The sequence below is a fragment of the Rhinolophus hipposideros genome (assembly GCF_964194185.1).
Source record: "Rhinolophus hipposideros genome assembly, chromosome: 2".
NCBI classification, from domain to species: domain Eukaryota; kingdom Metazoa; phylum Chordata; class Mammalia; order Chiroptera; family Rhinolophidae; genus Rhinolophus; species Rhinolophus hipposideros.
In genome coordinates, this window is record NC_138048.1 from 85,310,122 (window position 1) to 85,382,210 (window position 72,089).

A 72,089-nucleotide genomic window follows, 5' to 3' on the forward strand; every position below is an offset into this window, starting at 1 on the left:
ACACATATTTCTTTCACATTAGGGGGTGCAGTATAGTTAAATTCAACGTTTACAGTAAATAGAGATGGTGTGTAACAATGAGAGAGACGGTGTGTAACATGGGGCTGTTTCGTGGCCCCATGCTCTGGGTGGTTTTGTACTGACATGCTGGAGGTTGTCCCTGAGAGGGGTCTAGAAAAGAAAATTACTGTGATATTTTAAAGGTAATGATATCTTAGAGGCATCAGAACAAGGGACAGGGCTCACGTAAGGTAGAGACTGACCTTTGCTAAGGAAGCTATGAGCCTACGATTTGACTGCCCACCACAACCTGCCCAGTTAGAACTTATGATCAGGTCATCCTGTGAGGTTACTTTTGGTCACTGTGCTTGTCAGGCCCTGGGCTTGTCAGGTTTATTACATAGCCCCTCTTTCATTCACAGAGGTTTGAGGACACCAGGGTGAGTTTCAATGAGTTTGATATGAGAAGGTATCTACAGCTATACAATGTTGTCATGGCGAGTCCACAGGCCATTAAATACAAATTAAGTTTCAAGAGTAACCAAGAAATGAAGACTGCTTAGAAGCCAGAACAACAAACATCTAAATCTCAGGAAATAGAACCGAAAGGAATTCCAGATACATAAATTAAAAACTTAAAATTGAAATATAGAAATACTAGAAAACTACAGATAATTTAATTTCTAATGTTTGGAACATGATACAAAATCCAGAAAGTATAAAGGAAAAGAAAGATACGTTTTACTTTATATATTAAAATGTACTTCATGGCAAATCACCATAATCCTATTCAACAGAAAAAGTGGGAGAAATATTCAAAACACAAATAACTGACAAAAAGCTAATTTCCTTTTCACACAAAAAGCTCTTACTAAACTTCTGGAGTCATGCTTATTACTGTCTCTCACTTCGTATCCAATCCATCAGCAAATCCTGTGTTTCATATTTAAATTATATCCAGCATCTCTCTCTCTCTCTCTCTCTCTCTCTCTCTCTCTCTCTCTCTCTCTCTCTCTCTCTCTCTCTCTCTCTCATGCAGACACACACAATGCTTTTAAAGTGTTGAATTTGCTAACTCATTTTTTCATAATAATTTATCCAGTTATTAATGTTTATTAAAAAGATAAAATATAATTGATCTATAGTTCATTTAAATTTGCTAACAGACCAAACCAAAATACTGTCTGTAGTCTTGAGTGGCTCAAAAAATCATAAATAAATAAACTTTCTTCCAGAAATTATTTTAGAGCAGGAGGGGAAAGTACATAAAGTGTGTCTCTTTTACATATTGCTTCAAAGAATATAGATTATATTCCACTCTTACTTTCAAACAACTATTAGTATGTTTTGAGAGGAAGTATCTGAGGAGACAGAAAGAAGACATTTTCCTGAGGTATATCTGCCTAGAGAACAGAGGACTCAAACCTTACTTTCCAAAACACAAGGGCAAAAATTAAGGTTAAAAGAGATTTAAAAAAAAACACACACACAACAGTTTCAATATTCTTTGACTTAACCTGGGTTGCTTTCTTTTCTTCCATCAGGTCTTGGCTAATATATACTCGTAAGCTCCTCAGCGAGGCCTTTCCCAACCACCCAAGCTAAAGTTGATCTCCCATTTGTCTCTACATCATCACCCCACTCGTTTACTACATAGCTCTAATTCTCTATGTATTTGGTCAATTTATTTATTCAAGTCATTTATTGATTGCCTGCCACATGCCAGACATTATTCTGGGCCTGGGGGAGGGGAAGAGCAAGGTAAACCTGCCTGCTGAGGTCTTCTGATCTGCTGTGGGAGGTACGCAAGCGAGGAACAGACAGGAACTTAAGGAAAATCGTTACACACTGTGGTAAGTGCAATCCTTAATTCATATTTCTGTTTTTCTGCTCCATGACCCTGTAAATGTCTATACGTATTTTGTCTTCTACTATATCCCAGCACCAAGCACTGTTCTGGCACATTCGTTGACTGACTGGCTGAATGATTTTATTAACTGTTTTAGTGAAACGAATTTCTGTAGTAACATTTAAGTAGGAGGCCCAGGATATAAGCTATTATAAGTATAATATAATCTATGTGGGAGTGATGAGGAGTTTTCCCCTGACACATGTGAGTTCATATAATGATCAGTTGTGTTATAATAAAGCTTCTGTAATAAATGAGAAAACATTCCTACTGCCCAGAGATACTTCTTTTTTTTTCCTTTTATTTATTTATTTATTTATTTATTAGTTTCAGGTGTACAAGACAAGGTAATACTTAGACGTTCATCATTTATATCCCTCACACTGTGAACCCCCCTCCCCCCATCCACTATCCCTCCGACCTCACACTGAACCATCACATTATATATATAAAATTATAGTTGGCATTCATTAATGTTTAGCTTCTGGTGTACAATGCCATGATCAGGTATCCACAGTATCCCTGAGGTGGTCTCCCAAATAGGACGCATGTCCATGGGATACCCAACAAAATCTTTACAACATTATTGAATACCTTCCCCAAATTAATTTTCAAAAAAACCCTGAGGCCATCTTGTGGTTACCAGCTGCTTCCAAATCCCTTCACCTTTCCCCTTATCCCCAACCCCCCCCCCCACACCCATCTAACAACTCTCGGTTTTTTCTTTGTGTCCCCAAAACTGTTTCTGATTAGTTCATTCACATAGTCTTTTCTTTAGATTCCATATATAAGTGAGATCATATGGTACTTGTCTTTCTCTTTCTGACTTATTTCACTTAACATAATGTTCTCTAGATCCATCCATGTTGCTGCAAATGATAAGATTTCTTTCTTCTTTATGGCTGCGTAATACTCCATTGTATAAATGTACCACAGCTTCTTAATCCAGTCATCTACCGATGGGCATTTCAGTTGTTTCCATATCTTGGCTATTGTGTAAAGTGCTGCAATAAACATAGGAGTGCATACAGATTTTTGAATTGGAGTTTTGGATTTCTCCGCGTAGATGCCTAGGAGTGGAATTACTGGATCATAGGGTAGTTCCATTTTCAGATTCCTGAGATACCTCCATACTGTTTTCCATAGTGGCTGCACTAATCTGCAATCCCACCAACAGTGAACTAGCGTTCCCTTTTCTCCACATCCACGCCAGCATTTGTTGTTTGTTGATTTATTGATGATAGCCATTTTGACTGGAGTGAGGTGGTATCTCATTGTGGTTTTTATTTGCATTTCTCTGATGGTTAGTGAGGTTGAGCATTTCTTCATATGTCTTCTTGCCTCCAGAGATACTTCTAAGGTTCTTCTAATACCTTAACACATGCCTTTCCAGATCTTACCCTGTGAAATAACTATTTATAAAGAAATATGTATTTCTTTGACAAAACAATGCCATATTGTACACACTGCTGGGAAATCTGCTTTTTTCAATCAACAATGTTCACTTGTACATTTCAGTAAATATGAGGTTTTGCTTTAATTCCTTCTGCAAAAGTTGACAGTTGAGTGAGTACAATCCAGTAGGTATAGAATTCTGAGTCATAACCAAACCAAACAAAAACTTATGAGCCATGACCTCCTATTTGTGCATCCGAGATTTTAAAACAGTGAACATTTTCAGAGGAAATGGGAGACGGGAGGGGAGAATGCACACCCACTCAGCAAATCAGGATCAAACTAATACTATTGCTATTTCATGAAAATAACTGATCCCCCAAGTAACTCAAGTGGCTATTATCCCAGATGGAATATAAGCTCTAACATTTCTTTATTTGGATTGTTTAATTTGCTTAGTTCTATCCGTATGGTTCCAGAAACAAATTTTCAAAAAAATATCACCATCAACACTTCTTTCCTGGAAGTATTTTCTTTCATAATTTATCCATCTGTCACCTTTTTCCAAAAACAAAAAACTTCTAGTGGGTAACAGAGATGAAAATATATATATATATGACAAAATGCATAAATAAGAAAATGCGGGTTGGAAACAAAGAGAGCCAAAAATTAAGTTAAGAAACAAAATATATCTACTGTAGAAATGTCATGTCAACAATATCATTTATAAAAAAATAATAGAAAAGTATTTTTTATTTTGTTAATAGTACTAGACTAGGTATAAGATCTAAGTACTCTTTTTACGAAAATGTTGTTAGTGTGTTCATTAACATGGAACTAGTGGGGGAATAAAACTCACGTATTACTAGATTGGGTAGCTATGAAATATACTTTTGGGGTGGATGACATATTCGAACCTCTTGCAAATCAAATTTCTTTCATTCTCTTGCACCCCACTCTCAGTAGATTGGGTTTTCCAGAGTTTTGTCCCCAGCTTGAGAGTTCTTAGTTCTGTGCAGACATGTCCTTGCATCTATGCCTACCAAACTTCTTCACTTGCACAGTTGGAGAATTGCCTGCCAGAAGGAAAGCAGTGACCATGCAGGATGGAGCCACACTTACAAAGGCTTGTCCCTTCCAGTCTACCCCACCCTGGGGTCTACTTCATCCCATCTACTTTTGTTCTAACTTCTGATAAACCTCAATTCTCTCACCTCTGTTAATTCCCAGGTGGAATAGAAGGAAAAAGTTGAGACTATTAAAATCCCACTAGCTTCATGGCAGATGTCCTAGATCATTTCCTATACTGTATCTTGATCCGCCCTAAAAGTATGGGAGCAAACGAATACGTAAAATGCTAAACAAAAGTTATGTTCATAGTTGGCATAGACAAGAATGTGTTTAAAGCAGCAATGAGAATATGTCACACTTTTCACCTGTGAGGAAGAAGGAGTGGAACAAGGACAATGGAGGATGGGGTGGGGGAGTCTTTTCCACTGTGTACTTTAATTTTGTTTTTTAAATTTTTGAACCATGTAATTATAATATTAACTCAAATTTTTAATTTAAGATCTAATGAAACAGAGAGAAAGGGAGGAAAGGAGAAAATAAAGAAGGGAGGGGGAGGGGAGAGGAATGAAAGAGAAAGGGGGAGGTAGGGAAGGGCAGCTATAATATGCAGAAATTAAACATTTCTAATATGGAAAATGCAGAAAAAGGAGAGTACTTTATGCATATTGTTAAAGTTAATTTCAGTGTCAAATTCTCATATCTGTGACTAATTACAGTATATACTTTAAATTACATCAGCTAATTCATTATAAATGCATTTATAATCAGACATAGAAACTAAAAACAATTAACTATTTCTGTTAAGAATGGAAAGGTATGGCCTACAATGTAAATATATCTATTTGTGAGAGGCTTTCTATAGAACTGTATGTCAATAATTGCTATATATGTGTGTGTGTATATATATATTTATCCAAAATTAATCCACTTACATTTTAGCATTAAATGTCATTTTTGATTACAGAGACCATGGTTTAAGGTAACATTCTTAAATCTAACTCTTTTCTTTAGAATGCACTTCTTTTGTTTGTTCAAACAACCCTAACTCTAAACCCCCTCTGAGTGAATATAAACATCTGGAAACTCAGAGGCTGCCCGAAACTCCAGAGACCTGCAGAAGCTTCTTCCCCATTTTTTCCAGTCTTGTGATAACTCCCAAATCTAATTCTTTTCTTCTCTCTCCTTGCAAAACAGAGAGGAGACGTGGTTTTTGGAAAAGACTCCAAATAATTAAAATACTTTAATAGATAGCTTGGTCTCAGAGCTAATATAACTAATATAATACAACTGTCTTTACAAACCAAAGAAATATAGAATATAAATGTGTTTCTATTTCAAATATGTTTTTAGTGGTAAATCTTTAAAAAGGGCTGTCCAGAGGGGAAAAGCCCATTTCTGTGTTTGCCAATGTCTGTGGTGTTAGCATGATTTCAAACTACCACCACGACTGATCTCAGATTACCAAGGCTCTATGTTGTACTCACAGGTGAATCTCTATCCTTTTTACCGTCTCTGTCCTTTCATTGCTTTGTTCTTACAACCATAGCCATCAATGTTCTCATTGAATATTGCAACACCTCACCTGAAATTCAGTTCCTGAACCCCTCATTGGTCCCCAGGAATGCAGCCAGAAATGTCTTTCTAAAATGCAAAAGTCCTGCATCAATGTGCTTCAATGTCCTCAGACAAAACCCCAAATTCTACTGTGGCCTCAGATGGTGCTTTTTGATTTGGCCCATATCTGTATTTGACGTAGTCACATTGGTTGGCTTAAAGTTCCTTAAAAGTCTTCCCTCATGTCTCTGTGTTTTCGTGTACCCTTTAGTTTCTTCGTCACTAGTAACTTTGTTATCACTATTTAGTATTCCCAAAACATCTTTCCTTTCCCCTCATCATGGGGAGTTCGATCATGTTCTTTTGGAGAATCCCTCTTGCAAGCTTCTATAAAACACTGTACTTTTAACATAGTTGTGTGATTGCACTCAAATCCTGTATTGTAATAATTTGTTCGTGTGTTTAACTCCACAGTAGACTGTGAGAATCATGGGGAAAGAGGCCATGTTTATTTTTCAGTTGTAATGGAACATAATTGAAATACTGATGTCATGTCTATAAACTACAATTATTGCCAATTTTGAGAATCTATCTTCATAGTGTGTTCCCTCACAAAATGAAGGTAGCAGGATTAAGCATAAAATAAATATTTCAGAATACTTCAAATTTTGCTGTTCTGCATCGACTTACACCTTTCTTGGTAATTCCTTTAGGAAATAAAATAGTGAAAGCACACATTAGGTTTGGAGATAACCATAAGAGCAACAAATATCATCTGGGGCTTATGCCTAAATTCAAAACAACCTTAATAAAGAGGAATCATCAGAAATAAAGTTTAGCAGGGACAAGTTTAGTGTGGCATAGTACTTTGAGTTAAAAAAAGGAATTGCACAAATAAAAGAAGAAAATAAAGGAATCATATTAAGATATGTATGTATCAAAACAGCATTTTGCAAAGCAAACATAAATCCGCATTGCATAAATAAGAATAGGACTTTTATAATCAGTCGTGTTTGATTAATTCAACAAACATTTCTTGACAGCCTACTCAATGCAAAGCACCAATCAGATACTGACCATTTACAAGTTAATATTGAGGAAGAATATGTCCATTTAATCTACTTTTAATAGAGCATACAACAATCCTTTAAGAAATACTTACAGATGTCGAAAACGAGGAAATGGTAATAAACCAAATAATAACTGGTCAGATATTCACTTCAGTTTTGTTTCCAAATTTAACTTTTAAAGGGACCTAAAGAATTTGAAAAAAGTTCAAAAGAAGTCATAGGGAATCTGCAGCATGGATTTAAAGGTTAAAACAAGTACCTTTTAAAAAGAAACAAAGAAAAATTGGTATTATTTCACTGGAAAAGGATGAAAGCTGATTCTAATTGGTCCACAATCCTTTATTTGAGACCCTTAAGACCAAATGTGTTTCAGATCTCAGAAAATTTTGTAGTTTTTAAAATTAATACCTGTATACTTAATAGAATACATAAACCCACTCTACCCTCCAACCCCCTCCACCAGGTCTTGGGGCAGAACTCCAGTCAAGCACATTAATAGTTCTACAGTCAAGTCTCACTTACAAATAGTCTCATCAAGCATGTAAAGAAAGACTATAAGTAGCATTGTATGGGTTCAGACCAAGTCAGATTTTGCCACCAATAAAATTTCAGCTTTCAAAGATTTTGGGATTTGAGACTTGTCTTTGTTTTGTTGATTATGGTGTGAGAGATTTGGGTTCAGGAACATTTTTAATGTTGAAATCTTTAGAAGGCTTCTTTGCATTTATTTGTAAATGGAGAGACTTTCTATATTTTGACACACTTCTCAACTCAAAGTTAAATCAACATGCCAAAGAGGAAATATCACCTCCCAACATCTTATCTTCTCACAATTGCTTTGCATTTTTCTACATGACACCATTCCTTCTTCACTCTTGCCTAGAACAAGTTTTCCACTGATTTCTGCCCAATGATGATTCAACCCTTCTTGAAAATTCTCCCAATGACTCGCCTCCTTTATAAAACTGTCCCAAATTAGCTCCCCTGGATCTATAAAAGGTAAACCCTTCAGAATCTCCTTTGCTCTTTCTCTTCCTATTGCATCAAACTCCTAACCCTGACTTCAGTGTGCTGTGTTGTGTCTCCGCATACATATAATAGCTACTTCCTCATCAGTGGTCTTGGGTTTTACCTGTGACAATAAAGTCAAGCAAATTAGATGTGTTTCAGGATAGAAGACAATTGATATATTTTTGATCAAAGAGAACATACTTTTGTACACCCTTTTCATAAGCCAAGATTAAAATGTCTAAAGGACTTTTAAAAACATAATTTAAAATTTGAGCAGAATTTCAAGTCGCGAAAGTCACAGTTCAGCTGAAAAATCAAACTTCCTTTTTCTTCAGATTCAAAATAAGTTTTCTGAGAGTCTAAACAAGCAAATGAATTAACAAGCCAGTCATGGTTTTCAGGCAACCTTTAAAATATAGCTTGTGATAGACTGTTATCTTCTACATTATACATTATATCTATATACAGTGTACATGTATAGTATCTACAAAAACAGCTATGACCAGTGTTTTTGCCATATTTCTTTATATAAAAATCCAGGTGTTAATTTTATTTAATCGAGTGAAAACATATTTTTAAAATGCTTTTATTAATTGCATAGATTTGGTTACTTTGTGTTAACCATATATATTTTTTCAAATAAGAAATTTATTTATCCTAACAAAAATTCCAGTTCTCTTTCTTAAGACCTGTCATCATATGTTTCATTCTTTATGATATATTGCAAACATTTTAGAACCTAACATCTAGCATTCATGGTATGAAAATTTACCATCCTTTTTCATTTATTTTCTCCTTCCCTCTCTGGCTACAACTTTTATTTGCCTGCTCCAAAAGGAAAAAAAAAATCAACATTCACCATAAGAAGCAGTGTTTTGTTTCTCTCTTATTAAATCAATCAACCAAACAACCAAACCAATCAATCAATCAGTCAATCAATCAATCATGTGCCCTAACATTTCCCTCAGAAATCAGATTTTTAGTACTGTTGTTTTCAAACATATTTTTTGGTTTTTGTTACAAACAATTTTGCATTATTTATAATTTTATAATAAATATTTTTTTTTTATAAATAGAGGGATAAGATTCTCAAATATGCCAAATTAGAGGCCTTATACAGCGTCCAAACCCATAGAATATACAACACTAAGAGTGAACAATTATATAAACTACAATTTTGTGTAATTTTGATGTGTCAGTGTAGATTCATTAGTTATAACAAATGTATGTTTCTGGTAGGGAATGCTGATAATAGGGGAAACTGCATGGGTGGGGGCAAAGGGCATATGGGAAATCTCTGTACCTTCTCTTCAGTGTTTCTGTGAACTTAAAACTGCTGTAAAATATAGTCTTAATTTAAAAAAAAATTAATGAATAACTGATCGCCTTCGTTCAAACATGGACTAAGATGTGGTTTTGGTAAGATTCTGTTTACGTCTCATTTGTGTCTGTACCTGTGGTGGCCTTCAATAGGCTTTTAACTGAGAATTTAGTGTGTCTCTTTAGTAATTATCCACTATGTCCTTACTGATTTTTGCCCATTCTATCTTCATAGCAGTGAAAAGATAACTCTTTTTAAATGGAAGATGTTCTCTGATGAAAATTATGTCTCTACAGGTTTTTTTTGATACATACTATGTGACATCTAATCAATTATTAGATATCTCAAAATTTAGAAAAAATGACTAATAACTAAGAGAAGAAAATAAAACCTTAGAAAAGAGAAACCGTTTCATAGATGAACTAGATTTAAGAATTAGGGGAGAGAGGATTATAAAATAACTGGCCAGTATGCTTAAGAAAATACAGTAAAATACCAACAAATTTGGCAAAATCATGAAGAATCTGAATAGAAAAATTAAATGTAAAAAAGAAAGTGAGACTCTAGAACTGAAATATACACTATCTGGGGGAAATTTTAATGGATACATTTACATTAGAGATAGAAGAAGACAGGTATGATGAATTGTAAAATGGGTTAATAGAAAATATCCAAACTGAAGTACTGAGTAAATCAGAAAATAGTTGAAAAATATGTGAAACAACAATAACTGTAAAAACACATATAAAAGTTCTAATACAGATGTAATTGAAGTCTCAGAAGGAGAACAGTGAGGAAATTGGAGTTCTAGCAGGAAAGAAGTGAGACTGGATCATAAATCATGTTTTAAAGAGTTAATGGCTCTAAAGCAATGAAAAGTCATCAACCAAAGACTTAAGAAGCTAAGAAAACTGAAATAAGGATAAGTACAAAGAAATAATAACTAGCACATCCTAGCAATTCTGCTAAAACCTAAATATAAAAGAATTTTAAAAGCAGTCCAAGAAAAATGACACATTAATTTCAAAGGAGGAGCAATTAGATCTTCAGTTGACTTCTCAAGAGAAAGAAATCCAGAAGAAATGGATAAATTCCTGAAAATATAAAACTTTCCAAAATTAACAAGAAAAGAAATAGAAAATTTGAATAATGAATATTTATGAAATAAATTGAATTTGTGTAATTTTTCCCTACAAAGAAAATCCTAGGCAGGCAATTTAATTGGTGAATTCTTCCTAACATAAAAAGAACAATAACAATAGTATTACTCAAAATCTTCCAAATAATAAGAACAGAGAAAATAGTTCACAGTTGTTTTTATGAGACCAATATAACCTCGATTCTGGAATCAGATAAAACTATTATAAGCAATAGTATACCATAAAGAAAGCAAGGGCTTAAGGGTTTCGAGGAATAAAAGTGAAGTCAGTAGAGCAAAGGCATAACAAATAAGGAGAGAAGGGAATAAGACTGGAAGGAAATAGGGGCCAATCACACAGGATCCCAAAGGCCATGCAAGGGGATTCTGTAATCTATTAAAGGCAATAGTCAGTGGTTTGTTTATTAACATTAATATACTCAACATAATCATAAGATTACAAATCATAATTAAATTTATCAAGGAGAAGCTTCACCTAATATCACCTCTATGTGGTATTAAAGATTATTCTTTATTGAATCCCTTTAAATTTTTAAGAAATTATGATCATGTCACTTTTGCAACAAATAAAAATATAAAAATTTAATGTTTTCATTGTATATAATATTATGACCAATTTTAACAATTTATTTATATTTCAAAATAAAAAAATGGTTATTTGTAAGTAAATTTAAGTTGTGTTATAAAAAAGCACTTTGCAATAGTCTCAAACATTTTATTTTATCAATTGATCCCCAACCCAGCCCATAGGTAGGTACTGTGAGTTTCAAAAGGTATCCTCTAAAAATTCCTTCCTTCCCTTTCTATCTGGCACCCCCCCTTTTTTTGTCCTTCCCTACCTCTTTTCTTCCTTCTTTCATGTAATACAAAGTTGTGGCCAACATATAGCCAAAAATGTCAAAGAAAATTTCCCTCACAATCGAATATAGTCCAACTAAGATTTTTAATAACTCAAACAAGAAAAACATTTATCACACTAGCCTATTAAGATGAAGTGTTTCCAAAATTTTAGCGTCAAAATTCATTCGAAGAATAACTGTGAAACTTCAAGGCTATGTTGACAAAAGTCTGGACAATGGTTGATTCCACCTGACCACAAAAGTGTATTTCCTTTTAATCACTAAAATCAAAGTCATGAAGACCCTCAATGAGATATTCTCAATACAGGCTGTGCTAAACAAGCAAATAAGCCCCCAAATTTCAACTTTTTAACTTAATAAGAGTCTATTTTCTTCTTTGACTAAGCATGGTATGGGTGAAGAGGACCTTCTGATTTACTTGCTGACAGCAGTCAGAGATCTAGGCTTCTTTTAGTTGGGTGTGCCATCTTGGAGTCCTTGCTCCTCAGTACATGGATAAGTGAGAGTGAGTCTGATCATGAGGACCTTTCAGAAGTCAGGTAGTATATATCTTTCCACTCATATTCCATTGCCCAGAACTAATCTTATGACTCCATCGAAATGCAAGTGATCTGGGAAAGGTTGTCTTCCTGTGTCGCTAAGGGGAATTACAAAATGGTTTGATGATCACATAGTACTGTATTGCCACATACTCAAAATGCATATTTGAATGGCTAATGGAATATGTAAGTCAACATTGAAGACCTCATAAATACCTTACTGTACTCATTAAAAAAGAAAAATAATCATGCCATTATAATATGAACAGAGTATGGGATGTCAACATAAAGAAACTATGCTTCATTATTACTGATAAAATGATTATTCGCCACTTATATCCACAGATAAACAGAAGTAAACGATAATGCATCATTTATTTTGCCTTGAAGCTAATCATGCATAAAAACTGCAACTATTAAAAGACCTTTCTCCTCTCAGAATATCTGAGAATGCTTTGAATATCTGAGAATGCTTTGCAAAATAGGACAAATATTGAACAGAAGTGCACAAAGGTCCACCCACTATCTTGCTCAAAAACATGCACCCATTGAGTTTTTTCAACAGTAAATTATGTAGGCCTATACTTCAGAACAACCTGTTCTTCCAGCTACATTAATATCTAGAGAGATAGAGATAGAGATGATATAGATAGATAGATAGATAGATAGATAGATAGATAGATAGATAGATGATAGATAGATAGATAGATAGATAGATAGATAGATAGATAGATAGATAGATAGATAGATGAATGATAGATAATCAGGGAATTATAGAAAACTTGAATCTGCTTGTTTGCTAAGAAATGAAAGGTTATTACCTCTATGGCTAAAATAAACAAAAAGAACAACAAAGCTAAGAGCCAATGTCTGTCAAAACAATTTAATAACAGGGAGTTTGCATGTAAAAAAATATTTCTCTTATGAAAAACCATTTTCTTCTGCCCTCTGCAATGGATGTCTGGATTAGAAATTCAAAGCACTAAATTGTCTGAGTTGAGACACTCCTGGGATTTGAAAATGTCAGAAGGTCAAAATACCAGGACAGGTAAAGAAAGGCTTGTTAGCATAAACTAGCAATTGGGTTGTGGTGCTGCAGATACTTTGTATTAAATGAAAGGATGAAAATGGAAAATAAGCCAAGAGAATGCTGAGTTAAAGGCTGGTAGCAGCAGAAGGGCTTAGAGCAAACCAATCATTAAATCCTGTGAGGTTGGCTTCTTTAAAAGAGCTAACTACCCTTGCTGACATACCTCATGGCCCCAAACAATTTGTTTTGGCTTGACTCTCCTGCGGAGAGGGCAGCTCATGGCTGACCTTGTGTGTGCCCACAAAGTGCAGTTTTCGAAGTGACCCTGATATACTACTATACATGAAAGGTTGCTGCAGACACAGGAAGAACATCTATAATCAGACCTTGCAGAGTATCTTTTCTTTTCTGTGCTTGACCCTACAGACATTTCTGCTGAAAACTCAGAACTGGTTTTCTTACCCACCCCCTTTCTTCTCTTGTATTCTTTCTCTCTGGTATGCTCAGTTTCTGAACAACCTGCAGTCAGCCCAGTAGCTGCTCTATCTTTTACAGCTTCCCCAGCTCTGGGTGGAATAAGGCTGAGTGACAGGCCCCCTGGAAAAAGCATCTCTGGTAGAGCTGGTGGGGAGCACCTGTCTTAAAGCACTGGAAACCAGTGCCCTTAGGATTCAAAGTGCATTTTGTTTTTTCAATATATTTTTTTTTATTTTTCAACTGCAGTTAACATGCAATATTATATTAGCTTCAGGTGTATAACGTAGCAATTACACATTGCATTTTGAATGTATCTCTTGATTTTATTATGAGTAATATCCTCATAAAAATTAAAACAAACATAGAATGGAAGGTCTCCTGCATCCTCCCTCAATGCAAACAGCTTGATGTGCAGCCCTTTCCATTATGCACACAGAATCATGTATACACACATACATTCGTCTTTGCACTCATATATTTTTGCAAATTGAGCTGTTGTTTGCATAAAATAGAATACACACACTTTAAGTGTACAATTGAATGAGTTTGAACAAATGTATCCCTAGCCTGAGTAACCATCACCCAATGAAGACACAGGGCCTATCCATCGTCTAGAAGGCTCCCTCATGCTCCTTTCTAGTCAGTTCAAATAGCACCTCCACACCACCCCAGAGGCAACTATTACTCAGAGTTCAAACCTCATAGATTAGTTTTGCCTTTTTTTAAACTTTATATACCTTTTGTTTATGATTTCCTTTATTCAATATAATGCTTTTTGATTTCCACCTTATGATCCCAGGTATCAGTAGTTCATTCCTTTTTTTGACCAAGTAGTGTTCCATTTTGTATGAATCCACAATTTTTTAAATATCTTCCTATTAATGGACATTTACACATATATAATTTTCTATACACAAAGGGTATAGCTCCTTCTGTGAATTTCTTTTCATTTTCGTACTCAGAATTATATCCTGGACATGCTTCCCTAAGTGTCCCTGTAACTTACCTGATTCTTTCCTGAGGCTGCATAGTCTTCATGCATATGGATGGGCTACATATTACAAAGTTCATCCCCTATTTATAACTATACACTTTCAATATTAAAATAGTTTTGTAAATTAAAGTTATGCTTGCAAAAATTACCATGGTGAAGAAGTGTCTAAGATAAAATACAGAATGTCAAAATGAAAAGCACCATCCTCTCTCACTTTGCAAAGCCATTACAAAGATATGACCACAGTTCACAGCTTTTGAAGATAAGCTGGTTGTTAGGAGCCTACTTTGAATAAGACTATATATTCCAATGATAGTTTTATTAACTTTAGAACTATAACTTGATTCTCTGATATGGAAGATGAGGAATTCAGTATTTCTGTTCTCCTCTCACTACCTTTCTCCACCTCCAGATTTATATTTTGGTTATTACGTTTTCTGTTGTTTTTTAACATTTACATCTTACATGTGTTTACATTTTTGCATTGTAAACATCTTTACATTCTGTTCTACAACAATAATTAGTCCTACTCATCTTGGCTAGAATTTGGTTCTGTAAGTGTAAACACTTATGATAAGTATTTCAAATGTATGGTGATATAAATCCTGTTCACTCAAGAAGTAAGTAGTGTGAATAAGACTAAATAAATAAATAAATAAATCGGATCTTGTGACAACAAACTTCTACTGCTTAAAGTCGAATATTCCAAGTGTTGGAGAGTGGAATAATCTATTTTACCTACTTTTCATCAGTTTTTTTCACAAATTTCCACATCATAATCAACTAGAATTTGTTTCCTATGTGAACTTTCGTTGTTCTATTCCAGTTTCGGTTTTATTCCAGTTTCATCTGCATGGAATGCCTCCATGCAGATTTTTTTTTTTTTTTTTTTTTTTTTGCCAGGCATATAATGTTTAACTTTTGAGTTTCTGTATTTTCAAAATACCAGTCTGCCCACACATTTGATCATTGGGACTGGAATGGTAAATACCAGAGTTCTCCTTCACAGAGAATCTCCATTTTACCTCTGAATGCTCTCAGGTTTCTTCCTCTTTATTCATGGTGTTTTAAAATTTCCAGGACCTACCTATGCTTGAGCCTCATTCACTTGTCCTGTCTGCCATTTGGTGGACTATTTCTACCTCCACACTACTTTCTTTTTCTTTATTGAAAATATTACTTCTCCTTTTCTTTGCCTCCAGCCCCTGGAGCTCCTTTAAGTGGATGGCGGAGCCTCTGGCTGTATTTCTGAATGTTGTGTTTACATCATATTTTCAGTCTTTCTTTTTGGTGTCTACCTTCTGAGCAATTTTCCTATTTATCTTCCAGATCTAGTTTTCAGCTCTGTTCATTCTTTTATTCAACTTACTTTCTTTTCTAATTTCAACAATTATATTTTAAATTTCAATGTCTTTCTTGTTACATGATTACACTTTTTTACAAAGAGATGTTATACCATTAAAAAGTTTTATAGGACTTACTAAGTGTAAGGTATATTTTAAGTGTTTTATATGTAATAACTCACTTTTCCTCACCACAACCCTAACCAAAAGGTTCCATTATTAACCCCATTTCACAGATTAGGAAACAGAAGCACAAAGTTAAATGTCATTTCCAAGAACACAACTGGCTCCAGTGACCGTGCTTTTAATTACAGTTGACCCTTGGACAATGCAGAGCTTATGAGCACTGACATCACAGGCAGTGGAAAATCCATGTGTAACTTTTGATTCCTCAAAAATTGAACTCCTAGTAGCCTACTGTTGACTGGAGGCCTTACTGATAAAATACACGATTGATACATATTTTGTATGTTATATGTATTGCTATATATATATGTGTGTATATATATATATATATATATATATATATATATAATTGTATTATTATGATAAAGTAAGCTAGAGAAACTAAAATGTTATCAAGAAAATCTTAGGAAGACAAAATATATTTACAAAGTATATTAAAATATATATATATACATATATATATACATATATATATATATATACATACATATATATATATATATATATATATATATATATATATATATATATATATATATGTAAGTGAACCCACACAGTTAAACCCATGTTGTTCAAGGGTCAGCTAAACTATGCTGAAGTTCCTCTCTTGGCTTATTGTTCCAATATCTTTGCAAATATTTCTGAAAATACAAATTAAATTCTTTTAGCAGTTCTTTTGTTGTTGTTGTCACTGTTATCTTTATTACCTCTTTCCCTTCAAGACTAGAATATGTTTCTATTACCTCTTCTCTAATCTGTTAACTAGGTCGAATGCATTAATGTGAATACACCATGTAATGTGAATACAAGGACTATTGCTTGTTAAATGAAATGCAGAAACCGCTACCATGACCTGTGGGTTCCTCTATGACTGGCCCCTATCTTTGTCCAATCTTATCTCCTTTCCCCCTTTGCTTGTGATGCTGCTGCCTTCCTGGCTTTCCTTTTTCTTTTTGACTCCTCTAAACTGTTGCCCTCTACATGGAAGTTATATTTGTCGTTCTCTCTGCTTGGAATCCTTTTCCCCTGGTTCTTCGCTTGGCTGGCTTTTTATCATCCTTCCAGTTTCTGCTCACATGTCAGCTTCTCAGAAAAGATCCCTGACCTTTGAATCAAAGTGAACTTCATCTCAACACCCTGTTTCAATGATAGTTCTTACCACACTCCCTAATGGACATGCTAATTTCTTAGTTTACTTGTTTATTTTTATCTCCTGATCTAGAAAGTTATGGCAGGAACTTCATGTGCTTTAATCACCAGTCACTATCCCATGCATCTAGCACTATGCCTGGAATAGATGTAACTTAATTTGAACTTATGTTAAATTGATATGAGCATCACTGCTCAAATAACTAGTATTCCTACTTAACTAATTAAAACATAATAACCCACTCTCATACCAATTTGAATAGATAAGGAGAATGAGTGCAATAGAGGGGCAGAAGCATTTTACAATTTATTGAGACCCCATTTTGCATTTTGAGAAAATCCACAATTAAAAAATTTATTCTCTTATCTATAACACCAAACATTGTATTTTAAAATGAGAATACCTTACTGCAGCTGCACATTTACTGAGCATAAGGTTTATGTTTCTTCTCCTTTTCTTTATGTACAGTTGTGTTCTAATTAAAGGACAATATCTTATGCTAGCTGACTTTGGGATATGTCCCATTGATCAAAGATGAGAAACAAATAGGTGACATTTACAAGGACTCCAAGTTACATATGTTTGTTCATACGAAAAAGAGACCAATTTAAAATCACAAAGAGTGGTAACTAATGGTCTTCAGCTGGGCAACCTTCAGAAAAGTACAATTTTGATTAGAATATAATTTACTTTTCTGTAAGTAATGGAGAAAAGATGGACTCATCAGAGAATACAGGAAAGAAAATGGGGAGGCAGGGTAATGGAGAGAGCAGCTTTTAAGTGCAGAAATTGGAAATACAAACCTTGAGAAAATCCTTCAGTTAATACACATACATATTGAAAAAATACAGTCTTTGAAGCCATTGCTGTTTTAAGGGCAATTTTGTTAAGGCTAATAGGGAAGCCAAATAATTTAATATCTAAAGTAAAATAGCTCCATAATAATATGGCAATACCTTTGGCTACTACTCCTAGACATCAAGCAATTACATAAAAAAGACTCCAAGCCTTCTTTTTTACATAGCCACTAATTAGTTTAGGAAATAATTTTTGTTTTTCCAAATTTCTGAAATTTAATTTCTCATCCTAATGAATGGCTTCAAATATAAAGCTAATGTCATTTTAAAAATATTTCCCAGACCCTATCTTTTTAAAGGTTATTGGAAATCCCACTTCAACTATACTAGTCAGGCTAGAGTTCCCTCTCCTCCCCCCGAAGAAGGTAGGAGATTTATTCCTGGGAGAGGGGAGGGGGAAAGATGTGGATTTGGCAAACCAGACCAGCAAAGAACAACTGTGAGGAGACAGACTGAGAACAGGAGGATTAATTGAATAGTTACACACTGAACAGTATGTCCCTCCCCACCGCCTCTAGTTCCTTTCCTTGCCTGGCTCAAATAACATAGGCAACTAAGCTTATTAACAGCACTTACACACACACACACACACACACACACACACACACACACACACACACCCCAGCAGCAGATCACTGGAAGAGTCACATCTAGAGAAACTTCATGGGTTTAGACAAGAGCTACAAATTTCTATATTATCCAAAGAGAAAAAAGCCTAAAAGAGAAACTCAAGAGGAGAGCAACACTTAAAGAACTGATAGAAAAAGATATAAAATTCAAGAAAAAAAAAAAAAGAAGACAGGGATGGAAAAAAAGAGAGAGAGACAGAGGGAGAAAGGAAAGAGGGGAAGGAGGAAGGGAGGGAGACAGAAGAAGGGAAGGGGAGAAAAGGGAAGAGAGGGGGAGGGAGGAATGGAGGGAAAACAGGAAGGAAAAGAGGGAGGGAGGGAGGGAGAGAGGGAGGATGAATGAACAAGCCAGAGAGGCAGTAGAAGCTCCAGGGAAGTAAAGCATAATGATTTATAAACCAAGACAAGACAAGATGACACTGTCTAGTGTCAATTGTTGAGTAGAGATTAAAACAAATGAGAATGGAAACATGCCCATGGAATGTCAGCACCTTTGTGTATGTGTGTGTGTGTGTGTGTGTGTGTGTGTGTGTGTGTGTGTTTGCTTTGTCTTACAACCTTTACAAGAGCATTTTCATTAGCGTAGTGTGAAGGGAAGCCAGGTTGTGGGTAGGAAAATGAGTGGGAAATGAGAATAATCAGGGAAGTTATGTAGGCAGTTCTTTCAATATGTTTAGCTTCGAAGGAGGTAAGAAATTTGGGGAGATGTTGGAGTTGCTGTAAAGGGTGGAGAGTTGGAGTGAGTGAGGTTTGGTTGGCTGGTTGGTTGTATTAGCCATATTGTTTTTAGGGAAGACTTTGTGGCCATCCAAGTCCTCATTGAAAGAAGCAAGGAGAAACGAACTTGACCAAAAGTGAGTGAGGGAGGGAAGGAGGGAGGGGAGAGAGAGAGAGAGAGAGAGAGAGAGAGAGAGAGAGAGAGAGAGAGAGAGAGAGAGAGAAATTAATGAAGTTAGATTATGGAAGGAGACAGAACTAGAGCTCAGATGGAAAGAACAGTCCATGCAAGAGGACAAGCCCTCTTCTAATTATGCACAAGTCCAAGAGAAATGGGAGAGAGTTACAATCACAAGTAAGTTTGTAGGCTTTGTAGCAGGAGGGCAAAGGTGATCCTTTCTCAAATTTCTGTTTTTCCTGTGAAGTAAGTAGTGAGGTTTTATGTGGAGAACTGGAACAATAAGGAAAAAGAGTCAGAGATTTCAGAACAGCCAGGATGGAGAACAGAAGCAGGAATTGGCAAAATTGCCAATGTTTGAGTTGAGATTAAAGGCTGACTTAATTATGTCCTGAATAAGTTTCAATGTGTGATATTTCCATAGTCCAAAGTATTAAAAGGTAGGCAGTTTGATCAATGTTTCACCAGATAGGTACAATGGTGGGAGAATGAGGTATGGGTTTTGAGATGTTTGTGTGGTAGAAATAACCAACTATTGATTCAAACTTTATAGAGAAGGAAATGAATGCAGGATAGAACTGATAAAAAAGTCATGAAAAAGTCTGTGGATCAGTGGTGAAATGAAATAGGAGAATTGGTATATTTCAAGTAAAGTGAATAGAAAATAAGGATCTTCATACACCTTCATTCACCTAGAGATCATCCTTGATTCCTCTCTTATCCCCATATCTACTCCATAAGCAAATCTTGTCAGCTCCACAACTCAAGTATTCCATGAACCTGTGCACTTTCCTCTGATCCTCTGCTGACACCCTTGTCTAATACATGATCAGACCACCGTGGTATCTGCTACCAGATGTCCTGCTCCTGCTCTTGTCTCCATGGTCCTTTCATAATGCCGTCTCTACGGAATAGATGTAGACTGACCTGCTCTGAGTTCACCACTCCCTCAAATGCTCTAAATCACACTTTGAATAAAATCTAAATTCCTTAACAAGGCCTCCAAGACTCTAGACCATCTGTCCCTGCAGACCTTTCTGGTTTTTGTCTCCTACCACCTGTAAAACTGATGAGGAAGTCAATGAACTGAGAGACCAGGATGCTGGATGTGTCATTCGCATAGCACGGAAGTTGCGTAGAACATGAGAGAGGTATGATGATGTAATGAAAAGCTCCCAAAGACTTGGACTTTTAATTATATGACAATTCATTTTCATAAAATAATTAAATTAGGAAAGGAATAGTACAATAAACCTTTAAAGATATGAAGTACAACTTACATTCGTAGCCCCTGCAAATAGCACATTTCCTTGTACATCAGGCACCCAGTGAATTTTGTTTGGCTGAATAAATTCACGAATGTATAAACACAGAGGTTTTATAAAACAGTTGTAATAGAGTGTGCTGTTCTTCCCTGCTATGAATCTATCCCCTCTGATTTTGCTTTGGGAAATAACTCCGTTTTCACTTCAAGAAGTCTCACTAGAACTGTCAGCCAAGAAGTCCCACCCACTCCTGACGTGTGGCTCAGTTTAAGCCAATCACATTCTGGTAATTTCAATCTTGAACAGAATGATGTAGAGATAGGAAAACTGCTGGAGCTAGTTCATGTCAGTGGTAACACACCAAGAAGATTTTCCCTTAATTCTTGCTCCCTAAATCCTTGGGCCACTCTGCTTTCTTTGTGTTTTGACAGATGGTTCTTTAACTTTTCCTTCACTTGTGAGTTGCATCGTAGATGTCTAATGATTTGGGCGGTTGTAAGTTCAACAGAGTCCTTTTCTCATGCTTGCAACCAAAGAACACTAAAAATAACCTGGAACTCTAATACAATCAGGAGAAAGCATATTTATTTTAATCACTATTGAGTACTGCTACGTGCAAAACACAATAGCAGGTGCTAAAAATATTCAAAATTCTTTCAGAAATAGTTTTTGTGTTCAAGTAACTTAAAGGTTTTTGTTTTTTTTAAGAGAGATAAAGAAGATTATTAAATTACTTTAATACAAGATAAAATGAGATTAGTGGAATGAGAGATACAGGTGAAATGCCAAAGAAGTTGAGGAAAGGGATCTCTCCAGTTGGGACAATTATGGTAGAGCCAACATTTGGCCTACACTTAAGATTTGGATATGCTGACTTAGGAATTACATTCAGATCAGCATAAACAGCATAAATAGCATAGAGAGATGGAAAGCGTGAAGTGTGATGGCCCATGAGTAAATCCGTCAGCTACAGCAGCGCGTTCGTGGAGGATAATTAATGGACAATTAGGTCCATGCAAATAGTGGATTAGAGCTGGAAAGCCTGGCTAAGAGAAATCTGATTTGGATTTTGTAGGCAATAGAGAGCCAAAAACACTATTTGTACAGACTTGTTTGGAACATCAAGGCTTGCAAAGTCATCTATGACATGCTGGAGCAAGGTAAAAAAACAAATTCAAAAGACAAATTTACAAGGCATTGTGATAGTCTAATCAAGGTATAAGTAGTAACAGAATGAAGAAAATTTCAACTACTTTCCAATTGATGAGGGAAAGAAAGGTAAGAACCAACAAAGACAGTGAGGCCTTGAATTGAATAAGCTGCTGAAATTGGTATAAAAAATTCCACAGCTCTATATTCAAACCCTCGTTTTTTTTTTCCTTTCCCTCTCCTGAGTCTCAGTCATCTATCTCCAGCTGCCCACACAGTATCTTCACTTGGATAGACAGTATTATCTTAAACTATCATGTCTCCCTTTATCCTCTACCCCTGTCACCTCCCTTATTTTCTTCTCAAACTTAGAAACATCTCTGCGTCTTCCTGTCCTTCAGCTCCCACCCATCTCTACATCACATCAGTTAGAAAAGACCCTTCTTCACTCATGCCTGGTTTATTGCAGCCTTTCTGATAAATCTCCTTTTCCCCATTTCACCCTAGTACATAGCAGGACATCAATACACTCGACCTAAAGTTCATAAATTAATCTGGCAAACACAACACAGCTTTCACTGCCATATAGACCTGCTGAAACACTTAGAAAATATGTTATTTCCATGCTCAAGAAATTATAATGGATCCTATTTGCTCCAAAATTTGGTGGGTGTGAACTAGTCTATTCTTTTTGACTTCTCAAGGTCCCCTATGGTGTCTGCATATGTATGTGTGCATGTGTATATGTGGGGAGTGTGACAGTGGGTGTGTGCACACACTAACAATAGAGCCAAAGGAGATAAGGGACAGAAGACCAGGGCTTCTCTGTAGGAAGGCCATATTCCCCAATCAGACATCACCTTTTACTTTCCAATTCTGAGGAGCTGGGATGGGGAAAGAAGGAGAGTGAAGGGGCAGCTGCTATACTTGTATCTAGTATGGCAACCTCTGGAAAGTGAAAATCCTCTGTATATCTGTTCATGTACTCAGCTCCTTGGTATTTAGAGTTTTCTATCAATTGAACTCATTCATGGAATGTCCAGCTTTAATCTATATTATTCCAAAAGGATAAACCCTGTGTTCCAATAGATGCTTAAAGAATAATGATTCAGTTAAGTAACTGCAGGTCGCTAGACACCTGAAAATCATCAAAACACTAGAAAAGACTAGATTCATTCTGGTAGAAAAGAGATAACCAATGATAGTTTAATATGATTTTAGTATATACTTAAAGCTTTCTTAGAGATTGACTACCTAAGAACAAGAAGAAATAATCTCAGTGTCTCCAGCCTCAGTTGAATACTCATTTAAAACTGTATTTTTAAAATAGTGTGTCATCCCCTTTTATGGCACATTGTTCCCTTTGAGGGAACAAGGGCTTAATTTGGTGGTGTTGCTCAGGTGTGGTCCTGTCTGAATTCAGGTTGACAGACAAGATGGGAAGAGAGTGGTAGGTTTCTTAGTTCGAAGCCCAGGTCCCTGCTATCTTGGGGCAATTCAGTGCACTCAGGACAGGGTGAAGAGGAAATGGCAATGTTCCCAAATTTAATGAGTTCAGAATGAACACAGATTTATGGGGGTTTCACACTGGCACTGTTTGCAGTGGGCGTAGGAGAAGAGGAAGACAAATATGTTTTGTTGTAAGATAAAGAGTTTACCGGAATACATTAATTTAGTAATTAAGAGTTGAAGTATTGTCTTTTAAATTTAGCATAGATTTGGAGATATATTTTTTACAAAGTCTTCCAATAGATTCTTAATAGGCTCAGGATTGAGCCTGTGGTTCATTACTTAAATGTCTCCATGTCGGCAGTTTCTGACTTCATCGTTATTAAAAATTTGGCATTGTTGCAAACATCTGGGCTGTTTTAACACAAAAATGAAAGCCACAATGGAAATTGTGACCAAAGCTACTTTTTCATGTTAAAAAAAATGTAATAGATATTTGACTAGAGCATCTAATTGTTATTTTTCATTCTGCTTTTTGAGCCTTGTTCTTTTATCTGATCACCAAAACATAATTCATCAGAATTACGAGGATGGATTTCACTACAGATGAATTTCATTCTGGGAAAAAAGAAACATCTCCCTATGGCTGTGATAAACTTGATCTATACTGCTTTTGCATATAAATTTATGTTTTATGATAATAAAGCTGCTATATATCTCTTTTTTAGTCAAAATTCCTTAAGGCTAATATTCATTTATTTATTTACTCAGCAAGTATTTGTTGAGTATCTCCTATATGCCAGGGGCACTGATATTCAGTGATTGGCATAAATATTTCCCAGGCTTCAAAATTATCTGTAGCATGTATTATTGAAATTTTTGACTCAGTAATGAGAAAAGTCAATTTATTCTTATGAATACATATATTCATAAGAATTCATATATGTTATATATGAATTCATATATATTATATATTGCATATATATGTGAATACACACGCATACACCAGGTCCTCTAGCACGGTATGGTAAGAGGAGCAAGCCATATTCCAAGCTTTATTGAGCTCAGCTGGGCCACCTACCAATGATTCACTAGGCTACAAAGGCAAACTAGCCTCCAGGATGTCAATACCACCAGCAGCAGAGATCAGAGCTCTCAGGATACCTACACTTGGAGTCAGCTACTGGTTTTGTCTACACACACACACACACACACACACACACACACACACACACACACGTATATGAATAAATGACCTTTGTATTTGAACATAACTGAGAAAAGAATATCAGGAATACATGTTAACATATAATTATGATTGAATAAATTACTGGGTAATTAGTTGCTTAATGTCTTTCTTACCTGCTGAAACACAAATTCCCCTAAAGAAGGGACCATATCTTTTCTATTCATCACTGTAGGCCCAGTAGAATGCCTTGAGTTTAGTAATCACTCAAAACTGTTTTATTTTTGTTGATGAATAAATAGTGTAATATCTTCTGTTGGGGAACAGTGAAGGAAGAATAATTCTGAAAGCAAAGATCAGAGACCTGGAGCTCAGATGAGAAATCTAGACCGTGGTTATTGAATAAGATTGTATTTTGAAACTTGGGATCAAATAAGATTGCACAGGAAGAAAGAATAGAGTGAGACAGAACAGACAAAATCATAGAAATGATACTTTCAGTCTAATACAAAAAAATAAAAGAGTAAAGAAATCTGGGGCAACCAAGAGGAGGTACTTACCTAGGGGTGTGTAGGATAGGTTATAGTTATCTAGGAAAGGGAAAGTGAACAGAAGTTAGGAGGATAACCAGGGTGTGTGTGTGTGTGTGTGTGTGTGTGTGTGTGTGTGTGTGTCTGCGTGTGTCTGCGTGTGCGTATAGCAATTTACAAGAAGCAAAGTACCAGGCAGAGGATAAGACAGACAGCAAGACTGAGAGTGCTGAGCCAGATGTGCATTTTAGAAGAATCTTAAGTGGATTATCAGGAAGGACTGTGGAAGCTGGATTTAAAGGAGACATGACTGACAGCAGGGAAGAAGCTAGATAGTAAAAGTTCTATTGAAATAAATGGTGGGTAGAAGGAGACACAGTATCCAGAACGTTGAGTTATTCTTACAGTAACCCCTTTAGTAACTTTGGCAAATATTTGCTGAAAGAATAAAGGAAGGAGGAAATCGATCAATCAACCAATGCTTCAGTGAATTAAGGACACATCTTCCATCGAAGAGGTTACACGATTAGAATAAAGATGGAATTGCTGATTGTTTTAGGGATGAAAATGAACAATTTAGATATCTTAAACAAAAGAAAAAATATTTTAAAAGTGCCATACATGCAATGTAAATCACCTACAACAGTTCCCCTTCCCCCCACATTTTTTTAATGCCATGGAGCAAAGTAGTTAGGGACTACTCTTGTGTCTACAAAAAATATTCAAAAGCTTGAAACTACTATATAGATCAAATTTAGTTTTCTTGTATTTGTGAAAGTTTTACTGGTATTTGTGACATTTTTTATCTAATGGATGAGACTACTGAATTTCATTTATAGTCAGATCCCTAAAATGACATTTAATCCAAACTTCTAGTTATAATACTCATCTCCTAATAGGTATAATAGACCATAATCCTATGTTACTGTAAACGCCTGTCATCACAGTCTATAAGGCAACCGCAAGTTCAAGCCATGTTCCTTGAGTTTGACTGGTTTAGAATCCTTGTTGTGTTGAACAGATATTTTGCTTTCATTAAGGAATTCACATTTATTACCAACCTACAACCAGAAAATCCATCCTGTTCTAAGACCCAGAAAAAGTAAAAATACAACACAAAGTCATGTAGTTAGAGAGTGAAGGAACCAGGAGAAAAACTATTTAGCCTTGTTCTTTTTCCAGTACCAAGCACTGCCATTGCGCTCATCACATTACCGCTTTGAATAAAATTATAATAACTAAAATATAAATACTTAATTATCACCCTTCAAAGCTGCTCAGGAATCTGGCCTGAGTTCAGACATGAAAATATCTGTACTTTATTAATATTGCATCATACAAATGAGCATTTATTATGCACAGCACTTCATAGCTTTGCTCTTTTAGAAGTTTTTAAAACTTCCTTTAAAAGCAGATGCCATTTTCTGCCCTTTCTCTTTGGTAAAAGATTGTTTCATCCAAGATAATGAGAAGTATCCCCTTGAGGTGCCAAGCCTCATTTTCCCCTCGGATAGAGGCACACATCAGAAGCATATTTCAAGACTTTGAATTACTTGATCAAATAGCTTGTGCATAGTACACAATTGTTGGTTGGCTGGTTTATTAGATTTGTTGATTAATTGAAAGATAAATTGAATACATTTATAACTCTAGGTAAGATTAATGAAATGAAATATGGTTGGTGACCAAATATAAATAAACTGGAAATGAGCAGTTATGGAATCTCAAGTTTTGAAACTTTCACTTTTAGAAACCCAAACCTTCTTAAAAGTTTAATTTGAATTTATAATGTGGAATAATGCTTGAGATGGCACCTAAAAGAAGAACCACTTAATTTATTCTATGAATATTTGTTGAATGAATGAATTATGTGAATATTTCCTTGTTACAACTCTTTTAATTCAAATTCTGATTAATTCTGATTAGTTTTAATTCAGGCTCCAAGATGAACAGAATACCTACAAATCATTATAAACTGTCTATTCACAAAATTTAATTTTCAGGTGAAAAAAAAAAAAACTAGCTTGGAAGGGTAAATTTTATTTCATAAGTTTAGAAGTCATTTTCTGTAAACATTTCTTTCAATTATCCACATAGAATCAAAAGCAGGGCAATAGCAATGGCATAGGAACAAATAGCTTCCTGACACAGTGCTCAGGAAATATGGGTTCTGTCCTTTCCTAACTTGTATAAATCTTTTACTCTGCACTTTAATTCCTCACCTGTTACTCTATATGCAGAATTCAAGATGTTTTCATTCATATTATATTAGTTGTTATTAAAGCACCCCAGGGAGAGATAGAATAAGAAACTTGTACTTTTTTGGTTAAAAATAGGGAAAAATGGGTCCTAAAGACCTGAGAATAATTTGTCCAAAGTTAGGGTCCTCAGAATAAAATCAAGGTCTTCCGAACTATAGATAAAAGCAAATGAGATGTGAAGGTATGTTGGAAAGCAGCCAAGACCCAAGCACCAGAAGTCTAGTTGTGATGGTTTCTAGTCCCATTTTTGCTATTAGATTATGAACTTCTTGGAAATCTTTTTAAAATCACGTGGTCCAGAGGTCTTACATACTTCCTGGCACACACTAGACACACAATAAATGTGTGAGGAGTAAATGAATAAATAAATGGATAAATAAATGGATGAATATATTCCCTGTGTAGCCATGGGGAATTCACTGAAGCCTTCTAAGATTCAATTTCTCCAGAGAAGATAAGATGATATCACAGCTCAGTAAGTCTGTGACAGGACCATTAATGGGGTCAGTTTTTCTTCCAAAGTTCAGTGGCTCATCTTGAGTATTATGATGGTATTAAAATTAGTTTCTAAATTCAGCCCTTCTTCCCTTCTGCGGCCTTTGCTGAAAGTGCCAGTAACCAAAAGTTCAATCCCTTTGTGATTTCTGACTAGAGCAAGAACCGTAAAAGGCAATTCAATGTACCTTCCCACATTCGCAGAAAGATTACGTCTTCTCCTCTTTCCAAAGAGTTTAGACAGAAGTACAATGTTCGATCCATGTCCACTGGAAAGGATGATGAAGTTCAGGTTGTACAAGGACACTACAAAGGGCAGTAAATTGGCAAAGTAGTTACAGGAAGAAACATGCCATTTACATTGAACGAGTGCAGCAAGAGAAGACTAACGTTCACGGGGGCATTTACCCCAGCCAGGAGGTTGTCCCTAGACTGAAAAAGGGCAAAGATCTCAAGATGATCCTTGAATGTCACCAAATCTCACCAAGTAGGAAAGGAAAAGGTTCAATATAAGGAAGAAACAATTGAGAAGATGCAGGAATAAAGTAATCCAATATAGAGCTTTCGTTATAAATGGTTAAAATAAAACAATTTTAAAAACCCTCTAAATTCAAATATAAAATGATACTGTTAACAAGTTTGACAATGCCTTCCAAATTTAGCAGCCATATTTCTGTCATTAACACAAATGCTTAATCACTTATCTGTATGTTCATAACTATACTTTAAATAATATTGAATATATTCCTGTGTGAGTTTAGGGAATATTTTTCTTTACTTATGGTAGTAACGTTTTAAAATAGTTTTATTGAAGATCATGAAGATAAGATTTAAGTAAATGTAGTATAAAAGCTATACTTAGTTTCAATATTAGGAAACTCCGTTTTCAATTTCTGGTCAACCAGAATCAAGACAATCAGATTGAGTGACAGATTCATATCATACTTTTTAATATCCCCCTTTCTGGAGCAAGATATTCAATATCCTTTATAGATGACTCTTTCAAAATATGTTTTGACAATAAGATATTAAACCTAACCTCAGAGCAATGTTCTCTAATGCCTTCTTCAACTTGAAAATTTTATGAACCTCTGCTTATCTAACTAAGCTATGAAGATTTCAATTGATTAATAGTAATAACAATTCTATTCATCTTAAGTCTACATAGGAAAAAAAGTTTAAATCAAAGCCTTTATAAAAGGCATAGAAATATATTGCTAATATTGAAGTCATATAATGGTAACTTCAAATGTTCAGAACCTACAAATACATTCAAAAAGCCCCTTAGCAGGTGAAATACTCCTAAGTAATAGTATAAGAGTAAGTTATTTCAGGATCTTATTCAGAGCCTATTTATATCTACTTGATATACAATTAAATGAGTTTGGTTATCTGATTTCCCAATCCTAAAATAAATTAGAAGAAAAAAAATTAGAAGGAAAACGAGGACTGTGAGAGGTGGATTGTGCACACTGAGCAATAAAATCAGATGTTTTGACAATGAAGAGAAAACTAAATGCAATCCATGCAATTTTCCTCAGAATCATAATGCATAGATGCATGTGACAATATTATATAAATTATATGCACATTTCATTAGGTTGGTGAAAAAGTAATTGCAGTTTAAAAGGTTAAGATAATTGCAAAAACCACAATTACTTTTGCATTAACCTAATATAAATGTTTCCATCAAATATAGTTGAAATAAAACCAGTTTTTACTTGAAAAGCTTAACTTTTAGTTACTTCAGAAATTCCCTTTGTAGAACCTAATTCCACAAAGAGACATTTACCTAGGAAGAGTATATTTTTATATATAACCTAAGCCTTTGAAAATTCACCCCTTGAGAATTTTAAAAGCCAAGGACTATCATACACTTCAGTAGAATGCCGAGTTGGGTATTATTCCAGCATGTGTTGAATTACTAAGTGAAGGTTGTAGACTTTGTACAACCACACGACCCTGCATTGCTAGGAAAAGGTAAACTTTTACCATCAGAAGTAATTTCTAAGCTTTTTTCCCCACTGAGAACTCAAAAAATTATTGTTAAATATACAAATATGCAACACATATGAAGTTTCCTGTGGATATAACATTGGCTCCCTGAAGGCTAGCTATGAATGATTTTTGGTTAGCACAGATCCCTACTGTTTCAAATGATTCAGAAGCATATCTTAATAACAGTAGGAGCTATAGACATAACACAGAGTACTGACAAAAATTCAAAAGTATTTCTTGTCTGCTTCTCTACTGCAGCCCCTGCCAAGCATCCTGAGTGACTCCACGAGCCTATGGATTAGTCATCCCTAACCTCTCAGTTCCTACACCTCCTCATTCCTTGGAGCTTTTTCTCTATTTTAGCTACCCACCTTTATAGTCATAGTCTTGAACTGATTACATTAATTACCACTTTTTCAAATGTTCCTTTTCCCCCCTAACTTACTTGCTTAAGTATACCCATCGCCACATTATTTTTAATGTCAAGCATTATCTGACCCATTAACCTCTGCAATTTCTCAGCATCCATTAGCCACCCTCCTCTTGTCACTTTTCAATCCATTCATCTGCCTTCTATACCCTTGTACCCTGAAGCTCAGCTCTGCAGGAGAAAATTCCCTAAATGGACAGACAAATAGCACTATTAATTTATAATCTCCAGCCTTAATTGGGCCTTCAAATAGCTTTAACAGTAAGTTTCCCTAATAAGCGTACTTTCCCAGTTTATCAGTTACCTACTACTACCTAAAAAGAAATATGAAACCTGTGAATCCATTGGAGGTTGTCTCATATAGGCCAGACCCAGCTGGGACAGCTCAGCTGTAGCAACTCCGCTCCACATCTCTCATCTTCCTCCTAGAACCAGCGAGCCGTCCTAAACATGTTCTTAAGGAAGTAGTAGCAAAACAAGAAATGAAGCATCAATATGCAAGTCCTTTGAGGATCTAAGCTCAGAACCGGCATATAATCACAGCTACCTCATTCTATTAGCCAAAGGAAGTCATACAGTCATACCCAAAGTCAGAAGGTAGATATATTTTCTGCCTCTTCTGTGGGAATAACTGCAAAGTTACATGACAAAGTGTGTGAATACAGGAAGCAGTGAGGAATCGGAGACATTAATTCAATTTATTACAACTACTCTCTGTAATCACTATTTCATAATGTCTTCAAGCCTCTGAAAAACACCATCCCATGCCAGTTCCATTTTCTAGCAAACATGTTATCTGACTTCATTGAGTAAATAAAAGCTATTTAATAGCAAAATCTCTCTTGATTTCACTAAGTAAATATGCAGAACTTTTTGCTTCTCCATTCATCTATTCTCTTACTCTCCTGATATAATTGAGAAATCATCCTTTCTATTTTCATGTGCTTTGGATCTCACTCATCTCACCTGCTCATGGACTTTGATCGATCAATGATCTTCCCTGTCTTATCCAACATTTTTCTTTTTCCTTTTAGCAATCAGCCACTGATACCATCTCTGTATTCCTCTTCATAGCTAATTACCTTGAAAGAAATGTCTAAATATATTGACTTGACATCTTCATCTCCATTATTTATATGAGGATGACTTGGTTTCAAACAATAATGAAAGGTATGATCTCACTACTAGAAAGTCCAAGGGTAGAGGGAGGTGATGTTCTTTGCATGACATAGGCCACATCTTAGTATCTCTGAAATTTGTTGAGCTCTTCCTTCCTCTGTGTATTGTCTTTGACCTTGGCAGTCTTCCTTCTTGGTCACAAGATAGTTTCCAGCATTAACTAGGAAAACTGTTTCTTTATCCACTTCCACCAGGAAAAATACAGTAACTCCCTTACAACCAATTAATAAAAGTCCTTCTTTTCCGTTTGATTGGACAAATAAGATTATGTGCCCAATCTTGGACCATTAACAGTCACCAGAGGACTGTTATACACTGATTGCCTTAAGTCTAGAGTCCCAAACCATTAGAGATAAGTGAGGAACACAGGATCACCACAATTTGTTTTGAATAATTTTACCTGGAGCTGAGGATGGAGTTAGCATCTCTCAAGTTATATGGGCTATTGGGGGTTGAAAGAACATGTCAGACTGGAATAAAATCAAGGATGAAAAAGTGAGGTTGCTGGTTGGGCAACTGATGGTATTCATAGTACATTCACTCCTGGTTTCTGCCCACACTGCTCTCTCCATTCTTTTTCTAAGGTCCATTGACTAAATCCAAACACCGGAATTATAGAAAGATAAGTCTTTCTAAAATTCTCAGCAGCATTCAACATAGTTAACAATATTATCATTAACAAGAGTCTATTCTTTCAGCTTATGGCAAAGTCTACTATTACTTCCACTTTCTGGGCACTTCTTTTCAATGTTCTTAGTTAGGTCTCCTTGACCTCAAAATCTTGTAATTCTCCAATGTTTGGACCTAAGGGTCTCAATCTTCTTATTCTACAGCCTTTTTCTAGATTTTGATTTTATATATATAATTATTTTAACACCTGGTTCTCTTACTTGAAATTCCATAAAGGCAGAATCAGGTCTATTTGAGAAACTGCTGCATTGCTGATGTTTGGCAGAGTCCTTATGCATAGTAGACACTGAAAAAGTATTTGTTGAATAACTAAATAAAAATAACAAGTTTAGCAAATATTTTTATTTAATAATGTAAAGATGATGACATTACTATAATGTGTTTTAATCTCAGACTTCCACTTCTGCCTCTGATGGAAAAGTTTGAAGCAAACTAACACTTCCACTCTATTGCTAGATATAAAACAAACAAACAACAACAAAACAACAACAAAAATCTGTTTGGAAAAGGAAAGCTTTGAAGAGAGCGAGCATGTTGGAGGCCAAGATGAAAGAGAGAAGAGAATCTCAAGAGAGGTGAACTGACCTTCTTTGAGCCAATTTTTCCCTTAAATCATTTGCCAATTTTAGGTATAGGACAAGAGGCTAAAAAACCAAGCAGAGGAACTGCAGAGAAGAGTCAGAGACTTCAGCAAAAATGTGGACAATCTCACAGATCTAAAGAGGTATCTTAGGGGTTTCCTCCTGATACAAATCAATTCTTGATTCTCTGACACCAATTTTTGTCCAACACTTCAATTCAGATCTGACAGTAACTATTTGGAGTTATCTCAACCTCACAGATTAAGGGTTTACTCCCACAACACTGGCCACAGGACAGATTCCAGCCACAAATGAAGTTCCCAGGCTACTCATATTTCTGCCCAATAGAATACAAATGTATGGCCTCTCACAATTCTACCTCAGGATCAATATTCCACTACAATGACTCATAAAACTCAGGAAAACACTTAACTCACATTTACTGGTTTATTATAAAGGATATAACTTAGGAACAGCCAAATGGAAGAATGGCATAGAGCAAGGTATGGAGGGATGGGACCACAGCATCCAGTCCCTTTTCATGTGCCACCCTCCCAGCACCTCGAAGTATTCTCCAACAGAAACTCTCTGAACCCCATTGTTTAGGGGTCATCCCTGGTATATATTCTCAAATGACTTTCCACTTTCCCATAGATTTGGAGATGCAACATTTTTGGAGGAAACTAGGAGTTTTTACCCATTGAATTTATGTAATAATACTATGTAGTAATACAATCAGCATACACATGATATCTAGGATCTTTAAGAAAACACACGATCAACACCAAAGAGAATAGAGTAATATGTGCCCACAGAACATAGTACTTATTATTAAAAGATATTTACTAACATTCCAAAAATGCACATCCTCCAGCAAGTTAAACACAAATGGATTTTTAAACTTAGGAGGGTCACAAGGAGTAATTCATCTCCAAAACAGAGGGATAAATTGCTTTTCACATAGTTTAAACTCAAAGTGTATTTTATGTATTCAATTTCCTCAAACATCAGAAATCCCCATATAGAATTCTATTTACCAAAATATGTTATTTCCTGACTCTGGGAAACTGACATTCTGGTACAAAGAAAATTTTACTGACCAAAATTTTTCTTAAGGAAGGTATATGCAAAACAGCTGGGTGGTCATCTACTCTTATCAATAACAAAGATAACTGCCTGATAACCACAGCCCTTGATGTTACCTGAAGCAAGAAAACTGTGCATCTGTCAGAACATGAGGGATCTTTGTGATGAATTCCCCTCTTTGCAACATGAGTGCATGTTCTTTACCTCATATTCTAAAAGTCACCCCCAAAGACATTCCAGAATATTACAAAAGGTAAGTTCAGGAAAAGTTTTGTCTCTTTTAGCAACTTCCCTGGAGAGAATAAATCTGTTTACCAGAATAGCCAGCCACTTTAGTATATTTCACAGGTATGTGGGATAGAAAACCAAAATTTAAAATCAATTCTATGAACAGATCTTTTATTACAGCTTTTATATTGTAGGACACAAAAAAATTATGAAGACTTCCTACATTCGTAAGACATGACAGAGAATTCTATACTTCAAACTACATGAAAAGAAAATATCAGATATAGTTAATGAGTAAAAGGAGAGATGTCTGGGTTTCCTGACACAGATGGTAAAATTTACTTATTATTTATGTATTTATTTAGCAAATATTTACATCATACTATTTGCTAGATACAGTACTGGGCACTGAGGGAATCAAAAGTAAGACATTGTCAGTGCTCTCTGGACACTCATACAATAACACAAATAGAACACTGTGAACCTTTGCTGCAGAATAATGACTGATCTTTCTCTTGGCTTCTCTCCAGTTTCTGCAAGAAGTGCATTGCTTGGAAGAATAGTCACGGTTTATGTTCTGTGTCTTAGCAATAGCTTGGGGCAAAAAGTGCTCTTACAAAGTGTTGTTATTAAATGAAAAATGATCAGGATAACTTGTGCTACATATTTTTAAGTCACAGGAAAGTGAAAAATGGCAAGAGTGAAAACTTTTGCAATGACTCCCTGATGCCAAAATAGCGATTTGATTTTGTACCAAAAGAGAAAAACATCAATCAATTCACTTCAGACTGGGAGGTTGGAAGAAGGTGGGAAATATATCAAATAACTTGTTACTCATTATGACACTTACATAACCCCATCTCTTTACTACATCCAAGTATAGCTATAGTTTCTTAGCCTCAATACACGGAATCTCTGAAATGTTTTTCTTACATTACTTAGACTTCCCATACCTTAGGACATAGTTCCAGAACCGTGTCCTCCTGTCTCCTGACCAATCCAAGTCCATAATGGTGCCACCCTTCTTGAGCTCCTACAGAATTCACAGTCTGACGACCCACTCTCAAAACACCAGTATAAGTTGCCCTATGTGGGTCTCTACTTAGTCATGGCAACTGCTGTGAGAACAGGTCCCATGCCTTTATAATCTCTCTGCACCAAGCAAGGCCCTGAGGAAAAAAAATGGATTCTCATTAATGCTAATTGAATGTAATCCTTCAACAGAGTTTCTAAATTATACATAGTACGGAAAAAAACTTTAAATCTTTTCAGAAAAAAATAGTTTATCCAGGTTATGCAATAACCCTAAGAGCAAGGATCTCTGATTTTTTTCCCCCTCTTAAGCACTGAGCATGGTGCCAGACAGTAAAAATTTAATGAATGTTTATTTGTTGGCACATGGAGACACAATAAGTAACAGAATAAAATGATGTTAAAGATGTGTGAATGAGTATGTATCTAAAATCGTTCTATAGTTTCAAGGCAAATGGTAGTCTGTTTGCTTGGCTAAGTAAATCTATACTTGAAAACTCCTTGTACACCTTATAGAGTGGTCAACATCCACTATACAAGATTAATTCGAAATTCTGTTTATTTAGCATATTATGACCTTAAACATCATCACAATATTTACCTATAATGGACCATAACATACAGAATCAATGAGCCACAGTTTCTATGAGAAGGATTACAGTAGAAAAAGTAAAATCTGCTCAAGAGACTGGAGTTTTCAGGTCTTATGGTAAATCAGTGTTTCAGCACCAAATAATAGTACTATTTATTCTTAAAATGCCAAAAGAAAGGATAGTTGTGAGGTTAAGCAGGAAAAGGATTTTGTTGAATGTCTTTCATATTGATTCAGTTTCACCAACAAAGTAAGCAAGAGTGTATTTCTAGCTAACAATTAGTCACTCTTTACTGACTTACATTGGATCTTTCTCATATGGTGACATTGACATTCTAAGGGGCACAGAAGATGAACCAATGCTTCCAACTAGCATTTTAAGTTTGCATTTAAATCTGTTACAATTTCATAATCATGTTCTTACAAGATCCATAAAGTGTTTTCATTAATATTTTATGTTTTGGCTTCTCTGATAGCAATTACAGATTCTCTAACAGTTAGAGTCTATAAAGTTTGTTCTTCCATCAGAATAATTAAAGAAAATGTGATAATTTATTTGATTTGATATGCTATTAGTATGTTTTAGAACATCAGACAATATTTCAAAACGTTTACACCTGGCATCATTTCTTTTTCAGGGAAAATATTATTCTTTATGAGGATGTCGGTGTGACATGAAACGATTAAGGAGTACAGCTCACTGACATTCTAATAACTACACGTTGACCCTTCAAGAAAGATTTTGCTTATCCTTAAATAATGATGATTCTTGCTGAACTAATGTTTCCCTGATTGAAATCCTGCCCAGCTCCACCACTGAGATTTTTCAGCCTACAGATTTTCTGTCCTTTAATACATCCAATATTAGTCAGAGATATTACCTCTGATTCAGGTCATGTCATTCCTCTGGTCAAAATACCAGTCACTTCCCATCTCAGAATAAAGGCCAAAGTCTTTATTAATTTCCTCCCAAGACCATGGAGTCTTGTTGCCCATGATCCTTTCTGATCTCATCTCCTACCTCTCTCTCCCTTGCCTACTCCCCTCCTTGAACATACCTATCCTACTCTCATCTCAGGCCCTTTGCACTTACCACTTCCTCTTTCTGGAATGCTCAGATAGCTGCAAATTTTCTCCCTCATTTTCTTCAGCCTTCTGCTCAAATCAGAACTTCTCATCCTGTTTACAATACACCTCCTGCCAGTAGTTTATTCCCCCTTCTCTGCTTTATTTTTCTCCATAGCACTTCTGAGTGATGCCATGATATATTTACCTGACTATTGTTTATTATCTTCCTTCCCCACTAAAACATAAGCTCCCCCAAAGCAAGCACTTTTTGCCCATTTTGTTCACTGCTGTGCCCTCAGTACCTGAAAGAGTACTTGGACATAATTGGAATTCAATAAATACTTGTTGGATGAATGAATCCATTTTTGTAAACAGGAACACTTATTAATACTTATGAAACTAACCTGCAGATGTAACATGACATTTCTCAATGAAATCAGTTCCGTACAAATTATATTTTCATTAAGTATAATCCAGTTATCCATCATTAAAGAATTAAACCATTCTAACACAATAAAAGAGCACAAATGTAAACCAACTTGTCATATGTTTAAATATTTAAGAGTCATTGAACAAGCTAAAAATGTTCATATATAATATGTTTTTCTACCTTGATAAACAAGCCTCATAATGGCAAAATCTTCAGGCTAGATTTTTATAAAATTATTTTAAAATAATTATTTGAAAATTCAATTCTATGTCTTTTTTTTTGGTTGTGTGTATTTGCATGTGTGTGTGTGTGTGTGTGTGTGTGTGTGTGTGAAAGAGAGAGAGAGAACGAGAGAGAGAGAGAGAGAGAGAGAGAGAGAGAGAGAGAGAGGGAGGGAGAGAGAGTTTTGTTTGTTTTTGCTAAGAATTGAAAGGTGAAAATTTGAGGTGTGGACTTTCTGAAGATGGTTTGATAACCTCATTCATGAAAGCAGAGCCAATTTCGTCCTAAGGGAACAAAATCCTGAGTACCTTTTCATGTTGGCCCAACAGCCTTAGCTGTTATTCACTATGCAAGAAAACTGAACCAGAAACTGATACCGAAAGTACTTTCAGTGTAATCCAGCAGCTTTCGACACTCTTCTACCAAAACAAATACTGTAAAATGATTGACAGCAACCGATATATAAGTGACAAAGAATGGGAAAGACATTTAATTTATATGAGAGAGAATTATTAATTCCTTTGGGAAATAAAATGTACAGAATATGACCTAACTTCAAAGGACCAGAATATCCAGGTGCAGAAACAAGACATAAATATATAAAGATATGAATAATTCACCTAACAATATAATTCCAGGACAATTTCTATAAAAGGCATAGCAGTAGGCTGCAAATTGTATTTACAAATCTTGAAATAAATGTAAAAAGTAGAACTTGAAACATCAGCTTTACAAGGAAGATAATAATAGAAATAATTTCATATCATTTTTGTGTGTGTGCCAGGCATTGTTCTAAGTGCTTTTCTTAGGAGAACTCATTTAATTCTAAAAGTGATCAAATGAGAAAGGCTTTATTATTTTTATCCTCAACTTAAAGTGGAGGACAATGAGCCAATTAAAGTTCAAGTTCTTGCCCAAAGTGGTGGAGCTGGGATTTGAATTCAGGCAGTGTGTGTGGCTCTGGAGTTCATGCTGTAATGACTACTGCTCTATATTGCATTTGATCTGAAAAATATAAACATAATTCAAATAATAATAACATCTTACTTGTAAGAAGTGATTGACGATGCACAAAATGTCATTCTACATTCATTAACTTATTGAAGACTTACAACTACTCCATGAGTTACACACGAGCATGTTAATCCTATGTTCCACTTAATACTTTTTAAAGGTTTTGCTTTTGAGACGAAGAAAAGCAATAAAATATATTTCAAAGTGAAAGAAAAATAAAGGATGTATGGGATTAGTAAATTAATGGGGTCTCTGGTCCTAATTTAAAAGTATGGACAGAGCACATATGCAGCTGCCAACCACAATTGTAAATTTTCAGAGCTAATCTATTATAAACTCACACTAGAAAACACTTTTTAACAAGTGTCTCACACAAGTGCACGCATTTCTCTAATTTTGCAAGGACACTGTCCTATGAATAGAAACATTCTCCTGTTAAACAGACCATGTGTATTCTTATTCCGAAAGAGGACTCCTTGAAGCAGTGTATATAATTTATACTTTTGACCAAAATGGGGTCACCTGAATAAAGGGAATGTCTGTACCACAAATAAATTTGACTTTTAATCTTATATTAGCCAACTAAAGCTTTAATCATGAGGCTTTTCAAATTTCAACAGTTATATGTGTCATTGATCAATAACAATAACTAACATTGATTCCATGTTTCCTCTTTGTTGGGCTTTGTGCTAAACACTTTAAATAATGCATAATCTTATTCAATCCTCAGGACAATGTTAGATAGGAAACATTAGCTGTCCCTGTTTATTAGATAAAGAAATTGAGTAGTCTTAAAGTTAAGTAATTTCCCGAAGGTCACACTCTTAGTACATATTATGGGCACCAACATCCAAAGTGTTCTGCCTAATAGACCATGCTATCCTATTAACTATTTTTAAAAAAGTATTGGAAAATCAAGTGTACATGGAACATTCTCAAGGATAGACCATATATTGGGACACAAAATCAGCCTCAGCAAATTTAAGAAGATTGAAATCATACCAAGCATATTCTCTGATCACAAAGCTTTGAAATTGGATATCAACTGCAAAAAGAAAGCAGGAAAAAACACAAATACATGGAGATTAAACAACATACTTTTAAAGAACGACTGGGTCAAAGAAGAAATTAGAGGAGAGCTCAAAAGATACATAGAAACAAATGACAATGAAAATACATCCTACCAAAATTTTTGGTATGCTGCGAAAGCAGTTTTAAGAGGGAAATTTATATCATTACAGGCCTATCTCAAGAAACAAGAAAAATCCCAAATAAATAACCTCATGTTACACCTTAAAAAACTAGAAAAAGAAGAACAAGCGAAACCCAAGGTCAGCAGAAGAAAGGAAGTAACAAAAATCAGAGCAGAACTAAATGAAATAGAGAACAAAAAGACAATAGAAAAAATTAATGTGACAAAAAGCTGGTTCTTTGAAAAGATTAACAAAATCGACAAACCCTTGGCTAGACTCACTAAGATAAAAAGAGAGAAGACACTAATTAACAAAATCAGAAATGAAAAAGGGGAAGTTATCACTGACACCACAGAAATACAAAGGATTATCCAAGAATACTATGAAGGACTATATGCCACCAAATTTAATAACTTAGAAGAAATGGACAAGTTCTTAGAAACATATAGCCTTCCAAGGCTGAATCATGAAGAACTGGAAAATCTTAACAGGCCGATCACCAGTAAGGAAATTGAATCAGTCATCAAAAACCTTCCCAAAATCAAAAGTCCTGGACCAGATGGCTTCACCAGTGAATTCTACCAAACCTTCAAAGAGGATCTAATACCAATCCTGCTCAAACTCTTCCAAAAAATTGAAGAAGAGTCAGTACTCCCTAACTCATTTTATGAGGCCAACATTACCCTGATACCAAAACCTGGTAAGGACAACACAAAAAAAGAAAACTACAGACCTATATCTCTGATGAATACAGATGCTAAAATCCTAAACAAAATTCTAGCAAATCGAATACAACAATGCATTAAAAAGATTATTCATCACGACCAAGTGGGGTTCATCCCCGGGGCACAAGGATGGTTCAACATTCGCAAATCCATCAATGTGATACATCACATAAACAAAATAAAGGACAAAAATCATATGATTCTATCAATTGATGCAGAAAAAGCATTTGATAAGATACAACATCAATTTATGATTAAAACACTTACTAAAATTGGTATAGAAGGAAAATACCTCAACATAATAAAGGCCATATACGACAAGCCCTCAGCTAACCTCATAATTAATGGTGAAAAGCTGAAGCCCTTTGCTCTACGTTCAGGAACACGACAAGGTTGTCCCCTATCACCTCTGCTTTTCAACATAGTGTTGGAAGTCCTCGCCAGAGCTATCAGGCAAGAGAAAGAAATAAAAGGCATCCAAATTGGGAATGAAGAAGTTAAATTGTCACTCTTTGCAGATGACATGATGCTATACATAGAAAACCCTAAAGACTCCACCAAAAAGCTATTAGAAACAATCAATGAATATAGTAAAGTTGCTGGCTACAAAATCAACGTACAAAAGTCCATTGCTTTCCTATATACCAACAATGAAATCTCAGAAAAAGAGATAGAAAAAACAATTCCTTTTGCAATTGCAGCAAAAAGAATAAAATACCTAGGAATAAACTTAACCAAGGATGTGAAGGATTTATATGCTGAAAACTATAAGACATTTTTGAAAGAAATTGAAGAAGACACAAAGAAATGGAAAGACATTCCGTGCTCATGGATTGGAAGAATCAACATAGTTAAAATGGCCATATTACCCAAAGCCATATACAGATTTAATGCAATCCCCATTAAAATCCCAATGGCATTTTTTAAAGAAATAGAACAAAAAATCATCAGATTTGTTTGGAACCACAAAAGACCCCGAATAGCCAAAGCAATATTAAAAAAAAAGAACAATACTGGAGGTATCACACTCCCTGATTTTTCCTTGTACTACAGGGCTACAATAATCAAAACAGCTTGGTATTGGCGGAAAAACAGACACATAGACCAATGGAATAGAATTGAGAACCCAGAAATAAAACCACATAAATATGGACAGATAATTTTTGACAAAGAAGCTAAAAACATACAATGGACGAAAGACAGCCTCTTCAATAAATGGTGCTGGCAGAATTGGATAGCTACGTGCAAAAGAATGAAACTGGACTGCTATCTGTCACCATGTACCAAAATTAATTCAAAATGGATCAAAGACTTAAGCATAAAACCTGACACAATAAACTGCATTGAAGAAAACATAGGTACTAAACTTATGGACCTTGGGTTCAAAGAGCATTTTATGAATTTGACTCCAAAGGCAATGGAAGTAAAAACTAAAATAAACAAATGGGATTATATGAAACTGAAAAGCTTCTGCACAGCAAAAGAAACTATTGACAAAATAATGAGGCAACCAACTGAATGGGAGAAGATTTTCGCAAACAGTTCCTCTGATAAGGGGCTAATATCCAAAATATACAAGGAACTCATGAAACTCAACAACAAAAAAACAAACAACCCAATTGAAAAATGGACAGAGGACCTGAAGAGACATTTCTCCAAAGAGGATATACAAATGGCAAATAGACATATGAAAAAATGCTCAACATCGCTAATCATCAGAGAAATGCAAATGAAAACCACAATGAGATATCACCTCACCCCAGTCAGAATGGCTTTCATCAACAAAACAAATAGTAACAAGTGTTGGAGAGGCTGTGGAGAAAAAGGAACTCTCATACACTGTTGGTGGGAATGCAGACTGGTGCAGCCACTATGGAAGACAGTGTGGAGGTTCCTCAAGAAATTACGAATAGAATTACCATATGACCCAGCAATCGCTCTCCTGGGTATCTACCCCAAAAATATAAAAGCATTTCTCTATAGAGACACGTGTACGCCAATGTTCATTGCAGCTTTGTTTACGGTGGCTAAGACATGGAAACAACCAAAATGTCCTTCGATAGATGAATGGATAAAGAAGTTGTGGTACATATACACAATGGAATACTATTCGGCGTTAAGGAAAGATGATATAGGAACATTTGTGACAACATGGATGGATCTCGAGAAAATAATGCTAAGTGAAACAAGTCAGACAGAAAAAGCAGAGAACCCTATGATTTCACTGATATGTGGTATATAAACCAAAAAGAACAAGACAAACAAATGAGAAACAAAAACTCATAGACACAGACAATAATTTAGTGGTTACCAGAGGGTAAGGGGGTGGGGGGTGGGTGATGCGGGTAAAGGGGATCAAATATATGGTGATGGAAGGAGAACTGACTCTGGGTGGTGAACACACAATGGGATTTATAGACGATGTAATACAGAATTGTACACCTGAAATCTATGTAAATTTACTAACAATTGTCACCCCAATAAAATTAATTAAAAAAAAAAGTATTGGAGATTATTTGCTGTATAAGAAAGTGGAAAAATAACTATAGAAACTATAAACTCAAAGAATTTTGAAAAATGAACAGTGAGCTCTTGTAGTAAAGAAAGTGTGAATATGTGGTGAGTCACTTCTTTTTGTTTTTAAATTAAATTTATGAGATATCACCTCACACAAGTTAGAATGGCTATCAACCACAAGACAAATAATAACAGAGGCTTATTTGTTAATCCTCTGAGAGGCTGTGGAGAAAAAGAAGCCTCTGAGAGGCTGTGGAGAAAAAGAAAACCTCATACACTGTTGGTGGGAATGCAGATTGGTGCAGCCGTTATGGAAGGCAGTGTGGAGGTTCCTCAAAAAATTAAGAATAGAATTACCATATGACCCAGCAATCCCTCTCCTGAGTATCTATCCAAAAAATCTAAAAACATTTATTGATGAGTCACTTCTTATGGAGCTATATTTAGTTAAACCATGTGGCATGACTATTCTTTAGGTCACAAATAAATACTGTTAACTACATATAGGAAAACATTAATAGGAGTGGAGTAAGGAGACCTGAGCTATAGGTCAAGATTGCAATCTTAAATTCAGCTAGGGATTAGAAACTTGCATTAAAATGGCTAGATCAAAAATATAGAGTGAAGAAGGTATTTCTTTCTTCCTATGGATTTTGCTGCCTTTGGCCTCAATATTTATTCCCGTTCTTTATGAAATAGCAAACTAAATTTGTGTTAGGAGACCTATTCTTTGGATACAGTCTGGTGGGACAGTCCATCAAGATGTTCTCTTCCCAGGGTAAGGGTGGTACATGCTTCAAGCCAGACCAATCATACACTTGAAAGCACTAGAGTTGATTTGTGCCCTGCTCATCCAAAAATAACTATGTTTTTCTGCTGTAGTTACTCTAGTTCCTGTCCTTTTGAAGCTTATTTCTTTACCTCTCTTTCCACTGCTTAAACTCTTTCATAATCAGAACAATATTTTTTCTGATTAATTACAATCAGTTTAATTCTGTTTAATTTCATTAAATTCTATTAAATCAGTTGAATTTTATTTAATTCTGACAAACTAGAATCATCTTCTGTTGCTTGCAACCAAAGAATCTTAACAGATAATTCATTTTAGCAAGACAACTTGTGGATTAAGGGTAACTGATGAAACTTATAATAGTTACGGTGAGAATGAAAATCAGGGCAAGAAAAAAGATGGGTAGAGAAGAATTTACATTAACATGTAAATTTATGATACAAGTGGGGTTGAGGTCATTTGGAACAGGATAGTGAAAGACTTTATAGATGAATGTTAGTTATTATCGATGTTCTAGTTTTTATGTTGGGTGATGGGTTCTTGGGTGTTTATTTCATAATAAATAGATAAATAAAGGACCTTTCATAGACTAACGATGCAAATATGTCATGGAGCAAGAATTGTGATTACCCTAATTTTGTGCATTTCAGGTAAAATATATTTTTTGAAGATGTAAAAATTTTAAAGAAAATTTTAATTTAGAAAAATAGAAATAGAATTAGCGTTCAATTAACCCCTGAAATTGAAAGGACTTTCTTAAAACAAATAATCATAGCACTTAAAGGAGAAAAACTTAAAAGGAATTTATTCCAAAGGCTATTTGATAACATTTTAAATAAACATAATTTATCAGTGAAAACTTAAAAAAGTAAATATTGAATTAAATTAAGTTCATTGAGTTTTGTTTCTGATCTTTTTGTTCTTCTAGGGCATAATCCTTTAATTCAATAATGAAATGCATTTTAGAATCATTTCAATAGGGTCATCATCAAAAATCTCATTTTCTTCACTCTATTTAATTAGTTTTAAACATAGTGTTGTTCTTACAGAAAGCTGACTTGCTATTTTAGGAAAAAAGGTAATACGCAAATAATGATTCTAATGGAAGGAAATAGTGAGGACCGGATGATCATTATCTGAATAGACTCCAAGTCATGAAATATGTGAAAGGATAAAGGCAGCCAAAGGACAAATTTCTTTAGAGGCTAACACTGTTGAGCATTCGTCATAATTCCAATCAAGGTTCTAACTAAAATTCTAAGAAAAAATACTCTAAAAAGTATATTGTATCAACTTTAAAACTTGCACTGTCTAGAAAACATAGAGGTTTAATATTCATGGAATGCCTAGATCATAAGTAGTGTGAATAGTCAGTAGAAAAGAAAGGAAATAATATATAAGGATAAATCCCAATATGTTTTGTATGTATCTGTACATATCTCTGATTACTTATAGTCCAATTAATTGTAAACTATACATCAAAGACATATAAAAACACCAAACTTTAGAGTTAAAAAGGACTTTTGTGCTTGTTTAGTCCCTCTCATTTCCTTATTTTAAAAAATGACAATAATGTATGTGAACACTCTCTGTCGATTCTATAGTTTTGCTATTATTTTAAAAGATGAGAATTCCGAGGTCCAGAATAGTTAAGTAACTTGATGTCACACAGCTGGCTAGTGGTCAGTCTTAAAATGAAACTGAGTTAATAAGTCTCCTAGTAGTCTGATGCTCTTCTGACAAATACTTATTGAACACCAACTGTATACTAGATGGTACAGATGTACGAGGGGGTACAGATACAGTGAAGAAAGACAAGGAAGCAAACAATAATTACACAAATCAGTAATTGTCACGCGGGGTGGCATGCGGGGTCTCAGCTCCCTCTCCCCACATAAGAACACAGGATATGGTGAGGCCAAAAAGGAACACCCATGGAGCCATAGATAGGGGAGTCATACCGCTATAGTCTGGCTGGCAGCTGGGTTGGAGACACAGAAGGCAGGAGCCACACGATCTGCAACCCGCCGTCCACTTGTCTCTGCTAACCAACCAACCCCACTTGCTAACTGCAATCCGCCGCTCTGCAATCTGTAATCCACACTCCACCACGACATCGCACTACACCACTACAGGACACCACCACCCTACGTTGCTACTTAGCATGGCAGTTATATCAGTGGCTAATGACTAACTAGTCACAGCTGATGACCATCTACTACCTGAGCCAGCACCTTTTTTATGTGAGGCCAAGAGCCTGAAAACTGCTCTCTGGGGCTCTGTCCCCACACTCCGTCCCTACAGTGTCTTGCCTCACAATATACATGACAAGCGTCTTCCATGAGGGTCCCTATGCCAGGAGCCTGGAGGTGAATGCAATATCCTGGAGCCAGCCAGGCTCTCTGGGCACAGCCAGGGTTTCTCAGGGCACCACCAGTTCTTCTGGGCACAGCCAGACTTCCTGGGCTTCTTAGGGTACCACCAGTCTCCCCGGGCACAGTCAGGCCCTCTCTGGGCACAGCCAGACTTCCTGGACACAGGCAGGGCTTCTCATAAAAAAGAGTGCAGTGTGCGCTGGTGTCAACTAGAGCGCAAACCCTCTGCACATTAAAAGGGGACCAATGTATGGACAGTTCCACGTGGGGTCTCTGGTCCCTGCTCCCTGCTAGTCCCCTCTGACCGGGTACCGTGGCCCCACCCCTAATCAAGCTGAAAGGAGTCAGCCTCAAGGGGCTGCATGAAGTCCTGGAGGGACACGGGTCGCGCTTTCCCAGACTTCTCCTTTATGCTTCGCCAGAATTGCTGTTCCGGTCGCAACTGTTTCCAAAGTTCCAACAAAAGTCATTGGGTTGTCCATCTATTTTTTCCCCGATCGACCCCTGCTGCCATGAGATCCGCCACATCTGTGCGTGTTACTCTCTGAGGCCTGTGACCTTACCCCTTTACTTTTGATTTGGGCTTCCAGGTCTCAACTGCTCGGGCCTCCTGTCTTAATTTCCTTTGCCTCCGGCTTTCAACATCCCTCAGGGTGGCCACGGTGATGGTAAATTCATGGATCCGTCGCCCCACATAGGGCATCAGAATGGCAACCAAGGATCTAAAAGCACTCGCAGATGCAGTATCCAAAACCAGATCTCTCCTGCTGGCTGTAAAAAGCTCGTCATCCCGCCCCCGTATGTTAGGGTTGAACATAGCATGTTTCATACTCATTTCACGGATGATTTGAGTAAGTTCCATATGTGACTGCCATTGACTCACAGTGTCTGGCAGCTCACCAGCCTGTCCCCATACTGTGCATACCACAGCAGTGAGCCACTCCATTAGAGAATGGTTGCTCTGTTCATGGGCCAACCTATGGCCGTTCTGTAAACTTTATTGCAGGGATGGATGCACTGTCACGAAGGCTAGCTTTTCCATCTCGCCTGGGGAGCAGAGAATGTTGTCTGCTCCCTCATCCCATAAATGTGGTAGCCAAGCCAAGACTGGCTCTCCAGGGCGCTGTCTGTACCACGCCCCCCCCCCCCCCCCCGCCCCAGCTCCTGCAACTCAGTGGGAGTATAAGGGGTGTAGGTTGTGAGCTCAGTCACAGCTGGGTTGCCTGCAGCAACGCCCCCGGGGCCCAAAGGTTGCTCCCGTTTTACCCTTTGCTTCAAGATTGGCCGAATTTGGGGGTTGGGAGCTACACTGTCTCCACTGGCTTCCTCCGCCTCTGCCTCAGAGTCTCCACTGTGGGGCCCCTCTTCCAACAGATGGACCTGGGCTTCCAGTGCCTCCAACTGGGACACCTGGTCCGGCACCTGGGCTATTTTATTAAATGCATCTTCCATGTTGAGCCTCAAGGCCGTGAGGAACATCCAGCCCACGTGGCTGGCTGTAGCCTTCTCCTTTGGCAACCGCTCAGCCAGAGCCTGCAGGGCCCTCTCCACGCTGGCTGGAGAGCCGTCCATGTCCTCCCACCCCTCCTTGGGGGTCCAACTCCTGAGAACAATGGCCACCGGGTACCACACACTGTGTGGGGGCCACACATTCTCCTGCCCAGAGTCAGACTCCATTCCTACCTGGTCAGAATCCTGCTCACCATGCCAGGTGTCTGAGAGGGTGGAGGCCTCCGTGTAAGATGTCCACAACCCTCAGAGCCTAAGGCCGCAGCAGATCACCAAAATGAGGGCAACGCCGTCCATGGCCAAGAGGGTGGTGTGCCAGCTGGAGGCTTGAGTCTCCCAGGCAGACCGCGCCTCCCGTTCCCGGCGTCATTCCTCATGGGCCTCCCAAAGCTGAGCATTCACATGCACAAACTGCTCCATCCTTTGGAAAGTTTTGGCCGGCACCATACGCTGCTTGCTATGCCATGTGTCATACAGAGTGGCATGCGGGGTCCCTGCTCCCGCTCCCCACATAAGAACGCAGGACATGGTGAGGCCAAAAAGGAACACCCACGGAGCCATAGGTAGGGGAGTCATACCACTATATTCTCACTGGAGGCTGGGTTGGAGACACAGGAAGCAGGAGTCACACTATCCGCAACCTGCCATTCACTTCTCTCAACCAACCAACCTCACTTGCTAGCTGCAACCTGCCATGCTAGCTGCAATCCGCCATGCTAACTACAACCTTCTCTTGCTAGCTCAGCCACCATCTTCTTGCTAGCCCCCATTTTTTGCTAGTGTAGCCACAGCAGTTATATTAGTGGCCAATGGCTCACTGGTTACAGCTGATGGCCAACTAGCCACAGCTGATGGTCATCCGATCACAGTTGATGGCCATTTACTACCTGAGCCAGCACCTTTCCATGTGAGGCCGAGAGCCTGGGAACTGCACTCCTGGCTCTGTCCTCACAGTAATTTAAATACTGACAAATGTTTTTTAAATGTTAAAATTGGGGGAAATGGTAGAGAGTAGCCTTGTGGAAATGGGGATATTAAATAAGGTATTCAGGGAAGGGATTTCTGAGAATTTCATGCTGGGATATGAATCACAAAGAAGTCAGCTGTAACAAACTATGTTGTAAATGAGGGAAATGCCAAAGGCAAAGCCGTGGATCTCTTTTCATGGTGAGAAAAAGTGTAAAATAATATCCCAGAAGGATTGTATTTTAACCCCCCATTCGATCTTAAAAGTCAAGTTATTTCTGTTATACCATTTTATTTACATATGGCTTAGTTTCTCATAAAATCTCCCCAAAAGGGAGAGATCATATATATATTTACCATAAGTGCACAGAATTGTACAGTTTTGTTAAATGATGTCAAGCATAGTATTTTATTTGATGTTTACATACAGTCGGCAAGGTAGCTGGGAGAAATTCATGGTAGAATGAAATGAATATCAGTTGTGAAATCAGGGTTTAAAACTTGGTCCTACCATTATCAATTTTAATCCTTAAGCATAGAACTTAAACTCTCTGAAGCTAGGTTTCCTCATTGGTCAAATGAAGATAAGTGTACCTTTTTTTATAGGTTGCATTCATTAGCTCATCTCCATCCTAAATTCATTTAACTAGCAATGATGGAAACAGGAGGCCAAATGCTGAATAGACTCAATTCAGCCAAACCCTCCCATACTCACCATTTTCAGTTTATACTGTAATTATTCTTCAAACTCATAATTTCATAAGACAAATTCCTTTGTTAAAAAAAAAGGAGTAGGGAAAGATTTATATGCACTGATTAATTTTTCAAATATATGGCTGGGAAAGGAAACTTGCTTTGCTGCTTCCTTATTATGCTAGCTAATGCTTATCATTTCATACACATGTCAAACAGTAACTGACAGAACTTTTAAAGAGGAAGGGAAAGAACAGTATCTCACCTTGAGATATCTTTGAGAACTAAAAATTAAAATGAACATAAGATAATTGGAGGTGGAGGGAGGCGCACACACTCTTCATTTTAAACCAACAGCTCACAAAATACAGCAATTCAAACCTCCCACCTGCTTGGAAATTTGAGAAGACCAACTTACTAATTTGCTTTTTCGGTTAATTCTAACATCTTTGATGATAAGTGAGCATCTGTTTATTTGTTTTCATTCAGTAATTTTGTGTTTGCAATATTCTCCACATAATAAACCCACCACTCAAAACAAGTTTGATGTGTATTTTTAATAAAGCTAATTAGGCAGCATGCAGTTTGGAAAGCTTCTCTGCATTGCACACTTATACTTAGGTAATTTCTCTAGGGGAGAGTGGGAGGAGCCCTGAGTCTTTTAAAATTCCAAATAGATCTTTATTATCAGCATGACTTTTCCTTAACAAAGCTACCTTTTTAAAGTGCCACTGAGAAAGAGCTAGGGTCCTCTTGAAAATGAATGCTGGTTCCATGGTAGTGAGCTCAGGATCATAGGTCCAAGGCTAGAAACTAAATTATGTTTCTGCCTAACTGCTTGGCAAATGCAAGTCATTACATGTAATGGGGAATTGTCCAAAGTGTGAAGAGTTCAAGGTCAGCCCTCACACCACAGAACACGCAAAAGTCAATTCAAGATGCTCACAGCCTCCGTTGCTCAATGGTGGAAGCACATTGACTTAGTTGGAGAAGGGACCAAATTTCTATGACTACTGAACATTTGAGCACTCATTAAGTCTCCCAAGCTTTGAAGAAATGATTTATTGTTAAGGGTTTTGTTACTAGTCCATTGTTTCCCTTTCCCTTTTTTAAAGGTCACTGAAAGGTTGCTGTGAAATAATGGTACTCTAGTTGCCTCTAAAATGTCTTTCCATCAGATCACGTTTTAGCTATTTGGCAAGACTAAAGGCTCTTATTGGTGCTTTCATCAGGAACCAAAGAGTCTTAGGACATCAGAGATTTATAAAGCTGAATACTGCATTCTTGCAACATTACATTTTAGATCTATATCTACATGATTTTTTAAAATATTGTAATTGTTCTTTAATGTAGAGCAATTAGCTGAAAAGGCTAGTCTGAAATTAGTTCAAATCTGAAAAATTCACCAATTTAAAGGAAATGCAATTTTATAACTTTAGTAATATATTGCTCCAACAAATAATGGTCAAAATCTTAGGCAGGGGTTTTCATCTAGAAATCAGCTTTCCTTTTATTGTCTGTATGAATTCAGCAAAATTTGATTGAAAGCACTTTTCCTCAAGAGACTATTCTTCCGTTTCTCCCATTCCAAGTTAAAAGTTATTTAGTTATTAAGGAACCACAATATTTTAATAGAAAATGTAAAGATAAATCTCAAATGAATCTGAGAATTATCACAAATTTTGAATTAGTACAAACTAAGATTTTAGCGTACTAAAAATAAGTCAGTTATCCTTTCATTCTTTACTGAACAGTTAAGACATGCAAGACCCTTCTGTATATGTATTCAATACATTAGTGAATAAAATAATCTGTGACTGAGAGAGATAAACAGTAAGAATGTTAGATGGTGCTAACTACAAAGCAAATAAGAAAAATAAGGACAGGAATTGAGAATGGGGAGTGCTTGAACATACCAGTTCTAATTTTAGATGGTCTAGTCAGGGTACACCTCAGAGAGAAGGTGACATGTGATTTAGACTTAAAGAAAGTGAGGAGGGAATCATGCTGGGTTAAGAGCTTTCCAGCAGAGAGAAGACAAATATAAGGTCCCCTAAATATACTGGTAGTTTTGAGAAACATCAAAGTATCAATGTGGCTACAGCACATTCAGCAAAGGGGAGCATAGGAAGAGACGAGAACAAAGAGGAGATTTGGATGGGGGGAAGAGGAGACAATCAGAAAAGACTCGGCATTTTATTTTCACTGTTAGTGAAATGGGAAGCCACCAGAGGGTTTGGGACAAAGAAGGGATCTGCTCCAACATACTTTGGAAAGTATCTTCTAGCTGCTGTGTTGAGAATAGATTACAGGAAGGCAGGGATAAGAGCATGGTGACCAGCAGGGAGCTATTATACCAATCAAGATAAGTGGTGATGGTGGCCTGAACCAGAGAAGATGTAAAAGGTACAGGTTTCCATGACACCCATTTCAATCCCTTTGAGCCTCAAGCACTTTGTTATTTCTATATAACAGGATTGATTGTGCTGTGTTATCCTATATCTTTTTGTAATACTTCTCCCTTAATAGACCGAGCACCTCAAAGACGAGAATCATAACTTATTCATTGTGCACTCTCAGAGCTTAGCACTCTGACAAGCATATGAAGATATCCTCTAAATATTAGTTGAATAAAGTAGTTAAAATCAATCTCAATGAACAATGTTCATATTTTTTATTTCAGAATAATTTTTAATATGCAAGTGAGAGGTTTAAAAGATAAGAAAGGGTTGAATATTAATAAGCAAGCCAGAATTACTAAGCTGTGAGATAGTAAAAAATAATGCATTATGTTCATTATCCTACCGTGAAACAATTCACATTTAATGGTGATCTGTGGCTTTCTAACAGTACCTCATCTTTTCTACAAAAGTATAAAGAATTTTTCATTCTTTAAATTTGGCTATTGGAGAAAGAACGCCAAACCCTTCAAAATTAGAATTGGTAAGAAAGATGACAATGGGTTCAGAAGTGATTACTTAGGAGAGAAACAATTCATTTAAAAAACCACACAGATAGAATATAATGGACTATCATCACATTATAGAATTACATCTAACATAAATATAATATACATTATAGAATTACATTAGTACTCATGGGTATTGCCAAACCAAAGAGAAGCTATACAAGTTCTGACAAGTTCACGACCTCATCCTAGAAAAAGTGCTACATACTCATTGCTGAATATCACTATGGTCACCTTTGAATACTCCCCCTTGAGAAGCTCTACACTGACGCCAGTGCCTAGTCCACGCTTTAAAGCAATTTTGGAACTCTTTTTTTGGAATGGCCATCAGAGCTGTGGTAGTATTACCCTTGATCTCCTGAATGTCATCAAAATATCTTCCTTTCAATATTTCCTTTCTCTTTGGGTAAAGAAAAGTCATTGGAGGCCAGATCAGGTGAGTAGGGAGGGTGTTCCAATACAGTTATTTGTTTACTGGCTAAAAACTCCCTCCCAGACAGTGCCGTGTGAGCTGGTGCATTGTTGTGATGCAAGAGCCATGAATTGTCGGTGAAAAGTTCAATTGTCTAACCTTTTACGCAGCCTTTTCAGCACTTCCAAATAGTAAACTTGGTTAACTGGTACAAATTCATAGTGAATAATCTCTCTGATATCAAAAAAGGTTAGCCACATTGTTGCAACAAGTTTGCGAACCTAATTGTCAGACCTCATATATCCACATTTTGTTGAAATCTTGAAGCTTTAAAAACTTAGACTCTTGTCATTTTATGTTTCTCAGGTTACTCTTTCCTGTTATCACCCCAAGAGCAGCTTGTTTAAGCCATATACCTGATCTCCTAGAATTCTATATATCAGCCCTGGGAGCTATCAAATAAGGAATCACTGCTTTTCTCCAGCAAATATTGGCTCCTTCATGTCTTTTAACTCTCTTCTATTCATTCCTGCTCCTGTTTCTTTGACCCCTTTTAAACCTCAGAAAACTGTAGAATTAATGGTCTTAGGAGGTACATGAGGGTGGGTAAATAGGGACAGTTAAATTGGGAGCCTTTCTTATGACCTTGATTGGAGTTTTTGTTTGGAGCTGTTTGTTTGTTTGTTTGTTTTTACAAGTTTCCTTCTCTCCACTGAAATCCCACACCAATGTTTGGATTTAAAATGTGTTCTAGACCCATATGTGGTTTTGTTTTGTTTCTTTAGCTTCCCTTGAGAGAATAAATGGTAATGGAGAGAACTAAAAAAAAAAAATTTTTTTAAAGAAAGATTAACACAAACAAGGAAGATGATTATTTTGCAGCCCACTTATTCCAGTGCAGGGTCACGGGTGGCTGAGCCTCTCCCAGCAGCACAGAGCACCAGGCTACCCTTCCGTCGCAGGGCACACTCACACCCACGCTCACTCAGACGGCGACAATTTGGACATGCCAATTCACCTCATGTGCACATCTGTGGGATGTGGATGGAAACTGCAGTACCTGGAGAAAACCCACGTAGACATGGGGAGAAAATGCAACCTACATACAGACAGTGGCCCCAGCCTGGGATTTGATTTTTTTTTTTTTGTCCTTACCAATGTATTACAAAACGATGTTGAATGAAACGACATTATTCAAGGAGCTCTGTGTAAGAAAAAGCAGAGTATATATAGGGTTTGGAACTATCCTTGGTTTCAGGCATCCATTGGGGGTCTTGGCACATATCAAGTGCCAAGTGAGTAAGATGGGACTGCTGCACTGCTCCTAAAGAAACACAGATTGATTTTTGTAAGCTTCTGATCACAACATTTTTATCCACTGATCAATACTTAATCTTGCTTTATGTGTGTTTCTGTTTACGGACACTTTATTTAATATATTCTATTGATTCGTTCACATTGAACTCCATGCCAACAGCATTATAACTTACGCCTGAACATAGCTTGTCAAACACACGTGTTTTAGCTGGGAGGCACGTCACAGCCTTGGTGTGCTTGGGAACCTACACAAAACTTCAGCACTGTGCTTGGGAGCCATTTTAAACAGTGCAATCACCAACATTAGGCACATAATTTAAAAACAAAAACAAAAAAATCATGACACTAAATGGGCTGTGAAAAGGACCTTGCTTACAGTATGAGCACTGAAAGGAGAAGGCACAGTGTTATCTTGTTCAGCCTCAGCTGGGAACATGTGCAGTAGGCGACTCAAATTTTTTGCTGCTCTGCGCATACCCACAAATGTCTGCGACTGTGACTACTGATTCTGGGATACAAATAAATGTTAATGAGTAGGTGAATGAGCAAGTATGGAACCTGTGAATGTGTGGAACCTGTGAATAACGAGGGTCAACTGTATTTCTTTAAATGTCCTTTAGTTCATACCGTGTTTTGGAAGTATGTTATAGAGTGAAGGCATGATATCTTAAAATCTGACTATTATTTTAAATGAAATTTGCATTTATATATATTCATGTGTAATAGTTACGTACTTGCACACACACACACACACACACACAGTTTGATGTCTCTCAGGAATAACAGTAAAGTAACTACATAAGAAGAAAATACAACTTTACCACCCTATCCACTCCCAATGATCTTTTTCTTTTTAAAGCATTTATTTGAGCAAAGGAAGGATTACAACCTGGGGCACAGATTCAGGTAGCAACCTAAATTGTGCTGCTAAGGGAACAAAGAAAGGCAAGATTCGTAAAGGCAAACCCTAAAAGTGCAGTTCCCATTTGTGTCCTCTGTAAATGAAAGATGCTGGCTAGGTTAACAGGGATTGGTTAAGCTCATGGTTATGGAAACAAACCATGCTGGCTGATGAAACAGATTAGCTCCTTTCAAAGTGAAGAATGCAGCTAGTCTGCTTGCCATGGTCAAGTTTAGGATGTGGACTGAAGGTTGGCTTCAAAGTTCAAAAGTTCATGAGTGGGCCAAGTTAAGGCAAACTTCTTCATGGCCTCCCAGCTCCATTTGTTCCCTTGACGGCTCCATTTGTTCCCTCTATCTTGGCAATTACATTCACTATATAAATTAAAACCAATGTTAGTGTCAGCCTATTTGTACTATGGTTCTTGGTTACATGTGTGGTATTATATTAACATCTTAATTTTTCAATCCTTCATACTCAAACTGTAGTCCAGGAACCAGAAGTGTTGGCATTAGCTGGGACCTGTCAGAAATGCAGAATCTCAGGTTACACCCCAGACCACGGAATCAGATTCTTCATTTTAACAAAATCCCTAGTGATTTGTACACACAGTAAAGATTGAGAAAGACTGGGTTAGATGAGTCTTCTGTCCCTCCACCCACTCTAAAGTTAGTAAAATAAAATTAGTTTCTCCTGTCCAGATATAACTCTTTCACAGTTTTATGCTAATAATAATTTTGTTTTTAACTTTTTATCTACTCAGTTGATAATAACAGAAAATATGATATATTGAGTTAAAAACAGGGTTTTATTGTAAGCACTTTGCTCATCAACTGAGTCATATCATACATTTACTTGCCTACTAATGACAAAATTGATGATGTCAGCTAGTATACTCATATATTTATTAATAGTATTTCAGTTATAGAGACTATATTCAGATAAACATTTCAGGGAATCCTTGCTCTTCAGAATTTACCTTTTCCATAATCATGTTCTACCCCCAGATATATTACTTTTGCAATAATTTTGCACTACTTTTATTTTTTTAAATATATTTTAGATTCTGGAAAAGTAGGTATGCCAGTGATTTCTATTGCTAAATCATTTTATATCATGCTTAATGAGTTTTAGGTTCAATAAGTAAATTTTCAAATGCAGACTCATTTTATAATAAACAAAAATAACTTTTACTTGCATAATCTCTTCCGTTTCCTCCTGATATTTTTACTCTCAATTTAGCAATAGTGGGGGCAGTAAACATGACACTGATTAAAGGAAAAGGAGGAATAATAAGAATATTATTTTTCCTGTTTTCATATCATCTTCAGCACCCACATTTAAAAACACACAGTGACTTTCCACAGGACAGATTTGGAGTGTAAAGTTCCCAAATTTCTTTCTTGCCACTGAAATCAGTAAAAGGTAGACTGGCCCAAGGCTTCACATAACTGAGAAACAGATGAGAGAGAGAAGTGACATGCTAATTTGAAAAGTGACTTTTTTAGGCTCATTTCCATCATTTTTGGAGTTAAATGTCCAGTTGAAGAAGAACCAGACAGCCAAAGCACTACCGAGTTGTGAAACCTAACAACATGTTTCTCTGAACCCCCAATTAAAAAAATCAAAACACAGGGGAAGTGAATGGATTAGAATGAGAAGCAGCACCCCGAGAGACAGAGTGTAATTGCTCACTGACTTACAAGTCCTTTTATCAGCCAGAAAGAAAAAGAAGCAAACAAACAAAACAACAATGCCTGCTTCTTCAGAACCTAGGTCTCCCTCTGCAAGAACAATACACATTCCACAAAGTGCTGGAAAAACTAAATTCCTATCTTAAAGCGTGTGTGGAGGGGGGCGGGGGCGTAGGGGAGGGGAATAGAAGACACTGAATGACAGAGACAGAACACAGTTCTTTATTTTCTTCTCAAAGAATGTATGTATATAAAACAGAAATACATAAGGAGGATCATGAGAATAAATACAAATGAGTTTAGCATTTGTTATGATGTAAACGTCTACATTTCTTTTGAGGGATGGATGCAGAAAACATTGCCTCCTACGCTAGACAGCCAGAGCTTTTCCTCTGCAGACTTCCACAGGCTCAATAAGCCATCATTACTTCATCTCGAAATCTGATCTGACCTTTACAGCTTTGCTTCTTTTATCATTTCTTACTTGCCAGTGTCTGGCTGCTTTTACTTTATAGTCATACATTCCACCTACCTACACATTATTAATTCTTTCTCCAATTATCTACATAGCTCTGAACATATTCATATTTTTAAAGAACATTAAATGAATTGAGCCTTGGCTGCCTTAATAATTAAAGTACATATTAAAAGAATATGTGTGCTTCTTAGAAATTTTGTGTGTGTCCCTGAAGTCTTCTGGTAATATGTTTTTCATGGCAATGGAGAGTTTTTTTTCTTTTTTTAATATTTAAGACAGAAAAAAACAGAAAGAGAAGAAATTAGACCAAGAGAACAAACAGAAAAGAGAAATCTCACAACTAGGCATGAGGTAGACATGCTCCCCAGAAAATCCATAGCTACAGAAAATGTCGTTAGTATTTATTCTTCTTTGAATCCTTATTTCTGGTGACGTGGGTTCTTATTTAGTGATACAAATAAGTGAAAACTAACTAGAGAGGCTTTAGTTTTATGCCCTCATGTTTGGAATCTCTATTAATTTCTTCAACTCTTCTCAATTAAACAGCTATCACCTTTTCAGAGAAAATATTAACTTCATATAGGCTAGTATTTGTATTTTACTTTTTTCTACTTAATTTATTAATGTAGGCACCCATAAAGACACAATTAGTTCTGTCAATTCTTGGAAAATTACCTTTGGCTCCAAATTATTAGGTCCCTAAGTGGCATGGACTGTAAAATGTTTGTACTTTTCATCTATTCTGAATTGTGGGGAACTTTCAAACTCTGATGGGAGTAGAAAAAGGACATCTATTCCCAATTCTAACCCTAGAATGATAGTGGCACTATAGGTCTCGGTTTTTTCATCTGTAAATTGAGAAGATAGAACCACGTGATCTCTATTGTTCATTCCAGTTTTATTATTCTTTGGTTCCAATGTAAATGCTCTTTAGGTGTCACTCAAATGAGTAAACATAAAATGTAATAAGAAAAATGTTTATAGAACTTTATAGAAATTTATAGAAAGGATATTTGTTCAACACATCTAATTTAACTTTACTAAGTTGTCCTCTGGTACTTCTTTTATTAAATAATTTGTATTACATTTAAAGTTGCCAAATTCAGCAAATAAAAATACAGGACACTCAGCTAAATTTGAATTTTGGATAAACAACAAAAGAAACTTTTTAGAATAAGTATGTCCCATGCAATCTTTGGGGCATGCTTATACTAAAAAAAGTATTCACTGTTTATCTAAAGTTCAAGTTCAACTGAAAGTCCTATATCTTATCAGGCATGCCAACTACATTTTCAAACAGTTTATTATAATCCTTCAGTAGACAAAAATTATACTTTTCTAAAATAGTCTTTTGCCATTTTTGCAGTGAATTGGCATTGTTACATTATAGATATTACTTAAGAACCTTAGATTTCTTGCTTTGTGTTCCTGAAAGATGAAGTGAAGAATGAGTACAATACGGTACTAAACTTCTATAATTTAAATTTTTGCTTCAATACATTCCCACCTATTCAAGATAGTGGATGAATAATGTGTTCCAGTTAATTTGCTATTCATTCAGTGTCCTTCTATGTCTCACATGAATTTTTCATTTTTCAGAGAATTATAACGAAATTATACAATTAACATTGAAAACTGTCCCATGATACCAAAAACACAGTACATAAAAGAAAAAAAAAAAACGGCAATTTGTATCCCAGCAAAATGAAAAACTTTTTCTCTATAAAAGGATATGTGAAGAGAATGAAAAGAAAAGCTGCCGGCTGGTTAAAATATTTGCAAGCCATATACCTGACAAAGGCCTTCTGTCTAGAATATACATAGAACTCTCAAAATTCTAACCAGAAAATAGAAAAAAAAGACATGAACAGGGATACACAGATGACAAGTAACAATTAGCTATTAGGAAAATGCAAATTCAAACCACAATGAGATATTACTATATACCTATCAGAATGGCTAAAAACATAAATAAATAAAAAGAAAGAAAATAATGATAATACTAAATTCTGGTGAGGATGTAAAAAACCTATATGATTTATACATTGCTTCAGGGAATGTAAAATAGTACAGCCCCTCTGGAAAACATTTAGGCAGTTTCTTATAACACTAAGCATGTAACTATCATATATCCCAGCCATTGCACTCCTGGGCATTTATCCCAGAAAACCGAAAATTTATTTTCATACAAAAACCTGTACAAAATTGTTCATAGCTCCTTTAAGTGAAATAGCCAAAACCTGGAAAGAGTCCAGATGTTCTTCAATGGGGAATGGTTAAAAAAACTGTGGTAGATCCATACCATGGAATACTATTCAGCAATAAAAAAGAACGAACTATTGGCACATGCAACAACTTGAATGGATCTTAAGAAAATTATGTGCAGAGGAAAAAGCTAAGCTCAGAATTTTACAGCCTATATGATTCAATTTGTATCACATTCTTGAAATAACAAAATCATAGAGACAGAGAACAGATTACCATGTTTCCCTGAAAATAAGACCTAGCCAGACAATCAGTTCTAATGCATCTTTTGAAGCAAAAATTAATATAAGACCCGGTATTATATTATATTATGTTATATTATATTATATCACATTATATATCATATTACATTATGTTACATTACATTACGTTATGTTATATTATATTATACCAGGTCTTCTTTTATATTACATTATATAAGACCCAGTCTTATATTATAGTAAAATAAGAACGGGTCTTATATTAATTTTTGCTCCAAAAGACGCATTAGAGCTGATGGTCTGGCTAGGTCTTATTTTGGGGAAAAAAACGGTAGTTGTTACCAGGGGTTAAGGAGGGATAAGGAAGGAAGTGCCAACTTAACTATATTGTCTTCAAATCCATGAACATGGGATGTTTTTCAATTTAACTAGGTCTTTTAAAAGTTCTTTCAGCAAAGTTTTATAGTTTTCAAGGTTATGAAACTTTCATTTTCTTGGTTAAATTTATTCTTAGGTGTTTTATTCAAATACAACTTAGTTTGTATGTTTACCTTGTGCCCTGCCACTTTGCTGAACTTGTTTATTAGCTCTAATAATTTGTTTTTGGTTGTTTCTTTGAGATGTCCTATATACTGAATCATGCCATCTGTGAATAGAGATAATTTTACTTATTCCTTTCAGTTTGGATACCTTTTATTTATTTTTATTGCCTAATTGCTCTGGTTAGTACTTCCAGGATGATGTTAAATAGCAGTGGCAAAAGTAAATACCCTAGTCTTGTTCTTGATCTAAGGGAGGAAGCTATCAGTCTTTCATCATAGAATATGAGGTTAGCTGTGGGTTTTTCATTAATGCCACTTATCATATTGAGGACGCTCCCATCTATTCCAACTTTTTTAGTGTTTGTATCATGAAAGGGTGTTAGATAGTTTTCTAATACTTTTTCTGTGTCCATTGAGATGATCCTTTTTTTTTTTATTTCAGCTGGTTTGAGTAAGGTTTTCTTTTACTGACAATTGTAAGCATCTTCTATATTTCTCTTGCTTTCATCTTTGTTCTTGTTCTCTTCTCACAGAAATTGATCCAGCAAGTGGCAAGTTTTCTTTTGATGAACAATAATTGACAATTGGTTTGGAAAGGAAGTCCTAAGAAATGACACTGTTAGATCACTCTGATTTTACTGGCTTTAATGTCACTATTTTATAAGTTTTGATTTATATCAAGCTATGAAAGGTTGTGGCCTCAAACAACAAGAAAAACAACTTATTTGCAGTTTTGTGTGCAGGTACAACACTCATGTGACCAGAACTGAGATAATGCATCATTTCTTCTTGGCATAATTCACTCCTTTTGTCTCCAAGAAATGATTTCAAGAAACAATTCTTGTTGCAAAAGAATTCTCCCTTGAAGTCCCTTTTTGTTTCTGGCAAATCTTGTCTAAAGTCTGAGGCCATCTGTTCCACCAATTTTTCTGGGGCAACATCATTTGAATGGGAAGATAAAATGTTGAATGTAGCATAAAATAATAGTAATATATGAAGACTGTAACCAGAGAGGCTTTAGCCTTTTTTCTTCTCTATCATTTGGAATCCCCAGTACTTTCTACCATCCCTTGGGCATTTTGAGAAAAAAAAAAAAATTTAGACATTGTAGAATGCAAGTGTACAAATTCAGAACAAGATCAAGAATGGGCCCAGTTCTGTCCAGTCAGTGTTTTCAGGATCTTCACAGTTTCCTGTGCTTTCTCATTTATTTCCTAATAATCAGCCATTTTTATAAAAGGGAAATAAGCATCCCAACCCAACAGACTGAATTTTAATGCAATAGATAAGTATCAGACCAGCTAAGCTGTCATTCCCTTAACTTTTCCTTCTTTCAATCTTTTTCCGTTTCTTAAAACTATTGAGAAACATTTATTTCATTTTCAATGTTCTTTATTCTTTAAATGAGAACAGAGTATTACATAAAGGACTAAATGGGTAAGAGTATTCCAAGTATCATTGAAAAAGACAGGAATTTTTTAAATTATGATCACTTGGCTAGAGAGCCAGAGTGAAGGGGAATGAAATATAAAGCAAAGAAGGGGATAATTATTGCACAGGCATTCATGTGGTTGAACTGGGTAAATATTTAGAGATATTCTGGAGGAGAGAAAATGAAAGCACACCGCTCCCACCTCCACTCTATACAATTTCTTTACAATTATATGTCCACCATTTTGGTGATTCTGAGCTAATAGACTTGTAAGATTCTTGTGTGTAAGAACAAGAACCGTGATGATTAAAAGAGATGTCATTTAGTCTGTTTATAACAAAGTCCATTGTCATACTACCAGAGCTTTGGGAATAAAATAAGAGCATTAGAGTACTTTCGGCCAGTTGCCAGTCACAGACCCAAGAGGCTCTTGTTTCCACAGAGAGATTAGGGCAATTACACTTATTGTTCACGACTCTCCAAAAAAAATCCCGAGTAATTTCCAGTAACAGACTTAAAACCTATTTCCCTCCTTAGCCTTTCAATATGACAAATTCAAAGGCTTTCAGAACAAGAATGTACAAGAAGCCTTAATTGTTAAAATTTGATTTTTATCAAAGCTTTTACATTTTTTTCCAAGTGCGCAATAGGATTAAATATTCATCAGCTGGAACCAAGAAATGCCTGCAAACTCTGTGTCCTGTGTACTTACTTCCTGGCTCCCAGAACATTTATATTGCTACCAGCTACTTATTCTATGAACATTAGTGGGATGTGAAGTGTGTCATATTCAGCAGCCATTAATGAGAAGTCTCACAGCATGCATAGAGGCTAGGCACCAGATTCTGCATTTTGGATTATATGTAGAAGATCATACAAAGAACGAGATTAGTTTCACTGACTCCTTGTGCTCTCCTTGAACCAAACTAGGCTGCTGCCTACCTCTCACTTCCAGCAGAATCGGAGAAAGCGGTGAAGCTCAAACCTGAGATCTCTAGAACAAGCAGCAACTAAAAAGGACTAATAAAGAAGTAGAAGCCACATGTAGCAGGATCCACAAGACTGGCTTTAACAACGAATGCAGTGAATTGATAACATACATAAAAAGATATCGCCTACATTGCTTCCCTGTGAGGTTTTTATTGCGGTCATCCATAAATCCTCACTATAAAATGCCCATTTTCTCATAATCGCTTACTTTCAATTTTTAAATATTTATGTGTACAAATACAGAATTGTTTCCATCTGACAAACAGTTCATGTTCTAAAACTTAACTAATAAACAATATTATAAATCAAGGCTGACACTCTAAGCCAGGCCACAAATAAAGTCACACACCCTAGGAATTTAAGTCATTTTCCAAAATAACTGCCAAATTTCGCCCAGCACTGAGTATTAAGGAACCCTATAGTTAACGGGGGAGTTCTATATCACAACTGCTTGACTCTTAACTATTTTTAAAGAAGTCATTCAAAAATATAGAAAGCATTCTGAAAATTGCTATGATTTACTCTTGTTATAATTTTGAGCTATTATTATGAGCATTCTCTTTGTGACATACTGATAATTTTCAGATGGTATGGGACATGGGATTGCTCCCTTTTTCTTTTTTTAAACACTGCTCATTCTTTTTGCTCATTTACGGCATCTTTTGAGGTAAAATGAAGGTAGCTACTAAACCTCTACAGCAGAACACAAGACCTTTGAAACAAATTGTTTAGTAAATTAAAGTCAGAGTTCCTCTTCCAAGTGATAGAGTTACTCTCCAAAAATGCATCTCTTTTCTGTTGTTTTCAGCAACCTGTGCCTTCACAACATTTCCCATTTGTCCCCATTGGATTGAACAAAACCTAGGCATATAAAATACTCATGTGTATATTTAATATTTCAATATATATTTGAAGTCTCTGTAGAATGCCTTTCAGGTGTTCCAAATTTTAACCTTTTTTAATGAACATTTTATATTTATATTTAATACTTCAGGGATTTGGGGAGCAGGGTTATGCTTAGAGGAAGATGAAGGCAGAGAAGTAGTGATCATGCAATTTTCATCTCAATGAATAGATACCTTATGATTCACTTGAGGTTAGCATAGTACATTTGTATTCTTAAAGGAAATTCAGTTGTGAGTGACTTTCTGTATTTGACCCCAAATCTTTTCCTGTATTCTCTTAGGTTGAGGGTACATTTACAAGGGCCTTAATTATTTCAGTTGTAAAGTAAGAAAATGTAAATAATCCCCAAGGTCATTTTCAGCTCTATATCTCCACTTTACTCAATCCTAGCAACAAAAAGTAGTCAAAGAGTTTAATGCTTTTATTCATCAATTATTTAGTGTCTGCTAGGAGCCACTGTTCTAGGTGCAGAGAATGTGGCAATAACCATTGGGATCTATTGTCATGAAGTTTAAATGCTAGTGAGATAGGAAGACAATAAACAAACACACAAATTAATATAACCATGATGTCATTTTGCATAATTGCTACTAAAATAATTAGTAAGATAAGGAGGAAATAAGAATTTACTGCAATATAGCTCAAGAATCTCTTTTTTAGCATTAATTATTCTTAATTGGCATTGTTTCCACAGTCTTTCAAGTATTTTGGTTGTTATATCCTGAGATTTTTATTTATTATTTACTGTTATAACTGTTCTTGGCTTCTTGAATCTATTATTAATGGAGTTGCAACTTGATTTATTCTGAAATGTAACTAGCTCGACACTTTCAGAGAAACTAAGAATAATGTCAATACCAAGAGTCTTCAATACAAAAAAAAAAATTCCACCAATTTTTGACACTGTTGGGAATATAGGTGATGAGGCAAAAGCTAGTGGCATAGTACATAAAATTTAAAGCATCGATTTAGTGACATAAACACTATTTCTAAGTTGGCATTTCCTATGACTCTTGTTCTTTGGGGTGCAATATTGTTACACCACAGTGATTCTTCCTTTTCTGAGAATGGCCCCTTGTGTACAGGGCTAGACTTCCAGTAGCTCTGCCTTTACTATAGCATCATGTGCCTTACTTTAGCTGAATAGTCCAGCAGTGGACACCTGACATGAGCTGGATCGATCAGATTCTCTTTTTTTCTTTGATATTTAGAATAAAAGAAGGGGCCCAGAAACAGAACAATGTTAGAGGTGTCTTTTTAAATGACAATAGTCCAGATAGGGTGTGAGGGCACTCATACTGAAGTATGGGGTAATGTACTTCCAGATTCTTCATTATCCATCTCTTTTTTGGTTCCATGACATAGCCTAATGTTCAGAAAAACTTCACTTTCTCATTTAAGCTACTGAGAATCCTTTCTGTTGTTTGCTTTTGCAACAATTGCTACAGATTGACTTTTACAATGAGAGAGTCACTGCAAATTTGAACCGCATGTATTTCAGACCCCTGAGTGACTTAGATATGCAAAGCACATTTCTTTGATCATTATTCTTGTTATTGTTCCATTATTCACCAGCCTGATAAGCTTCTGTCAGACAAAAGCTGAAGGGGTGAGGAGGGAAGGATGCAGGTCATAGTATAAATCTCCATGTCCTCCACAATCTGAATATATCTGTTGTGAGGACATACATGACAAAATATAAAAGACCACCAGGCCCAAAACTGTTCAGAAAAAATAAAACGAAGCTTGCTTCAAAAATAAAGAATTTGAGTCCTATGCTATCCAGTATGGTTGTATTAGCCACATGTGGCTAGGCAGCACTTGAAATGTGGCTAATTCAAATTGAGATACGCTGTTAGTAAAATACACACCAGGTTTCAAAGACTTAGAATGAAATAAATCCCAAAATTTTTTATATGGACTTCATACTGAAATGATAACATTTTAGATATGTCAGGTTACATAAAATGTGTTATTAACATTAATTTTACCTCTTTTTTTAATTACTTTTTTAATGTGGTTACTAGAAAATTTAAAATTGCATATAAGGTTCACGTTATCTTTCTATTGGACAACACTGCCTTTAGATTCCAGAAGGATATAATTCTACTCTTCAAAGGGAAAATGGAGAGCTTGATTTAGTCCTAAGGCTTCCCTAGCATAGCTATTAAATGATGACAAATATAAAGTGCCGTAAAACATAGCCACGCTGAGTATGCATACTGAATTTAGAACTCTCTACTCAGCCTCCCCAGTCCTGAAGTCGTTGGTGTGGGGACACTTGTCCTCCCCGTCTCAGGCCAACTGAGGGTGCATTTGGGATTTTAATCCTAGTACTCAAGTCTTTCCTGTTCCTATGAATTACATAATTCCATACGTAATTTATATAGTTGTCATAAGCTCTTTAAGGTTTCTTCTAAGATACAAATGAATTATTTCTTTTTACTTTTCTTTATGTTTCTGTATTATTTCTTTATGTTTAGATCAAAAAGTGTAACTATCAGGTGTCTGAAAATTCAGGAACTATCTTAAAATGCACATTATGACGTATCTCATTTTTACATAGATTCCAATGTACAGTGCCACCAACCAAATGATATCCCCTCCATATACGTAGATAAAAATACTTAAGAGACTTTTAAATGGTCTTAGATGTCCCATTGTGAATTACGTTGAATCGATTCCAAAATAACTCCTTTTTTACTCTTTATCTCAGAACCCAGCTTTATTTTTCCTCATGGTATCCACCATTACCTGACATTATAATACATATTTGTTTATTTTTAAGCTCCCTCTCTAGAATGTAAGCTGACTGAGGGCAGGGACTCTGCTTTATTCACTGTTATATCCCATCACCAATGATAGTGTCTTGTGCACATTTATTTCTCAATAAATATATTCTAATCAGTGAATGAACAAATGCTACTTTTATGAAAATCCTTTATGTTATGTTTTTTTAATTATGTTTCTTTACTCCAAATTCACTACTCGACAATGGTGGTTTACTGGTCTCAGCATTCTAAAACCCACCCTATTTAGAAGCAAAATTGTCATTTAGAAGTTGAATTAAGTGTCTATCTTCTATTGCTTTTCAGAGTGTTCTCTGTCTAATGGTATAAAAACCATATTCTCAGTATAAAAATAAATGAATTGTCTCTAATTGTATTTCAGACAAAGAAAGGTATTTCAATTAGCAGGAAAAAATTAAAAATCTATTCAATTGGTTAAGAAATTTTATTTGCAAAAAATTTGTTTTAAAATAAAAGTTAGTTTTGATGTTTTACTTGCCCTTACCTTTGTCTTGGTCCTGCATTTCAACAAACTTTCAAAAGGATTCAGGTATACCATTTTAGAATTTATCTTCTCTTCTTTGCCCTTTCTACCCATAATGTTAAGTATCTAAAAATATCTACATTTATTGCTCAACCCATTCTCTTTAAATCATCAACCATTATTAGCATTCATCAAAAGACTATTGTGTGTGTCATCACAGGTACTACTTTGTGCACAAGTGTAGGTACCAGAAGCTCCCCACCATCTTGGGGTGGCTACCAGTTCAAAAGGATATAATTTGGCTGCTGGACATCACAACTTCTTGGCCTAGAACCTCTAAGACCATGTCAGAAATTTGGGGTGAGATATACATTCTGATAGGCCTTCTCTCACTTTCTTCCTTTTTTCCTGTTACCTCAAGACAATAGCTTTAATTCCCTTACCCAGACTGCTTTCCATGTGAAAAAACCACATAATAATTATGTATTTCTCCAAGATTACTCTGACAGTTTTCCTTCTACCCATGATAGATTAAGCACCCACAAAGGGAATACATATTAATATTTTTGTTCAACCTTGCCTATAAATTGTTATAGAACAGTTTGTAAGGAGAATTGAGATTTCAATCTCAGTTAAGACTTATTAGTTCCTATTTCTTTAGTATTTTTTAGTACATATTCATTAGTTCATTAATTCAATAAATATTTTGATGAATTGTGTGTAGATTTGGGAGTATAAAATGCACAAGATGGATGGTTTTGAAGAGATTGAGTTGACAACCTCAAGACCAGTAAGAATAATAAGTAATCCATGAGAGAACTTCTAAGCACCTGAGCTAAGGTAGAGACAGTCAGAACAAGAAGGACATGAGACGAGAGTGGATTAAGCATGAATTGGATAGGTGATGGACAGGATGTAGCTGAGTATGACTTCAAGGTTTCCAGCTGGATGGATGGTGGGTGGCTAGTGGTAGTTCTGTTCACTAAGATAAAAAAGGCAACCATGGAAGATGCTCTACCCCTTTTCATTCCACAGGCATTCTGGGATATTTTATTGATAATCATGGATTCATTTACCATCAAGATGCTATTGATTACAAAGCCTGTATCTTTTGACCACATACATATTTTAGGCTTTAGACATACATATGAGGCTGCCAGTAAAACAGCTATCTTTAGATGCCCCACAGGCATTTCAAACTCAGCATTTCCAAATAAACTCACCATCTTCTTCTCCCAAAGTCACTCCTCCTCCTGCATCCCAATCTCAGGGAATTACCTTACCATTTAATAAGAAATTATAAATCTATTATTTTTTCTTCCCACTCATCCTTCACTTCTAATTCATCATCAAATCATGGTTGGTTCTATCTACTATATCTTTTAAATACTTCCATTTTTCTCCATACCTAGGCTGCCTTACTTTATATAAACCATAGACTTATTCCAGGATTCTGCAACAGCCTAACTTCCCTTCCTTCCAGTATTGCTCTATTTCATTTTCACATGCACTCCAGTCTTGCCAAATTCATTCAGAATTATGTTCTTAAAATATGACCTTCCCTGTGTAAACCTTTTATATAGCTCTCCATTGCTTTCAGGATAAATTTGGTCTCCATAATATGGCCTACTGATTTCTGTAAGAGGTTTACTTTTCCAGCGTTGCCTCTTAGCTCTGTTCTCCCAACTAAGCCACCTCAACGCATGCCTCACCATTAGGACCCTGTGCCTGGCAACAACAATGAATTACCTCTAATATTCAATACTCTTCAGATGCTAAGTTAGATAAGGACTAAAAATTATCTATACATTTGGCAATTAGTATCTTATCAAGAGCAATTTTAGATAATTAATGGAGGCAGAGAGCAAACTACAGTGGTTTCAGGCATCAGAAGTACTAAGGAAGTGGAAACAGAAAAACAACTGGTCAAACTCAGGAAGTGTTGGCTGAACTGACCAGGTACCAGGCACCAAGCGTATGACAAGCTAGATAGGCGCACCACACCAAACGGATCTTTCAAATTTAGGTAACAGCTAGAAGAAACTGTCAAGAGTGTCTCAATCTAAATCTGGCCAAATGGTATCACAAAAGCAAAACGTTAGAAGAAAGATTTCTTTTGGCAATGGAAGACCATCTGAAGCAATCTTGTAATATTAAAGCAGAAAATTGGGGGATAAAAAATAATGAGAAGAGACTCATAGATAGGAAAGCATCAGACCACAGAGTCTTGTTAGCCAGGTCATATCCTTAGATCTTATTTTTTAGCAGATAAAAGCCACGGAAAGTTTAAACAGGAAGAGAAATGAGACCCAATTTTCATTTCTGATTGATCATCCTGACTGCAGGGTGGAGGAGAGTTTTCAGGGGAGCTAGGTTTGAGTCAGGGAAGAAGACTGGCTATGAAGAAAAATAGACACTGATAGAGAAGACAAAATCAAGACTTTTATTAAATTCCTGGTAACTTAGATAGGATAGGTATTGTTATTCCACTTTTACAGGTCAGAAGGCAGAAAAGGAGAGATGAAGGTAATACAATGGATTTCTGGCAAATTTGGAAACATAACAAATTCTTTACCTAAAGCCTAATGTACTTGGAACTGAAAAACTTGAAAATATCGTTTTTCAAGGATTTCCATTAGAACAGTTTATATGATCAATTTAGCCCACAAGGTGGTTGTGGTATCAGTATGAACTTATTTTGTTTGTCTAACAGATAAATAGAGAAAGGAAGAAGTATAGATGTGTGTATGTATTGCTTAGGATACATACATACATATTTCCAAGCTTTATCCACTGAGACGACCTAGGACTAATGACACACATCTATCAACTAGTCTTAGTTTCTAAACACCATTCTCCAAAAAAGGAACCAGGGCTCTTCAAGCAGTTGATTGAGACAAGGACAGAGGCAGGGATAATACAAAATGAGCCTGGAGCATGTTGTGGCTCCAGAAAGTAAAAAAGTTCTCAGAAAGGAGAGAGGGCTTATCAGAAGAACATGGGAGCCAACCTGAAGGAGCTCCCAACGACCAAAGCTGAAATAATCTGAGCAATCAAACGAATAACAATGATATTGAATTATAACTCATAGAATAAAATATCCACGAGTTCATACTGATGAATATAAATGATTGAATAAATAAATAATTCTGGAGAAGGACCATCTCTTCCATGCACAAGAATTCCTAATTAACAAATCTAGAAGGTCTTCCACCCTCCAAGACATTTATTAATTATAAAGGGAGAAATAGTAGTTTTACAGTGGAGAAACTTGGCAGACACCGCCTTCACTAAGCGATCAAGATCAACATCACCAATAATAAGACATCGTGACATTATGCACTCCTTAATGTGATTCACTGAGAAGGGCACAACATCATCTCGATGGTGTTCTTGACAAAAATACATTACGTCGATCTAACCATGAGAAAATATTACACAAGCCCAGACTGAGGGATAGTCTACAAAATAGCTAACCAGATTTTTTTATAATGTCAAGATGATTAAAGACAATGAAAGACTGAGGAACTGTCACAGATTGGAGGAAGCCCAACTACTAAATGCAACGTGGGTGCAGAACTGGATAATGGAACAGAAATAGGATGTTGGTGGGAAAATCTGATGCAAAACTAAAGTTTGTAGTTTACTTAATAGTAACGAGCAATGTTAACTTCATGGTTTCTATCAGTGTACTATAGTCACGTGAGATGCTAACATGGGTGAGACAATACAGGAGCCTTCATATGTACTTTTGCAACTTTTCTTTAAGTCTAAAATTATATCAAAAGTAAACATTAAAAGAAAAGTGATAGCAGAAATGTCATATTTTCCAAGAAGATTTACAGACAACACTAAATGAACTATGTCCAATGAACATGAACTATTTTTTTTTATTCATCAATATAATAGGGTTTTTTTTTTGTTGTTTTTCTTTTTAACCTCCTTCTATCCATCTTCTTCTGCACTGGAGCCCCAATTCATGTAAATAGGAGGCAGCCCAGTGGCTGGCACATAGTTTAAATTAGCTTTGTAGAGACACAAGAATTCTGAGAAGGTTTATCAGAGCCTCCAGAATGGGGGAGGAACTGTTAAAGATTAGGCTTCTTTATAGATAGGAAACTGGACTCAACAGACAAGCAAGTACATTTTAAAGCCACTGGAAAAGCTGAGTGACCAAAAACTAGAACATTTGGAGGCCTACATTGAAATGTCAGTTTTTTCTGCTTGTAGATGTGTAAACTAAATTACTTGGGTCCTCTGGTTCCTTATTGATTAGTTGGACAGACTGCAAATACTGAGTTCATAAGATTGTTGTACAATTTCATTGTATATTAACTGTAAAAATCACATTCTATTCATATGAATTAGATAATAAAAAAACGTAACAATGATATTTAAAATGTTATTTGAAATATAAATTCGAATGAAAATTAGTCCTTTTTCATTGTGTTGCTATTGTTGTTTCTTTCTCCTTATTGCAATTAAGTGAACATTTGGGAAAGCAGAAGTAGTGCAAGATTTTCTGACTTGTACAGAGTACATGGTCATATTTCTCTTTATTTGGCAGCTAATGGAAACAACTGCTGGGATTTGGAATCCTCCTACTTAGAAGGACTATGATAAATTAATTGTTCAAGTCAAATCTAAATGTTGTTAATAAATGTCTAAAGGTAAATGTAAAGTAGTGATTAATTACAGGGAGTTTCTGGAACAACCTCATATTCACATTTATCATTGCTGCATCCCTAAAATAGCACAATAATGCTGATATATTATCCTCTTTACCCCCACAAACCCCAAGAAATCAGAGTCTTCCACCAAGGAGGTTTGCTCCGATTCCCTGTCCCGAAATAACTATCAACCTATTGACAATTGACCAAGTAATAGTACTCACTTATTGGATGATATGCCTCTGCTTTGTTTTAAAAGGGGAACCACTACTTTAGTTTCACATAACACAATTCTCAAAACACTTTTCTCTCCAGACATGTAAGTGATGCCATGTAAAGTTTAGTTTTGGGCTCTCCCCAAACAATTTCCAGGATTTAGTCCCACCTCTCTGTCTTCACTGTGGGTTCTCTCTCTTCAATGGATCCTGCATTTATTTAAATTTAATAAGGTTTTTCCCCCACCTGTTTTGTTCTGGAACAATTTCTTATTTCACTAGGTTCCTGTGATAGGAGGCGTTTTTCTTCATAACAATGACACTCAGAGGACAGGATGATATATTCCTGAAGGGCACATACTAATCCCATAATACAAGTGTTCTACCCAAAACACCAATAGCACCTTCCTCAGAAATATCTAACCTTCTCCTACTTGTCAGCCAAGGAGGACAATTTCAACCACTCCATATTCAATCTATAAGGCTTCAATACTATTGTGGCTTACAATTTTTCCACTAAGATCAGCCTGGGAAATTATTGCTACTTCTCCAACATACTGTTAAGCAATCAAAATTTTATATGACCTTTGGAGTAAAAAAGTTTCTGTATTCCCAATACAAAATGAGCCTACATACCTTTGGATGTATCGATTTCGTATGTATAAATTTACCCTAAGGAAAAATTGAAGAACTGTGTGCAAAAAGGAAGCTGTAAGAATTGTT